This window comes from Pristis pectinata, chromosome 6 (assembly GCF_009764475.1).
Source record: "Pristis pectinata isolate sPriPec2 chromosome 6, sPriPec2.1.pri, whole genome shotgun sequence".
NCBI classification, from domain to species: domain Eukaryota; kingdom Metazoa; phylum Chordata; class Chondrichthyes; order Rhinopristiformes; family Pristidae; genus Pristis; species Pristis pectinata.
Genome location: NC_067410.1, coordinates 58,335,070 through 58,391,558, shown reverse-complemented (window position 1 = coordinate 58,391,558; position 56,489 = coordinate 58,335,070). Strand labels below are relative to the sequence as shown.

The window sequence follows — 56,489 nt, the reverse complement described above, 5'->3', positions numbered from 1 at the left end:
GAGTTGGTCCATTCTAAGGCTTAAGTGGTTAGATGAACAAAAAAAGTCATACTTGTATGAAACAAATACTAAGATTTAAACACATGATCACAGCAGCCTGTTACCATGTCCACCGCTAGTGCCAGGTTACTTTTACAAATTTATTTTAAAGTAATTTAGGGTACTTATGGCAAATATGTTTCCACAAAGTAAATTAAAAAAAAACAGCCAGAAGGTCGAGGCTGAAAAGACAGTCAAAAGGACAATTTTTCCATTAAAATAAAATGGTTAAAAGGGCTGTGTACATTCACATATGTTCATATCAGTTTAGCATATTTTTTGTTTAATTGTGATTCACTGCTGCAGTGAAAGGGACAGCAAAAAAAGTGCTACATAAGCCAGGTGTAGTTAAATATAATATTATTCATATGGAAAGGCAAGTATGATCAAGAGTTTTGTGTCACAATAAAGGCTAAATCCTATCTTGTTAGGTCTGTGTATACTCAATCACATCCGAGCAAGGAAACAGTTCAACCGTGGCGACTTTACAGCAGGGTGGGGGTCAGGGGGTGGGGTGATTAAGTAAGGAGGCAATGGTTGGCAAAAATGGCATTAAATTCTGAAATGAACAGCAATACTATGATATCAGAACTTAATGCCGTTAATTTTAACTAGCTTTTTAAAATATTAATCAAATGATTCACATCGCCATTCTATGCTCATATACAATATGCTAACAGCAGAATCCTCAGCTACATTCCTTAATTCTAACAGGATGGCTGCACACTTTAAGGTTCCCTCCACATTAACTATCTGTTGCATTTTGAAAAATAACCTTAAGGCCCCAGAACTTAACAGGGATTTGTACTATCTGATCCGTGCTGAATGGAGTAGAAGCAGGTATGAGATGGTGGTGGTTCTGTAATTGCAAACTTTCTCTGCCTTGGGATCTGAGGCAATGTTTGGAACAGAGTGCATGAATGGAAATAAGATTTGACCAGACTCTACCGGCCACCACAACCATGTTACTCACTTTCAGCTCACAGATAGCTCTAGGCAGCTGTCTTGGACACGCTTCCCAAGCAGTAGTTGTTTAAGATTGAAAATTATATTAGCCACAAGAGTATGGGATCCCACGTTCCCCAGCAGTTACTCCTCTCTCAGAAGTATTGGAGACCCCACTGTTCCTAACTGCACAATATGCATTTTACAGTAATGCACAACTTAAATTATTACAATAAAACTGAAGTGCAAATGCAACCACCCCATGTCCTGGTTTGTTTCTGGAGAATTTCTTCTCAGTCCTGGCTATACAGGTATTCCAGAAGGTCAGACTGGAGCTCTGCCGAAGATGGCAGTGTTTCAGGAGCCATGTTCTCATCATTCTCGTATAGATCACAAAGTGAATGTTCAGCATGAAGGTGATCTGCAGAGCAGAACTTGTCAGCACTTGCTTCACTCTCAGTGCCAGCAAACTTCAGAGGGGGAATGAATAACCTGTGGTCCTCTCCAGCCATACCAGAACAGCTCGTAGAAGGTCCTGTTTGCAAACAGTAGAATGGGTGAATTAGTTAGTACCTAGTTTACCTCCTTCACAAGTGTGATTGTCCAATGCATACTGAAAGCACATAAATGAACTGTATTCCTCAAGGAGGAGTTTCATTGTTTCCCTGTGTTTTTCAAGGTGAGGATACTGGTGGTGTCGTGAAAGGAACAAGCTCTTCCACTTTGCCACAAGGCTGGGATGAATGTTGCTGGGCTGCAGTTGGGAGCTCTGATTAGAACCATCAGCTTTCAGCTGTGGAAGTTTCTCAGACATCAGCACGAGCTGCTGAACATAGAAGAAAGGGTAACAGGTGGCACCACTCTGTGGCCAAGCCCAGTCCCACTGGGACTCTTCGGCATAACGTGGGGATTCCTTGTCTGGCTTAGCATCAGTAACCCCCCCCCCCATTAAAATATTCGACTTATGAAATAATACATAAAACAGTCTAATGTTCTTAATTAACTTAATTTTCAGAATTTTAACTTTTCATTCATTTGAATGGGTTTTAAATGTCTCTGAACGTTAGATTCGACACTCTTAAAATCAGTTTTAGTTTTGAAGGAGAACAAGTATCTGTCCTCAGCTTTGTCTTCAACCACAGACTGTCTAGGGCATTCCTTGTACAGGGCCATTCATCTAAAATACCTGCGATCCCGTAACTGATTCTGGGGTACTCGGGCCCAGCGTGGTTGGCCCTCTGTGTGTGGATCAGGTGAGTGGGGGCACTCAGCCACCCCAGGCCCAGCACAATGTGACTCATTGAATCACAGTTGTTGAACGATTCTACCAGAGGGGGGGAAAAAAAACCAGAAAACCAAGAGCACAGCAAATCTTCACATTACGACAAAAAATAAATTCCATGTTACGCCAAATAAAGGAATGTAGAATTAAGTCAGATCGTGATTTTTGTGGCTGCTTTTTAAAAGTTAAGTCACAATTATCCAATTTAGGTTCAAGGGATGAACAATTGTGACATCCTGAATACAACTGAAATGATACTGGCACACCCCTAAATGTAAATGTCGAGCTACTTAAGAGGCAGTAACAGAATAAGGTTTAAGCAAACACTACTCTTCCCTGACAAACTTTAACCTCAAACTCAGAATAAAAACATCTTTTGTTGTAGCAATGAGTTTTCCCACCCAGGATTGTAGGTGAGCAAACCTATTTGTGAAGACAAACTATCCAAGGAATAACATAATAATGAGATTCTAGATTTTTACATAATTAAGAGGGACTGCAGGGTGTGATCTTAAGCTGTAGAAAGTAGCAAGGCTGTGTCAATTAGCATCAGCATTCCTCGTTTTTGTGAACAGGCGAGGGAACAGACAAGATAAAAATCAGATGGGGTACCTACTAGTGGCTCCTGAGCTATTCACAAACAAAGCACAAGGATCAGGTTTTGCTGTGGTGCCCTTCCTGGTAAAATAGCTGGTTAGCATTTACTATTTGAATGCCCCTTCAGTGAGGTACTCAGGAGCTGTAACTAACGCAATGCTATAGGGAAGATAAAGTGAAAATGATTTTTTTTTAGCATTCATAAATAATTGCCCAAGTTTGAATTTTGCATGGCATGACAAGTGACTTTGTATTTCAAGCTGAAACATTGGACATTTTCCCCAGATCTTGTTTGGAGCTGACTACTTGATAAAATACAGCAGTAACTACTTCCAGCTCAATGCTTTTCCCTCAACAGGGTAACCAACAGCATAAAATAGTAACAGCACATTTATCAAAGTGATTCTCACAGAACAATCCAGTCAGTTCCTTTTCCTTGCTTTTATTTTTCCATAACCCTGAAAATACTGTACCTTCATGTATAAATCCAATTCGCTTTTGAAGTCCACAGTGAATCTGCATCTACCAGTTTCAATCAGTGCATTCCAGATCATAACCACTGGGCATAAGGTTTTCCTTTATGTCAGTTCTTAAAACGATCACTTCAACCTGTCTCCTCTGGTCTTTGCTCTGCTAGTGAGAACAGTTTCTATCCATTTATTGCATTTAAACTCATCATGCTTTTGTACACCCACCTCTTGATTTTCTCTGCTTCAGAGAGAACCAGAGATTCTCAAATTTATCCTTACTGTTAGAACCACTGCAGTAAATTTTTTCTTCACCCTTTCTTGTGTCATCACATCCCTCCAAATGTAGTGACCAGAAATGAACACAAATTGTGGCCTAAACAATGTTAGTAACATAGAATATAGGAGCAGGATTGGCCATTTTGTCCTATGAGCCTACTACCCCATTCAATACATTCATGGTTGATCCTCTATCTTAAAACCATATTCCTGCTCTCTCCCCTTTTTAAGTATATTCAGTGACTTAACCTCTACTGCCTTCTATGGCAGAGTGTTCCACAGGCTCAGTACCCTTTGAGTAAAGAACTTTCTCTTTATCTCAATACCAACTATCTTACCCCATATCATGTGATGGTGACCTATCGCTCAAGACCCCCATGGTTGAGTCACTTTTCCTTTTGTGTTTTAAAACAATTTGACATAGCCTCTTGCTTTTGCCTTTATTAATGCAGCCAAGATCCTGTATGCTTTATTAACTGCTTACTTAAACTGCCCTGCCATCTTCAAAAATTTATGCACACTTACATCTAGGTCTCTCTGATCCTACACTCACTTTAGAAGCAAATTACATCATCACCATTCCTTAACACTGTTTTCTCCAAATGCTGAATATCTAAAATTAAAGGAAATATTCAAAGTAACCAGACACATTGTATGCACCTTGGTGCAATTTGTCCAAAATTGACTAGAAAGAAAAATGCTTGCATAAAATTCCACAAAAAAAGCAGGCATCATTATTCCAAACTTGGAAAAGAATCTTCATAAAGATCCTAATTTTAAATAAAGCAACAAAAGATGACAACTGTCTGATACTAAAATGCCTAACATCTTTGTTCAAGCTGACTACTACTATGTTTTTTAAACTTTGAATAGACTCTTGTGAAGTACACAGTGTGGTGCGAGTTGCACAGGTGTGCTAACTGGAAATTAGACCACCTGACCAGCAGATAAAACAATCAAAATGGTCTATAAAGAATAATGGAGACACAAGAGAGACTGCAGAGGCTGGATATCTGGAAGGAAGGCACAAATTGCTGGACGAACTCAGTGGTCAGGCAGCATCTATGGAGGGAAATGGATAATGGATGGCTCCTAATGAAGGGTCTTGACCTAAAACATCAATTATCCATTTCCCTCCATAGATGCTGCCTGACCCACTGAGTTCCTCCAGCATTTTGTGTGTTGCTAAAAATAATGTTGCAAGAATAAAATACTTTACTCAGAAGGTGATCTACCTGTGCAATAGGTTGTCAGGATGGGCAATGGAGACCACAGTCCTCAGTTTATGCATGATAAATATTTTGGGAGGATGAAATAAAAATGAAAGCTCTCTACGACCTCATCCAGGAATTTAAATCCTTTTGTACATTAAAAATCCAACCTCATCAAGTTGGTTGTTGGGTTTGTCTACTTCATGGCTGTACTTAACACCTCAGGTTCTGCACTCACTTTCTTTGGCAGAATACACTTCCTCCCAGGTGTAGAGAGCCAGATTGACAGGCTGTGTCACCCATGCATTCTGCATTAGTTCTTCCAAAGTCAGGCGGAGGCAAGGATCAGGCTGCAGCATAGCTGACACCAAGTTCATGAAGTCTACAGGAAAGGAATAAAGAAGATGAGCTGACTCAAAAAGACATAATTACACTTGTCTTGGTTCACATTCAACATTACATATCGTTGATTGCATTGGTCAGAGAAAATATTGTACTTTGTACAGTTTATATACTATCTGATATTCCATTGCTTGTCTTCAAGTATTGCAAGATCTCCTTTGGGGTTACTTACAAGTGGGTCGGGGGTATATAGTTTTATCATAATTGACTCCGTCGTCTGCGAGGATGAAACATGCAACCAAGAAAATGGAAGGAAAAAATATTGAGAGGAAATGAAGAATGCTTGCAGATCATCTAATGAATAGGAGATTGTGTGAAGAACTGAAGAAATGCAAAAACAGAGAACCGAGACAGAAGCTTCCTTAGAAAGGTCAATGATGAATAATAATTAGGATGCTGTCAAAGTGTGACAAGCAGAGGAAGTGTTATTCTCAAGACTTCATTATCACATAAAATAAGCAAGAGATGCTGCACAGTAAGCAATCACAGTTTTTACAGTACTTATCAAGGCTGTGGTACTGGGCATAGGTAGAAAAATGGCAAAATAGCAAGAGAAATACCACTAAACACAGTGGGGGATAAAAAAAATTTATAGGGATAGATTTCTGTTTGTATACAACTATTGATTGAATGGAACAATTTAAATTGGCACACGACGTAGAATTGATTGTTGAAAGGTTGTCAGTAAATAATAGCATTTTCAAACATTAGAAAAACATTAATTAAAAAAAAGTACAAGCAGAATGCAGCTGATGCCAGGAGTCTGAAGTAAATGAATAAAATGGTGGAAACACAGGTCAGGAAGCAATAGCTCCTCCATTCTCCCACTGTAAATGTAATGGCATTATTATTCCAACATGTACACTACTTAGATTACTCTCACGATCAGCAACCAGAACAGATTCGTGGTCTCTTCATTTTGGAATCTAAATAGGTGTGTCTGTGGTATATTTGAAATTTTAAAATTTAGATGTATTTTACCACTGGAGGCTTGAAAAGGTGGTTTTAGCACAGCTGCTACTGTCTCTTCCACATCACTGAACGGATTCTCTGCAAAGACCAGGGTATATAAGGTCACTCCCAAGGACCATATCTCCAACTCAGATCCAGAATACCTGGACACAGGGAGAAAACAAAGGACATGAAATTGATTTAATCAGGGAGATAAATGCTACTACTTCAAAGTCGGAGGCATTTGAATGCAGAAAGACCTCTAACTGGCCAATGGATAACACACCATGGCTCACAGCAATATTTGGCATCAGTCCATTAAAAGAATTCCACACAACATGAAGACATCACATGCAGTGCACAGTGCAAAATGAAGTACAAATCCTGTTCTCTCCTATTTGCTATTTAATGGAATTCTTCACACTGTATTTAATGAGAATCTACTGTCCTAGGTATTTAGTTACATTATACAAGGGTATATAAAGACTTTAATAAGTAGACACATGACTCTGCTGGTAATGTTTTGTCCCTTGTGTTTACTGTCGCACTTGTATTTACAGATCATAAGAGAGGGAAGCAGGAGTGGGCCATAAAAATCAGGGCAATCCCTTCCCTTGGCACCACCTTCCTGCACTAACACCATATCCCTTCATTTCCTAATATCCAAAAACCCTGCCTTTGGTAGTAATTACCCTCCTAATGAAGATTCTTTTCTTCATCTCAGTCCTGGATGGCCAACCACTCACTTTGAGATTTGTGACCCCTGGTTCCAGACACCTTAGTTAGGGGAAACATCTTGTATCTACCCTGTCAAGCCACTTAAGTCTTAATGAGATCACCTCTCATTCTTCTAAACTCTAAGCAGGATAGGTTCAGTCTGCTCAGGACACGCTATAAGCAACCAAGAAGCAAAGTCTCAATGCCATTCAAGTTATTGGTATTCACTTTTATTTATTGTTCCAATACTAGAGGGCCTGCATTTAAGGTGAGAGGGGGAAAGTTCAAAGGAGATGTGCAGGGCAAGTGTTTTTACACAAAGAGTGATGGCTGCTTGAAATGCGCTGCCAGCGGTGGTGGTGGAGGCAGGTACGATAGAGGCGTATAAGAGGCTCTTAGGCACATGAATATGGAGGGATGTGGACCATGTGCAGACAGAAGGGATTAGGTGTCATTAGTTTAATTAGTTTGGTCAACACTGTGGGCCAAAGGGCCTGTTCCTGTGCTGTACTGTTCTATGTTCTAATCCTCAGAACCTTTTTCATTGAGTTAGTCATGACTACATGAATCTTTGTTTGATATGCTGGTGGGAAAAAAACCTTCACTTACTTGTGATATATTTCAATATCAGTTCTATTAAAAAGAACCAAGCTAGTTGGGACATAGTGATTATTATAAATGTTTTAGGTGCATTGAAGAGGAAATACAGTTTCCTGTTCAATGGAACTGGCCAATGGCCATGGAGTTAAGGGCTCCTTTAGCCCAGACATATAGTGCATACTCAGAATAAAAGAATAAAAGTAAATAAATTATAGCTTGACATTTACTGCAAAATATAGACAATGGTAAAAATCTAGGAACATTAGCATGTGAAATCGTGTAGAAGCACATTTTATAAAAAGGGCTATAATAAATAAAACCTATTTATTAATACTATTATGTGTTACACAGTATAAACCAGGATTTCAAAGGGCAACAATGAATGGGATCTGAAACTCTACACAGAAGGAAGAACAGAATTCTAAAGCTTTCACAATACACGTTTAACAAAGAAATGGGGGAAGAGCAGTTTCCACAGAAAAACCCTTCATTTACAAAATGCAGGGTCTATTGAGCCAAAATGGAGAGGCATTAATATCAGCAGCAGAGGATTTCATAGGCCAGATTCTTTCCACAACAAGCACAACTTAGTAGGCACGGGGTAAGAACGATGGATAGAACCCCAGGATAGGAAGTTTAAAAGACCTTCATACTTTAATACTCACGGGTTTCCCATCAGCACCTCCGGAGAGCAGTATTCAATTGTTCCATAAAATGTACGGAAAACTTTCCCAGGTTCCAAGTTCACAGCTGAGCCAAAGTCAATAAGCTTAATGGTGAAATCCTCATCAATAATGACATTTTCATCCTTGATATCCCGATGCAAAATGCACTTACTGTGTAGGTAATCCACAGCGGCCACAATCTGCAACACATAGGCCCACACACATCTCAGCTCATATTTGCCAAGTGTAAAAAAAAACTAAGCAATTGATCAAAATATGGGAGAAAATTCCAAGAATACAAAGGAAGGTTAAAAAACTAGACATAAATCATACTGAGAACATTGATATGTACTTCAGTTCTTTAAATGGAGTAATCTTGAATAGATTTCAAGTTCTCCTTCAAGGAAATGTCAATATCTTTGGTTTCAATTTCAGCTAAGGCTATTGCTCTCTGCTTACAAGTCACACCAACCAATTTTCTCCAATCCTCAACAATTCCACAATATTCATCATCCACACATCGTGAAACAAAATCTAAAAGGATCCTGATAACTTTGCTCAATCTTCATAAATCCCCAGCTTCTGGAATTACACTTGTCACCATCCTTCAACTGTTGCTTATCACCTCGACTATGCCCTCCACTTTGTAGTAAAGACTTTTGTTCCCAAAGAACTCATTATGGTATCCCTGCCCTTGAAATTTCTTCTTTGGACCGAAACAGCAACCACTACTCACTTAAGAGTTGTAAATCTACAGCACAACTGGAGAACAGACCTAACCATAACTGGCACAACCACAAAGTACAACCACACTTCACTTTCAATGAAAACCACGCACTATTCCAGAAACATCTGATGGGGAAAGCAGAACCCCAGGTTCCTGTTTTGACAGTTTTGTACCTCCTAAAATATCTCTCCCATACCCATGCACAAAGGCAATTACTCATTTTTTTATACCAAGATAATAATCCATACAACATCATCCACTGTATTCCAAGCCTCAGCCTACCCAGTCGCTCTCTCTGTCTTTAGCCCCAACCCCAATCTGTCTCCATTACCTCTCCTACACCCAGAGGGGTTTGTGTCGTCCCTTCTTGCTGTGTCAACCTTTTCAACTCTATATCACCCTTCATGGCCCCAGAGATGGCATGGTCAATGGTTCTCATTGTTCTACAACTGCTCATCTCTAGAAATTTCCCTCTGCAGAAGGTCCACCCACTACCCTCACCAATTTATATTGAACCCTGCATCACCGATAAGGTGAGCCTGTGCTACCCATTTTCAGTTGCTCTTCAGCAAGTGGTGGTGAACTAACATCTTGAATTGCTGCAGTCTCCTTGGAGAGAGCACCCGCAATGCTCTAAAGATTTGGTCTTCCAGGAATGTTGACAGTGATAAGGTAGGTATGACAAAACATGTCCACGTCAGGACGTGGAGGAATCTAAAAGGTGGTAGAACTCTCATTTGCCTGCCGCTCTGGTCTTTCACTAGCCACAGAATATTCAGCCTCTGGATTGATCTAATAGCCACAAATAATTATGTGCTGTTCTTTTTAAACTCTTAGTGAATGATGACACCTGTCACCCCCAGCTTGAAGGAGGAGGATTTGACAATCATACTTCAAAAGGTGGTTTGTGCTCTCATTGTAATTTGAGATTACTTGGCACTGAGAGGTGGAAATATTGATTTTCTTTTATCAACCAAGCCTACACACGCTGAATGGAGACAAAGATTTCTTCGTGACCAGAAATCGCAAATCAAACCGATCACTGCAGTCAACATCATATATCCCCACTTCTGATAGTGTGAAGGTCACTAATGAAGATAGTTGCTCATGATACCAGTCTAAAGAACTTCCATAGCAATTTACTGGAATTGAGATGACTGGCCTCCAACAACAGCAGCAGCTTTCTTTCTGCTAGGAATGATTGGTCAATGGAGACTTTAGTTTTCCTTGGGGTCCTTGATAGCACACCCTGTCAAAAGTCAAGTACAGTCACTCTCACCATAGCTCTTGAAATATGACTTTTGCCCATTTTTAAACCAAAGCTACAAGTACTCCTGGGAGAACCCAAATGTAACATATGTGCACAGATTAATGACACTAGAGAACTCTTTCAACAAGCACTTCCATTATTTTATAGATGATCTGAGAATAGGCTGATAGGATGGTACCGAGTCAGATTGGATTTGTCCCATCTTCTGTCCCATCTTCTGTCCCTAGGACAAACAGGAGCACTTTTGCACTCTGTTGAATTGTTGCCAATGTTTCAACTGTATTAGAGGAGTAACTCTCTGGAATACAAGTTTTCAACACAACACTTGGACTGTTTTGTGGGCTGATTACGCAGTATACTGTACTTGATATCATAGGGAAAATCAAATTAACTTAAGACTAGTTTCTCTGCTGGCAAGGACCCAAGATTGAGCCAAGGTAGGTCATCCAAATGGGACTTCTAACTGAAGATGTAAATGGCCGAGCTTCATCTCTTACACTCACAGGCTGAAATCTTCTATCACCAAAGACAGACGTTTGTGGAGCCACTTATCGTTGCCAAAATGTTCCACCACAAGTTGTGACAGAAAAGTAGCAGAACTGCAGATTACTGATCTGATGCAAGAATTACACTTTACTCGATATGATGTATACTGCTATTGTTTAATTGCACATAGTTCCATTTTGTAGTTTCACAATAAGTTAGTTCTGCTATTGGCATTTTGCTCTACATTACTTATGGAACTGCAGTTGGTCCCCTAAGCTTGATGGTGATGGTAGAGTTAGAGATATGTCAGATAATGAGTATACAGACCATAGTGTTAAGCAATTCTGCTGCTGCTGCTGACAGCCCACAGAACTTCACAGATGCTGTTTTGAATCTATCCCATTGAATACAATGGTATTTCACTGTGTAAGTTCCTCAGGCCAACTATGTTCAGGTATTTCATCATGATGCGTCTTCTAACACAAAGCCAGAATTAGAGATGTTCACTGGCAACTGCACAATGTTGAATTCCATTCACAATTCCTTAGCATATGAAGCAAGACATGCCCGCCTGCAGCAAACAATATTCAGGTATGAGCTGATGAGTGTCAAATAATGATCGCACTATGGAAGTGCCAGACAATGACCATGACAAAAAAAAAATGAGTATAACCAAGGACATTCAACAATGTTACCACTGCTAAATACCCCTACCATAAATATTGTGGCCATTAACCAGAAATTCAATTGAACTGTGTGCACAAGAGCAAATCAGAGGCTGGATACCCAGCAGCAATTGATTCACCATGTGACACCCCAAGGCCCTTCCACCATCTACAAGGTACTAGTCAGGATGGAACACTCCCTACTTCCCTGAATGCATGCAGCACCAACAACTCTCAAGAAGCTAGGCACCATCCAGGACAAAACAGGCCACTTGATTGGCACTCCAAAAACCATAATAAACATTTACTCCCTCCACCACCAGTGCACCATGGCTGCACTGTGTAGCATTTACAAAATGCACTGTAGTTATTCACCCAGGCTACCCTGTCAACTCCTCCCAAAACAGCGACTTCTACCACCAGGACAAGAGAAGCAGGTGCAAGGAAATACTACCAGACTTGGAAACATACCTCTCCTTCATCACTGTTGAGTCTAAATCCTGGAATTCCCTCCCCAACCATACTGTGAGAGAAGGCTTGCAACTCCAAGAAGATGGCTCACCATCACCTTTTTAAGGGCAATAAGTGCTGGCCTTGCCAGTAAAACCTAGATCCCAAAAATTAATAAAAACGATGAGGATGTACCCAGTGAAAAGACTGGATTTCTCCTCCATGAAGACGATGCAGTATTCACCCCTATTAGAAGGGAAATCGACAGATGCTTCAAGGAGATTGGCAAAGACGAGGTCGGGTAACTTTTCATCGTATAGGTTCATCAGCTACTGTGTTCAAACTGACAGATACGTCCTTTTGGACTCTGCCGACTCAGTGAGTGGAGTGTTACATTGCCAGTCTTAGTGATGGACACTGAAATCCCTACCCAGAACATATTCTGTTCCCTTGCTGTTTCTTCTGGCCAAATCCAAACTGCCTCAAGGTTTAAAATTCCCCAAATGAACCTGCTATCTGTTAAATCCCTTCAGTCAATTTCTGCCTTTCCCTATGAAGACATGGTGATATTACTTGTTGCATAAAAACTACATAAAGTTCTTCCCCTTTCAACTGCAATAGTCCCTCCTTTATTACTCCTACAACTATCTCCTTCACTAGCCTTTCACAAGAACCGTCAAGGTGCTTTGCAAGCACCACTATCACCCTGTGTTAATCATATATTTTATAACATACATCACTCCAGCCATTTCTTTTTCCATTGAAGGATGCAGTGTAAAGTTCTTGAGTGGCCTCAGTAGGATTCCAAACCATAAAGGCATCATCCATGATCAGTGGCAGATCAAAAGTTATTTGGCCTTTTGTCATGATTGCAGGTCTCAGGTATTGTAACATAGCCCCATTTCGCCAGTGGACTTGGGTACAGAGACTGTCTAAATCTTCAAGGTAGTTCATTTTCTGCCTAGCAGAAAACTGTTTAGTTACCTGAATGCCTATGCTGATCTCCCTGTTGAAGTCTGCTCGTCACCCCTGGAGACAACACATTGTCACAATGGTAGTGCTGGCTCGCTATGCTGACTTGTGTGATTTTAAGCACATTTCTTTAGTATGTCACCACGTAGAAGGCACCTGGCCTCTTCAGTTTGTCTCTTTTTTCCGTGGCTTCACAGTTCTCCAATATCTGGTGGTGCTATTCCACTGAGGATGTATCACACATTGATGTTTATAGGCTTAAGGCCAGAATGATTCCACAGCTGTCATTAAGCTGTCAACCTTAAGACAGGATACCCTGAGGCCCTCTTCATCATCGCAGATGACTTCAATCAGGCCAACCTCAAGAGTGTGTTACCAAAATACTATCAGCACATCTGCTCCACCAGGGGCGCCAACATGCTTGACCACTGCTATACAACCATCAAAGATGCCTTCCCAGCCACCCCCCGTCCTCACTTTGGGAAATCAGACCACCAGGCTGTGCTCCTTCTCCCTGCATACAAATAGAAACTGAACCAGGAGGATCCGGTATGTGTAGTGCTGGTCTGAGGAAGCAGATGAGCTTCTACACGACAGCTTTGAGAGAGTGGACTGGTCCATGTGCAAAGACTCAGCTGCCAGCCTTTGATGAGTATGCCACCACCATCACAGACTTTATCAGCAAGTGTGTGGAGGACTGTGTACCAAAGAAGACAATATGGGTGTTCCAGGAAACCATGGATGAACCAGGAGATCCACTCCCTACTGAAGGCGAGGACTGCTGCACACAAATCTGGTGAACCTGATCTGTACAAGAAATTGAGGTATGACCTTCGGAAAGCTATCAGGGATGCCAAGAGGCAATACCGACTCAAAATAGAGTCCCTGACCATCCATCAGTTATGGCAGGGCTAACATGGTATAACAGGCTACAAGATGAAGATGGGCTGCATAGTTAACAACAGCGCATCCCTTCCTGATGAACTTAATGCATTCTATGCGCATTTTGAACAGAAGGGGAGTGGATTGTCACCATCCACCCAAACAGCCTCCAGTGCAGATGAACCTGTGATCACAGTTGAGGATGTAAGGTCAATCTTCCAGAGAGTGAACACGAGAAAAGCACCTGGCCCAGATGGTGTCCCTGGCCGTGTGCTCAGATCTTGTGCTGATCAGCTGGCAGAAGTATTTGCGGACATATTTAACCTCTCCCTGCTTCAATCTCAGGTTCCCACCTGTTTTAAGAAGACCACTACCATCTCAGTACCGAAGAAAAGCAAGGTAACATGCCTCAGTGACCACCAACCAGTGGCTCTGACATCCACCATCATGAAGTGCTTTGAGAGGCTGTTCATGGAACACATCAACTCCAGCCTCCCGGACAATCTTGACCCACTGCAATTCGCCTATCGCCGAAACAGGTCTACAGTGGATGCCATCTCCCTGGCCCTACACTCAGCTCTGGAGCATCTGGACTGTAAAGATATCTACGTTAGACTACTGTTTATCGACTACAGCTCTGCCTTCAAAACAATAATCCCAAGCAAGCTTGTCACCAAACTCCAAGGCCTAGGAATCAACACCTCCCTCTGCAACTGGATCCTTGACTTTCTAACCAACAGACCGCAATCAGTGAGGATAGGCAGCAATACCTCCGGCACGATTATTCTTAACACTAGTGACCCACAAGGCTGCATCCTCAGCCCTCTACTCTACTCCTTATACGCTCATGACTGTGTGGCCAGATTCTGCTCTAATTCCATCTACAAGTTTGCAGATGATACCACCATTGTAGGCCGTATCTCAAACAGTGATGAGTCGGAGTACAGGAAGGAGATAGAGAGCTTAGTGGAATGGTGTCATGACAACCTTTCCCTCAATGTCAGCAAAACAAAGGAGCTGGTCATTGACTTCAGGAAAGGGGGCAGTGTACATGCATCTAGACATAAAAGGTGCTGAGGTCGAGGGTTGAGAGCTTCAAGTTCCTGGGAGTGAACATCACCAACAGCCTGTCCTGGTCAAATCACGTAGATGCCATGGCAAAGAAAGCTCACCAGCACCTCTACTTCCTCAGGAGGCTAAAGAATTTCAGTTTGTCCCCTTTGACTCTCACCAACTTTTATCGATGCACCATAGAAAACATCCTATCTGGATGCATCACGGCTTGGTATGGCAACTACTCTGCCCAGGGCCACAAGAAACTGCAGAGAGTTGTGCACACAGCCCAGTGCATCACAGACACCAGCCTCCCCTCCTCGGACTCTGTCTTTACCTCTCGTTGTCTTGGTGAAGCAGCCAGCATAATCAAAGACCCCACCCACCCGGGACATTCTCTCTTCTCTCCTCTTCCATCAGGTAGATACACGAGCCTGAGGGCACGTACCACCAGACTTAAGGACAGATTCTATCCCACTGTGATAAGACTATTGAACTGTTCCCTTATACAATGAGGTGGACTACGACCTCACCATCTACCTTGTTGTGACCTTGCACCTTATTGCACTGCACTTTCTCTGTAGCTGTGACTCTTTACTCTGTACTGTTATTGTTTTTACCTGTACTACATCAATGGACTCTGTACCATCTCAATGTAACTGCACTGTATAATGAATTGACCTGTACGATCGATATGCAAGACAAGTTTTTCACTGTACCTCGGTAAGTGACAATAATAAACCAATACCAATTAAGCATCAGGCTTTTTTTGGGTGAGCAAAGCATTCCCATATGGAGAATCCTAACTGCAGTGGAGTAACACAAGGCAAGTGGAAAGATTCCAACCATGGGCATATGTGTCCCCAGTCTTGAATTTGCATTTGTATGGATGTTGTCATTTTGGGCACTGACGTTTCTTCTTATTATCTCAACCTGGCTCCTGTAAAAGAGCATGTAGGCCAGCTTTATCCCAAAGTAATTTGGGATTGTGCAGCAAGTGAGACAAGCATTGTTCCAATCACTATTTAGCTCTACACTCACATCATGATTGTGCAATGGAAAAGATGACCTGTGATTCATTTGAGTTTGGTTTGTTGATTAGTAGAATGGTAAATAGTCAGCAGGCTGTGATAGTGGCCTCAGTATAGGTGGAGACCTCAGTTTGTACTGCTATTGCCAGTAGTCAGGGTAGATTAAGCCATGTGTGTTTGGATCAGTTGGTTGGTGATCATATAGATTTTTAGAGAACAGGGATACGAACACCATTCCTTGAGGTAGGCAAATGCATTCCAGGTGTCAACAGCAGCATTTTACTCCAGGTTCAATGCAAGAGTAACAGTTTCCACAAGTGTGTGGCTCATGTGGACATCAGTAGACAGTCCCTTGTAAATCTTCTGAAGCAATGTCGGGTGGTTGACAGCATCATAAAATGCAATGATTGATAAAAGCAATTCCGGTGAATATGTTCTTTTCTCAAAGATACCTTTGATGTATTGGGTAAGATTCAGCACAGACAGGGACTGAAAAAGGGTGATTACCTGGAATTATGAAGTTCAGATTTAAGTCCCAAAGGCTATAATGTGCCCAAACTGATGATAAGCTTTTCCGCAAGCTTGCATTGGGCATCTTTGGAGCAATATGGGAGGCCAAAGGTAGAGAGGTCCGAATGGGGGAATAAAAGTGACAGGTGATTAGAAACTCAGGGTTGCCCTTGCCGACTGAATAGACAGCAGGATAACAGAAATTGTGATCTCCATCAATGTGGATTGTATTAGTATATATTTCATAAAGAAGTCTGGAAAACAGTAACACTGGTCATCAATTTAACATAATTTTTTCTCATTACCTGTCTGAATATGAAGCTGGCTAAGGGCTCATCCAAGTCTGGCTGCTGGTCAATGAATTCAAAGAGGTCCAGACCAGTTCCATGTTTCTCCATCACCAGTTGAAAGAAATCCAGGTTCTCAAACACATCAAGTACCTGCAGAGATTATAATGAAAATCAATTGAATTTGCAACTCTTACGATATTTCTGGCTAGAAACTTCTAAAGAAAATAAAAGAACCTTCGGATCTGTGGGCTACACACTAATACTTACCCCCCCCAACCCCCCATTTTAACAACAGTACCTCAATATAAAACTAAGCCACTGATAAAAGGCTAGCCCATTCTCAGTTTAATTAACCAGTCTGCATACTGTGACCACATCCAAGTAACACAAGAACACTTAGCTTAAATATTAAATATCAAAATGAGCACTCGGTCATAGGAAGGGAAAGCTCAATGGCTGATGAATGTTTGTCAATTCCATAATACATGCACATAACATCAGCAGCAGCAAGCTGTCACACAGAAGCTGAAAGAGATAGTCTTTTGTCATCATGAAGGAGGATGCAAGCTGTTGGCATAATCAGCATCCTTCACCAGAGGGACCCTCTCTCACCTGTTTGGATTTAATAAAGGTGTTTGTATATTGACACTCAACTGTAGCAACTTGGAACAAGACCCCCCCACCCCCCAAAGCCAAAACAGTGAAATGCAACAAGGACTAAATGGAAAAAAACACAACTGACCTTGATTATGTTAGGATGGTTGAGTCTAGCAAGGATTGCTATCTCCTGACTTACTCTGCCCAGGTCCACATCATCAACCCAGCAGTCCTCAACAATCTTGTCCTTTCGAATAAATTTCACCACAACCTGCAGATACAAAACAAACACACCTATATTATACAATCACAGAGATGGCTAAGTATTTTTAAATATATTAGCAGTCAATGTTGGCAGCAAACTGGGCTATTAATGACTTGCTAGCATGTTCTTTGTATGTTCGAGGTGCAGGGAGATTTGGAAAGCAAAAGAAGAGTGAGGCATATAACATTAGTATTCAAGAAATGACTTCAATTCTTAGTCATCTCCTCGCACGTGGCTGGAGCCACATTTATAAATTGGGGTTAGGGATCAAAAGCCATTATACGGTCATTTCGGAGATGGAAATATCTTTGAGATAAACTCCCTCCAATGTGTCAAGAGCAGGATGCGATTCATTGCTTGAACTGGGTTACCACAGTCAAGTGCCTGGAAGGATTTGATTCACCACTGATGCATTAATTTCAAGCCTGTCCTGATGCTGAATGTTCGCATCCTTGTCATTGGATCTTGAATGAGTTCCTTGTTTCAGAATGTTTTCCTTCCAGGCTTGGCAACATCACTAGCAAGACAAAGAGGAGTAGGACCATGAAGGGTTCCTTAAAACGACATGGTGAGCTGATGGATCAGAAATGCCTGATGATAGTCATAGGATACTGAACATCTGGAAAGGTGCGGGGAGGAGTGATATTTGACAACACCAATAGCCATTGAACCAGGCTCCACTTAAAGTTACTAGTAACCACCTATATAACCAAGTTCAGCCAGGTGGAAAATGATAGATGACAACTGAGCTTCAAGAAAAGACATCCTGCTCAAATGATTGAGGATTACAGCAAAACAACCTCTTTAATGCATATATTTCAAAATCAACCTCCTCCTCACCCAACATCCACATACTCTTTCAGCCATCGAAGAGAAAATTCTAACCAGTTATCTGTCCTCACTATCTCAAGAATATCAAGGTCATGTCCTTATCATGGTACAATTATCCATTAAATCAGCAAGGCACCTCAGGCATCAAAACTAGGACCTACTTTGTCTGAAAGGCACTACTGCTCCCCAGCTCCTTTAACAAGTTGATTCATCACAACTTCTGAATGGAACAATGTACATCTTCCTTACTAAACACTGTTGTTTAAACGATCGCAACTGATTGAACTACATTGTTGCTCACTAAAGTTTACTAGATTCCTTGACTAGTGTTTAAATAATCTAACCAAGTGATCATAAAAAATTAATTAGCAATGAAATTGGCCATTCAACTCAACAGGTCTCTGAAAGAGTTAATTTTAATTTCTTCATCACCCTGCAAATTGTTCCTCTCAAAGCACATATCCATTTTATTTCTGAAGGTTACAATTGAACTCATTTCTTCAACTTACCCAGATCTTAAAACCATACTATGAACTTACCTCTGGCTTCTCTGCAAAAACTAGGTGCATATCCATTACTATTTTGAATTATTCAGTAAGATTACTGATATTTAAATTTACTTTTACAATAGCTTATTTTGAGCAAGCCCCTTTTTGTCCCTCGACTTAAAATAACAAAAACTAAAATAAATGAGCTTCATATATTTGAGTCAAAAATCAAGCTGTGTATACCTCTTTATTGCTAATTTTTTGATGTGCTGTCCACACAAAGCCAAAAGCTCCCTTCCCTAGTGGGCTGACTGTGGTATAATACTCGGAGTATTCTCCTTCACAAGCTTCTACTGTCTCAAGATCTTCTAAATACTTCACACCATGCGACTTAGCAGTTTCCATTATAACCTGAAAAGAATCACAACATCACATAAATCTTATAGCACAAACATATAGGTCTAAAAAGTTCTGATGATCTGAAGAACAGAGGCACTTAACTCCTACAATGGCGTTGTGGTTTTTAGTTCTGGAGATCTAAACGTCAGCTCAACACATCTCAAATATTGTACAGTACCCTCTTTCAGTACCTGCTAACCTACTCCACAAGGGGTGGGGTGGCATTAACTCATCAGGGAAAGTGTGACAACAGTGCTCAGAGAGGACATACTGGAGGGGTCATCTACTGAGGCAATATGGGTGGAACTGAGGAACAAGAAAGGATGACCACGTTAATGGGACTATATTAGAGACTTCCAATAGTCAGCAAGATTTAGAGGAACAAATTTGTAGAGAGATAGTTGACAGTTGCAAAAGAAATAAGGTTGTGATAGTAGGTGCTTTTAACTTTCCACGTACTGACTGGGACTCCCATACTGTAAAGGGATTGGATGGGATAGAGTTTGTCAAATGTGTTCAGGAAAGTTTCCTTAATCAGTATGTAGAGGTCCCAACTAGAGAGAGTGTGATACTGGATCTCCTCTTAGGGAACTAGACGGGGCAGGAGTGTGCGTAGGGGAACACTTTGGATCTAGTGATCATAATTCCATTAGTTTCAAGATAATTATGGAGAAGGATAAAACTGGTCCTCAGGTTGAGATTCTAAATTGGAGTAAGACCAACTTTGATGGTATCAGAAGGGATCTGGCAGGCGTGGATTGGGATAGGCTGTTTTCCAGCGAAGAGATGCTCGGTAAGTGGGAGGCTTTCAAAAATGAAATATTGAGAGTACAGAAGCTGTATGTTCCTGTCAGAATAAAAGGCAACACAAGCAGGTTTAGGGAACCTTGATTATTGAGGCCCTGGTAAAGAAAAAGGTAGTGCATATAAGGTATAGGCAAGTAGGATCAAATAAGGTGCTTTTGAGGAGTATAACAAGTGCAAGAGAACACTTAAGAGAGAAATCAGGAGGGCATAAAGAGGACATAAGGTTGCTCTGGCAGACAAGGTGAAAGAGAATCCCAAGGTTTCTATAGCTATATTAAGAGCAAAAGGGTAGCAAGGGACAAAATTGGTTCTCAAGGATCAGCGTGGTCATCTATGTATGGAGCCAAGAGAGATGGGGGTGATCTTAAATGAATTTTTTGCATCTGTATTTACTCTGGAGACAGAGACTATAGAACCGAGGCAAATGAGTAGTGAGTTCATGGACCTTATCCAGATTATGGAAGAGGAGGTGCTAGCTGTCTTGAGGGGAATTAAAGTGGATAAATCCCCAGGACCAGACAAGGTGTCCCCTTGAACCTCGTGGGAGAAATTGCAGGGGCCCTGGGAGAGATGTTGAAAACATCTTTAGCCACAGGTGAGGTGCTGGAGAACTGCAGGATAGCTAATGTTCCGTTGTTTAAGAAAGGATCTAAAGTTAAGTTGGGAAATTATAGGCCAGTGAACCTGATGTCAGTCGTGGGTAAATTAATAGAAGGCATTCTAAGGGACAGGATATACAAGTATTTGGATACAGGGCCTGCTTAGGGATACTCAACATGGCTTTGCGCATGGTAGGTCATATCTAACTAATCTTAGAGAGTTTTTCCAAGGAGGTTACCAAGAAGGTCGTTGAGGGAAAGGCGGTAGGCATTGTCAAAGGCCTTGCTTAGGTCCACGTAGACAAAGCCCCACGTGGCAGGCTGGTCCAGAAGGTTAAATCGGCTGGCATTCAGGATGAAGTAACCAATTGGATTCAACGTTGGCTTAGCAAGAGAAGCCAGAGAATGGTAATAGATGGTTGTCTCTCTGACTGGAGACCTGTAACTAGTGGCGTGCTGCAGGGATCGGTGTTGGGTCCATTGTTTTTCATCATCTATATTAATGATTTAGATGATAACATGGTAAACTGGATCAGCAAATTTGTGGATGACACCAAGATTGGGGGCGTAGTGGACAGCAAGGAAGCCTATCAAAGCTTGCAGCATGATTCTGACCAGCTAGGAAGATGGGCTGGAAAATGGCTGATGGAATTTAATGCAAACAAGTGCGAGGTGTTATACTTTGGGAGGACAAACCAGGGTAGGACTTACTCAGTGAATGGTAGGGCTCTGAGGGGTGTGGTAGAACAGAGGGGGCTGGGAATACAGGTCCACAGTTCCTTGAAAGCGGCATCACAGGTAGAGGGGGTTGTAAAGAGAGCTTTTGGCACTTTGGCCTTCATAAATCTGGGCTTTGAATACAGGAGTTGGGACGTTATGTTGAAGTTGTACAAGAGGTTGGTGAGGCCGAATTTTGAGTATTGTGTGCAGTTCTGGTCACCTACCTACAGGAAAGATATCAATAAGCTTGAAAGACTGCAGAGAAAATCTACAAGGATGTCACCAGGACTGGAGGACCTGAGTTATAGGGAAAGGTTGAATAGATTTGGACTTTATTCCCTGAAGCGCAGGAGAACAAGGGGAGATCTTATAGAGGTATACAAAATTATGAGGTGTATAGATAGGGTGAATGCATGCAGGCTTTTTCCCCTAAGGTCAGGCAAGACTAGAACTAGAGAACACAGGTTTAGGGTGAAAGGTGAAATATTTAAGGGGAAATCTGAGGGGAAACTTCTTCACTCAGAGGGTCGTGAGAGTGTGGAACAAGCTGCCAGTGGAAGTTATAGATGTGGGTTCAATTGTAACATTTAAGAGAAGTTTGGATAGGTACATGGATGGGAGGGGATTGGAGGGATATGGTCCAGGTGGAAGTGGATGGTACTAGGCAGAAGATCAGGTTGGCATGGATTAGATGGGCTGAAAGGCCTGTTTCTGTGCTGTTGTACTCTATGACTCCATAACAATGGCACAGGGTTTAACAATTACTTACTTGGTAGCATCCTCTTTGCTTCAGATGATGGGTCAAAAATCCATGTTAAACATTGTAAATCTAGACTAGCACTCCACTGTAGTACAGAGGGTTAACTACACTGCCAAAGGTGTTGTCTCACCAATGAGATATTAAAGCATGGGTACATTTACTCTCTTACATGGACATAAAATATCACACGGAACTGTCCTGAAGGGCAAGAGTGTTACCCTGACATCCTGGTCAATGATAAAACTAAAGACATAATTAGACAATCTCAGAAGGGGCAACTGCACTTAGTGGATAAATTACCTGGTCCAGATGGGATGCATCCTAGGTTGCTGAGGGAAAAACAAAAGGTGTTGAGAGGGGATCTGATACTTAAAGTCATAAAAGATCAGGACATAGTAGAAAGACAGAAAATGTTCCCATTGACAGTAGGGTCAAGAATGAAGGCAATTGGAAAAAGAACCAACATCAGTATGAGTTTCTTTAAAAATGCAAGGAATGGATAAGATCTGGAATGCACTGCCAGGAGGGGTATCAGAAGCAGATTCAATCATAATATTCCAGGATAATAACTTGCAGGGCAATGGAGTGAGGACAAAGGAGTGGCATGACCCAAAATGCTCTAACATTGCACTGGTAGGACAAGCCGAATGTAAACTACAATTCTGTGATCTGATCTGCTTATTTTTACATTGGTGCCAGCAAAGAGGCCACCCTGGTCCCTACATCTCTTAAAGGACTTTATTGCCTCTAAAATGCTGCGGGATGATCTATGATTGTGGAAGTGGGAAACTTTGTTTTCTGGAATAAAAAGGGAAATAGAATTTTGAAGAGTTCATGTTTGACACCAGAGTGATTGGTCAATTGGAAGAATATACTTGAACTAAATATAAAAGGAGAATATAGTATATAAAAGTAAATTAACAGCACAGATTGTCAGAGTTTATAGAAGTATGTAAAAAGGAATTAGCAAAGTAGTAACCTCTCAGTGGCTGAGATACTGCAATTAATAATAAAGTAATGGTAAAGACATTAAACAGACATATTGTATCCAGCTTCACGATGGAAGACACTAAAAATGTACTAACAATAACAAAAACTAAGATAGGAGCAAGAATGCTAGGGAGGAACTAAAACAATACAAGGTAAACTACTTGAACTAAAGATCTGTAAATCCCCTGGAGCTGACAGTCTGCATCCTTGCGTTCAAAAACAAATGGCTGCAGAAATACTAAATACAATGGTCGTGAACTTCCAAAATTCACTCTATTCTTGTAGATTATAAAACCACAAACATACCATCAAGATTCAAAAATAGAGGGAGCAAGACAGCACGGAACATTAGGTCACTTAGCCTAACATTGTTGTCAGGCAAATTAAATCATTATCGAAGCAGTAACAGGATGCTTGGAAAAACACAACACAACTGGATGGATTCAACATTCATCATATAAGAAAGGCAAATGGTGTTTGACAGATTTATTAGAATTCATTAAGGATGTACGTAACTAACAGGGTGACTTAAGGGAGACCAGCAGATGTAATAAATTTGAATTTCCCAGAGGCATTCAATATGCTCCATAAAAGAATACTCGACAAAATAAGGCTCATGGTATTGAGGGCAACATATTAGTATGGATTGGTTGGCTGATAGAAAACAGGCAAAAGGGATCTATACATCATTTTAAGACAATCAAGTAGTAACTAGCAGTGTTATATTGCTTCTAGTTATTAGTTGATCATCTTAAAATGATATAAAGATCCCTATTTATAATTTATATTATTATGCTGGATGAAGGGATTGAATGCATTGTATAATGGTTTGCTGATGACAGAATTCTAGGTGAGAAAAAAATCATTTCTGAGGAGGATGCAAAGGGATAGAGATAAGTTTAAAGAATGGACAACAAGATATCAGACTGGGAAATGTGAGATTATCCACTCTGGTTGTCAGAATAGAAAAGCAAATTATTGTGTGGGCGAAGCTAGTGAATCCTAGTGATCACAGAGATTTGAGTGCTCTTGTACAAGAAACACACATGATTAGGAGGCAAAATGCAAGAAAAAAAATCCTTTTTTAAAATGATTGTACTTTAGTTTAAAATGCTTTTAAATGTTTCAGTTAATTATGAGCTTAAAATCTATCAACAGTTAAAATTATTTATTTTTTTAAAATGCCATCATACGTCAGAGACATATGACGATCCTTTAATTACCCTCAGCTATTACAGACCCTGGTTTACGAGGTGCTTCAGGCCAGCAAGATAGCCCCTCCAAGCATGGACCTCACATGTATGAGGAGACTGAAGATGGCATCTCAATGCAAACGGACTGGGAAAGTACTTCTGTTAATGCTCAAAGACTGTTTTTTCATAAGATGTACACAACTCTTAAGGACAGTCAGTATTGTGTGTCCAGTATTAGCACACACATGCTTTAGATTGGAAACAAAAGTAATAATTTTCAGTCGCAGAAGCACAATTTTATTTAAATTCCACTGACTGAACATATGGAATATGGGAACAGAAGGCCATTCAACTCCTGAAGCTTGTTACACCATTCAAAGTGATCATGGCTGTTTTGTAGCAACAAACCACCTGCTGGAGGAACTCATCGGCTTGAACAGCATTTATGGGGGCGTGGGGGAGTTGGAGTTAAAGAAATTATAAATGCTTCAGGTCAAAACCCTGCAGCAGGGCTGAGAGTGGAGAGGGGAGATTGCCAGAGGTGATAACCAAGGTGATTGGTGAACTGAGGAGGTGAAAGATTACAGGCAGGTTGCGGCTGTTGGGCGGGTGGTGGGTTGTGGAGTTGGGAGACAATGTTAGGTGGACAACAGGTGGAGGCAGACAAAGAGGAAAAATGAGAAGCAGATGGAGTTGGGTGGGGGAGGGGAGGTGAAGGTTGGACTCAGCTGCTGGAGGGAGATAAGCAGGGACAACCAGTTTACCAGCGCTGGAATCTGATAAGTAAAACAGGTGAGAATGGGAACTATTGGGGGAAAAGGTGAATGGCAGATAGACCCTGTTCTGTACCTTAATTCCATGCACCCAACATGGCACACAAAAATGTGCCAATCTCAGATTTTTTTTTAATTGGAATGACAACTACTATTTTTAGTGGGATCATTTTCCTTTCTTAGGCTATTCCTTGCACAGGAAGCACTTTCTAATCTCTTTTGAATGGTTTGGCTCCAATTTTAAGTCATGTCCACTTAACTTCCCTGCCAAAAAATGTCCCTTCATTTAGTCCATCAATTCTTTACAAAATACCATAACCTTCAACCAGATCACCCTAAATTTTCTATATTTTAGGGACACAAGCATGGTTTATACAATTGTTCTTCATAATTTAACCCTTACTCTTGAAGTCTTGATAGTATACTAATGAACCTGTGCTAATAGGAATTTTGTATAGTTAAAATGAGTGGTTCACTATAATTATGCTAATTTTCACCATGTCTGCCAGGGAAGGAAATAGAATGGCAAGGTCAATTCATAGGAACATTGGTGAACATATTAAAACAGGAAGTCTGTACTTTAGAAAATCCAAATCACAAGGTATGGTTAGTTACATACAAATCTGTGGTAGAAATTTTGGGAAATAATTGGGTACGAAGGCAATACTTGATTTAGTAAAAAAAAAGTTACATGTTACAGTGCTGTACAACTGCTCAATATACATACTCTGATGTATGAACCTGACAGCACTTAGACAATCATACTACTAGCACCAGCCTCAATTCTTGTTAATTTTTCCCATACGTCCCCTACAACAGTCTTGATGTGCTGGGATAAAACAATGTGTCATAGACTAAAATGCTTCAAGTAAAACAAAAATAAATCAGTTCTGTTTGCATAACTAACCTCTCCCAGGCTGATAGAGTGCTCTGCAGATAGAGAAGTGCTATTCAGAGTAGACATCAAAAGATTCTTCAGTGCAGCCTCTCTCTGACTCTGAGTTTGATCCCGCACTACCCACACGCAATACAACTTTCCTCCATCTTGCAAATGTAGGCGTTTGACCTGAAACACAATACCTGGGGCAAGAAGATGCAGATTGCACAAAAAGTTCAGTTCACACAAGATCATCTATTTCCACATTACTTCATTTATCTATCAATCAATCAATCATAAACGTACATTACCAACACAGCAACCTGGGAAGGATTCAAATGCAGGTCGAATCCAAATCCAGGGTGAAATGCATGGAGCTATTTGTTGAATATTGACATAATTGGGACAAGCTACTCCTCTAAGATTAATCAGCATTAACTAAGTGGGCATGCATCACTGTGATGTTCCTTCATTGCGAAGTTCTTTAAACAATTGGCAATAATGTTTGAAAAAGAGCCACCATTCTGCATAACCAATTCCATTCTTCCTGAGAATTAACTCCACTACTTCCTATTACAGCATCCATATTTTTCCTCAAATAAAGCCAATGCACATAGCAATTGGTTTCAACTGATCATTGTCCATGTGAAGAAATTTGTCTTGATTTGCACTTCATCCTGTGCCCTCAGCCCTACTACTGTTACTTCAGATTTACTTTATTATTTCCATTGAGCTCCTTATTTGGATCAGAAGAAATTCCTCAGGACGCCTCAGCCCAAGAAATCCTAGCTTAGGTATCCAGAATGGAGAAAGGCACAAGACTGCCATTTGTGATAGCGAGGAGGGTAATCTTCAGACACAAAATAATATTGATCAGCTGGTTAGATGGGCAGAGAAATAGCAGATGGAATTTAAAGCTGAAAATTGTGAGGAAAATTTCTGGGAGGATTAATAAGGCTAGGTTGAATAATAGGATGCTAGAAGGAACTGAGGAACAGAGGGGCCTTGGTGTACATGTCCAAGAATCCTGAAGGCAACAACACAGGGTAGATAAAGGTGTTTAAAAAAGGCACATGGGATACTTGCTTCATTAGCCATGACATTGAATACAAGAGCAGGGAGATTACAATAATATAAAATATTAATAAGGTCACAGCTGGAGTATTGTGCACAGTTTTGTCTGTCATACTAAAGGAAGGATGCAATTGCACTGGAGAGGATACAGAGAACAGTCACCAAGATGTTATTCAGCCTGACACTGAGTCTTGATAATGGGTGCTGGAAAACTTGCCTTGGCAAGGGTAAGCTTTGACAAAGCCTTTGGTGAGATCTTTAAACTTGGCAACACAAGTAAGCTTGATCCTCACCTATCATCCAGATCATATCTCATCTCCATATCAGAATCACTGCCAGTATTTTTCCCGTTAACCCAGTGAGACCAGATGCACCAATTGTGTCTTGTTTAGTAACTCACTGGATAGGTTTCATAAGCCTTGTGCATTCTTAGATTTAATCTAGGATTTACATGGTGTGCACAGTTTAATTACTCACTTAAATTGCATCAAAAGTGCAAAGGGAAGTGTTTGAGGCGGGCACATTAACAACATTTAAAAGGCACTTGGACAGGTACATGGATAGGAAAGATTTAGAGGGATATGGGCCAAACGGGACTACCTTAGAGGGCAACTTGGTTGGCATGGACTGGTTGGGCTGAAGGGCCTGTTTCCATGCTGTATGACTATGTTGCCTGGGGCGATCTGTTTCGGTTCCAAGATGAGACTGAATAGGCTATTTTTGTTTTTTTAGGAGCAGTTAAGGCCGAGGGGGACCTGATTGAGGTATACAAAATTATAAGAAGCATAGATACTGAGAAACGTTTCCCCTTAGCAAAGGTATCTAAAACTAGAGGGCACAGGTTTAAATTAAGGGGTAGGAGATTTAGAGAGGATCTGACAAAGAATTTTTTCACCCAGAAGGGATTTGAAAACTGGAATACACTGCTGAGGGGTTGGTGGAGCAGATACTCTCACAATATTTAAGAAGAATTTAGATGAGCATTTGAATTGCCATGGCACAAAAGACTATGGACTGAGTCTAGAAAATGGGTTAGTATAATAGGTAATTGGTAGCCAGATACAGTCGGCCAATGTGCCTGTTTTCATGTTGTATGACTCTAACAATGGTACAACTGGAGAATCCAATGCTTCTCTCAGAGACTTGAAGCCACAGCAAAATTCTAAAATATGTGAAAAACTCCAAAATATCTTAATGACAATGGTCAGTGATAGTATAGTACGAGTTATTTAGCTTGTCTATTTTTTGTTTAAAGACATTGAGGTGACTAACATCCAAAAAAAAAAATGGGAGTACAAATTACTCCCTCCCCAAGTATCAGGACCAGATCACCAATCTAGCTTCTGGTTGCTATTTGCCGATTGCCAATCCTGTATTGATAGTTTTAGAACTGGCTGATTGATCATTCCTGTTCCCAGATGCATGGTCTTCATGTTTAGCTACAATCTGTCAAATGATTTATAAAAATAATATGAGTCAGTTGGACGCAAGAAATGAGTGCAAACTGAGTACAAGATTGTTATGTGCACATATGCCAGTACTTCCAACTTACTACAACTCCATTTCATATAAACAAAGTTGTACGTTAGGCCTTGTAATAATAACTTTATACTAAGTTTTATAATGAAAAGCACGTGTTGTGACCCCTAATGTGTAGTGTTCAATATGACCTATTCCTTTAATGCCACACCTAAATAAGTAGTTTAAAAGTACAACCAGGGGTCAGTTTAAAAGGCTCTGCGAATTGTGCAAAAAAAGTGTTCAGGAATGATAAAAGTCATGAAAGGGCACTCTTAAAACTATAATAGGGCAATTTAAATGTGAAGCATGTGAACTTTTCTCAGACATCTCATATCAGTATGATTGCCTCATTTAACAAAATGGAAATACCACAATATCAGCAGAGCATTCCAGTACCCGAGTGGATACATTTCAAGGCTTCGTATTTACTGCTAAAGGTCACTACTATATACACAATTTACATATGGGACCCAACAATAAACTAGTATTGTAAAAAAAATTAATACTCATTTCAGGTATGTGCCATCTTTTACGTTAAAATTACTTACATAGTCTGGAGCCATCCCTGTGATAGCAGTTTCCACTATAGTTCCCCTCATTAATTTCATAATTGGGCCTTAAAGAAATCTTTCTGTTCAAGTATCTCTGGGATTTTGGTGTTGACGTTGCATGTCCCTCCAGTTCACCCTTGCTTCCCATCATTTCCAGACGAGGACTACGCGGCATTGAGAGTTCACTGGCACTTATTTCACTATTACAGAGATGACTCTGGCTGTAACTTAATTCTTCGGGCAGAACATCAGCCATCCTTGAACAAGCAGAGAATTGTTCTGATGCTCCCATGCATTGGCTGGTTAGTTTTTTACTTTGGTAACTACATGCATTGATTTCCTTCAGTGAAGTCATTTTACTTTGCTCGGGTTCTGATTCAAGGTCTGAATCAATCACATAAGGTGATGGGGTCCTGAGAAGTTCGGAGGTAGTGCAAGAATTGCCAGACTGATCTACAGAAATAAGTTCAGAGTCACTACTGAGCTCCAGGTCTTTAAGACCATACAGAATTGGGTTTACATCAGCCTCTGGCTGGTTTTCAATCTTTGTGCCATACTGCATGTGTTTCCTTGCAGATAGATTTATTTGAGCATTTAACCTGGCAGAAGAAATCACTTCATGGCTTTGTTTGTAGACACTGCTTTGCTCTTTGTGGTTTTCAGATGGCAGACTAAGTGCATAGGAGACATGTTGCCACAAAGTTTCTCCATTAACCGTATCTACTTCATTGCATTTACTACCAAGGTAATTATGATGCATGACTTTATCTTCCTCAGGTTTCAGGTGAATTCTGCAGCTACAGGTCCCATCTCCAGGCAACTTTTCGTCCAGAGTAGGAGTCCCTGGGGAATCACAGATCTTGCCATGATGTTGGAGAATAAAATTGCCATCTTGATTTGAACAGGGCATTTCATCTCTTGACATACTGGTTTGGTGACTAGATATAGCCAAAAGTGGGTTTAGAATTGCTGAACTTGGTAATGTACCCACTCCTTCACAGCAATGACAGGGTACTGCTGATGCCTCAGAGACTGGACAATATCCACACACACCAGCAGAGCACAGTGCCATAGTAGAGTCCTTTGGAACCAAATGATCCCTGGTCTCCTCAGGATTTACTTCTTCAAACTGAGATGAACATCTATCTGTCTGTTTTGAACCAGCAGCAGTAATAGATGGTGACAAGAGATTTTTGATGGTAGCACCTTCCAAACGCAGCAAAGAATTACTGTTTTCTTTCACAGGCTGAAGTTGCTGAGCCTGGAGAATCATTTCATTTGTGTTATCACTCCCTGGCCTGAAATGACAAAGTGCGATATAAATGGGTATATTATGTAGAACAGTAGCATTACCGTAAGATTGAAATTTTATCATTTGACATTGTAATATTTAATAAAATGATGAGGGGAACATGTCACAAAGTCATTGACCTAATTTGACAAGAGACTGAGTTGTGTGGGGAGGGTTAAAATTTTCCCTTTGACTTCTGCAAATTGGCAATGTATCCGACCCCTTCGGATGGGATTATTAACAACTGCACACGAACAGTTAAATGAACATCCACATCACAAAAATAGTTGCAGTCAACAGTCTTGTTAGTAGGCCAAATGCAAGGGTTGCTTGGAAATCAGTAATATATCAAAGTGCTCTTAAATAGATGGAATATATAAACTTGGGAATGTGCATTCCTTTCCAAGAACATACTACATTTTTTTTCCAGAATAACTACAAACAAAACTTCTAAGAGAATAAAGTTCTGAAATTCATCCTGAAACCCAATAACCTTGCAAAATCCTACCAAATTATACACCACTAACAATAGCCGATCCAAAAAAAAATCATCTGATCCAACATGTATACAGAATATTTGACCAACATATCTTAAAGGTTAGAAAAGTAAATTATATATAATTTAATTTTCTTCAACTCTCATTTTTTTTAAAAAAAATGAGCTAACAAATAACTAAATGTATTGACAATCTATTCAGTGTACTCATTTCAATTAATTGAGGTTCATTAATTTTATATATCTAGAACAAGAATCACTATTATAGTACATCAGATTTCATAATTTCAGAAGATGTAGGTCATCCTTGCTTACCTTTTTTCCCTTAACAAAAAAAATTCAGTTTCAATTCTTGGTCTCTTCCTGAACTTCCAAAAATGCACCAATTTCCAAATCTTACAGAGAATGAAATTTGCAGGATGTTTGACAACAGCATAGAGGGAGCTCTTCTCTATTTAGAGTCCATCACATGGTTGTAGCACTGGTTGTCAAATTTAGCACTTACAGTCCTCCATTTCAGTTCACATAATCATTTTGAACTTATTTCCTATATCCCACTTCCACTCGTGAAGCTACAGAAATATCAATGATATTAAAATACCCCAAAAATGTCTCTGAATGAGTCATATCAAATTACTACAGCAGCTTAAGACCAACAGTTAACTTTATGTAGTTGATTGTATTAAACTCCAGAAATGGCATTAATGTTTCACAATCCCAACTTTATAGTGAGTTTTTACTCGAGCGTCATATCCTTTTACCTGCTGAAAGGAGTGGAGGTGACTTTTGGAGAAGACATGCTGGAAGGAAGGCTGCCATCACTATTTAGCCTTGAACTGGTTCCAGTAAATATTGGGACACTTGGACCTGTACCACAGTTTTTTTCCTGCTTTACAAGAGCTCTATTTCCAGCAACCAACAGACTTGGATCTAAATTAGAAACCATACATTGCAAGCACTAGAAATATAATTTGAGGTTAACAGCACACAAAGTGATTGTTCCTTATACAAATATGTTAAGAGCCCAAGTCAAAGCACTACAGATATTAAGTAGTTACTTCCTGAGGCATCCCAAGTATATTTCTTTTACATTGAGAAAATATTCCTTTAAAAAGGGCAATACAATTATACATAGTTCCTATTTTCTTAGTTAACCAGTGCAAAATAGTTTAGCAGTGAAACTATCCATTAGAATACATCATTTTTCTAACAATGTTCTTCAGGGAATTGTGATGCTAGTGAGACCTAGCAGTGAAATATTTTTCGGACTGCATCAAAGAAATTGAAAGGAAACAATACTATCAGTCAGTAAACACTGTGTACTTCTCATCTCTGGGGCTTCTTCTTTAATGTCAATATCATGCAATGGCACAGAAATGTGTTCCTTGTGTAATAAAAGGTTTAAGGTTACCACTAAAATCTTTCATTCTGTCAATATGGCAATTCGTGAGAAAGATTAAAAAGAGAAATAGAAGTGCCTTCCAAAGGAGGACAAAATTGATGGAAACAAAGTTAGATGTTTCTCAACCCCATGGGCTACAGAGGACTTTCCTGCTTTAGAAGATAAAACATGGCAGGTTATGTACAATGTTTCAATGAAATTGGGTGACATATCAAATGACAAATGCTAAAGCTTTCTGGAATATCACATTTCATCATACAGTAATTTATTTCTAAAGACAATGCAAGTAGTCAAAAAAGGAGGCAGTAACCTCTCCCAAACAATGTATAAACAAGGAATGACTGCCAAGTCTGATTGAGCATCAAGTATGTATTCTCTATAAACGTAATTATTTGGATACATAACAAGCTATGTACTTTATGCCCAGTTAAAAAGGAAAGAACTTGCACTATACCATTCACAACTTGAGAATCCCTAAGTGCTTTGCATACAATTAAGAACTTTTTGAAGGTAACTGCTGTAATGTAGAAATGCACCAGCTAATTTGCATGCAGCAAGGTTCAACTGAAAACAACATGATAATATCCAAATTGTGTGTTCTCAGTCATGTTGGTTAAGGAATAAATTGACTCTGATGAGAACTCCTTTGCTCTTCTAAAAGTTACGCCAGGGATCTTTACTTGCACTTGGACGCCTGACTTTAATACCTCATCCAAAAGACAACACTCCAACAGTTGGCATATCCTCAGAACTGCATCAAAGGGTTATCCTAGGTTTTTCTCAGGAGGGGACTTGAAACCACAACCTTTCCACTCAAAAGTGAGTGCACAAAAAAGTCATAGTTGACAAATGTACATTTTTGGAGGATAGGTGGGACTGATAATCTGTACCAAGGTTTTAATATTTTTAATACATTAAATACTAATTTAAAAGGAAATGCTCAAATATCAATACACAAAGAATCCAGAAAGTGATGTAGCACATCTAAATTTTACTCCAACATAAAATGGCCCCTTACATTTCTTCCCACCCCAACCCTATTCAGTGCACTGTACCTTTTCTCGTTGTGCCAGATACTGCAGGGAATGTATTAGACATCTTGATGTCATTGCAAAGCAGATTTATGCCAGCTGCACCATCCTGGTCTTCTAAACATAAATATAACCCAAAGAAACAGACCAAAAGATGCACCACAAAGAGAAAAAGAGAAGATCAGTTTGTAAGGAGCAAAAGCATTTCTATGTATTAAAAACAAGAGATATTCACCTATTGAAAACAATGCGAGCAAGAATTTTACACTGTCAATTGTACATTCAGTTTTATCTCAGATTCCTAGTGTATGCATTAAACAACATTCTCACTTGCTCTCACTGTATTAAATAGGCAAAAAAAATTAACATTCACTAGCAAAAAGCACCACCAATAGCATTTTTATAAATATTTGAAGTCCAAAACAATACGTCTTCTCCATTCGAAACTCTTATGTGAATAAAAAGGCACCAAGTGATTGTTGTCATCAGAGAATGATTTTTATCCTACAGGCACTTCCCTAATGCAGTTCAGATTTCTATTGCTGAAATCTGACCAAAGCAAATTTCAACACAGACCAGATTCAAAGCACCCAACCCTTAGAATGATTCAAAAGAAAACAGTAATATTTTACACCACAAAATATGACAAGTTTTAAATTTATTCCCGACTCACTACTTTCCATAAAGTCTACTTCATGCCATGCCATACATTAATTGAAAGAAGCAGAATACCCACACTTACTTAGAGCTAATTCTTTGCTCAGGTGCATTTAAGCATCTGAAAACAAATGCAAATATTGCTGTTTTGCATTATGGCACATCAGATTCAACTTTCTGCCAGATCTTTATGGCATTGCAATTGACCCAGAATTTGGCCTTATAAGATAACCTTGCTAGAAACCAACATATTTACAATAGCAAAGGAGGCATTGTTATGAATTAAGATGCACAATAATATGAAATGCATTTAGGAAAAGTTTCTTGAGCAGTTTAAAATACGAACTGAAGCAAATATCTAGCGTCCCAACAATAGACTTTGCTGTGTCCTTTCTATTAGACATACTAGCCTTCTATCATTCTAGAAAAAAAATGGAAGACCCAAGTTTAATTTAGCTGTTTCAATATAAATAATCAACCATATTTTACACAGTGCCCTCTGCAGAATATGCTGTTTATTAACTGAAAACAGGGTTCTAATAGGGCCTTTACAGAAAAATTGTAAAGAAAATAGAGTAAAATTCTGAACACAGAGCCAAAATGCCACTCTCCAAATAATGAAAATAGAATTTCATTACACAATTCATGGTAAAAGCCAGGATGGTTACATGTTGCAAGTCCTTCTACAATTAGTATATATAACTGACAATGAGAACAACACCAATACGTGGAAGGTTCTGGCAACAGCAAATACTAAGAACATAAAATATTCTCAGTACCTCTTGATTTAAACCCTTCACTAACACCTTATTAACATACAAACCTCTGAAATCCACATCATATAATGCCCATTACTGTAACAATATAAAATTAACATGGCTCAGTCAAGTTAATATCTTCAATTTATTAAGGCAGCAGGTTTCCTAATGTTGTTTGCTTTGAGCCTAAACAACAGAGTTTATGGTGAAGACTTGACAAACAGTTTACTTGTAATCCTTCAAAAGCACCAGGGCATTCATCAATTTTGACTGCAATATAGAGATGTTGACATTTTCTCGTTAATTTTAAAGAAACAATTTATATCATTATTGCTGGTGCCTTCTTGCTCCCATATCGAATTAGTATTGCAACTAATGCACTAATTACAGTAGCAAAGCAGGAGCAGGGCAATGGCTAGCATATTTAAACTAGACAGAGGCAAATGCAAATGAAAAATTCCTATTGTAATATTCAACATACCTGGTAAATTGTCAGATAGCACTGTGTAACTATGGCACCCTCCGTTCACTTGCCTCACCATTACGACACACCTCTACTTCATCAGTTTCATCTTCCAGAGGAGGTAATGGTAGAAAGCCATCATCTATTGGGTCCATGTAGTCATAGAAACCAGGAATTAAAAATGTAATGTTCTAAAAAAAAGATGTTTCCATCTCAGAACAACACAATCCAAACAGTGCTTTCACTAAAATATGATCATTTAATGTTTATTTTCTAGGTTTTTTAATGGAATACCATATTTTGAGTGTAATATTACTGTTAAAAAAAAAGATAAAAAACTTCAGGCAAGCTGTCCACTATTTGCAACTAATAAAGGCAGAAAATTTCAATACAGCAAAACTAGAATATTTCCTGGATTAAAAAAAATCAGAGCTACAAAGAAATTTCCTGGTGACGTTCTTCAGTGAATACCAAGCTGCTTGTTTCATTATAGTGAAGATACAAGAATATGTCCAACAATAACCACCCACAACATTAACAATTAAAAACTATATCTGCAGGGATGGGAAAAAACATCTATTGAACATGAAGATAACTAACTTATCTTTTATGTATGCATACTTTGAGTCAATCAGGAGAGCTAAATAAAAAGATACTGATGTAAGCACATTGACCTTGTTCTGAATAATAACCTTGGGATGAGTTGCAATGACAGTAGGCAATGATCAAGACTCAGGCTTGCCTTGGGCCCCATTTCCACAGGGAGGAGAGCTGGGCTTCCTTACTATTTATTTTTGTCACTCTATGCAATCACATCTCAAGTATAATTTTTCAGACCAACTTCACCTTCAGTCAGCAAGATTTCCCCCTAAGTTAACCTCAGGCCAATCTCAAAAAATTAAATCAGAAAGAAGGCAAACTCTTAACAAAGGGATAAAGGATATGGTATATGTGAATGAACGCATAAGATATTGAATTCAGAAGCTATAGACAGAAGTAAAATTAATGAGTAGAGAAGGTGCAAGATGTATAGAGAACCCAGAAGAGAATATACCAAGAAATGTACCAAGACATATGGTGTATCATATCAAGAGATGTGGTACACCATAAATGATGAATGGTAAACAAAAATATGATATGGGAAAGCAATTAGGATGCTGAGCTCTATGCATCCTAAAGTTAAATGGAAAAGGAAGGAGTGGTGAATTGTTACAAAATATATATTTGCAGTTCTGAGCAGATAAGACATGATAAGACAAGCAGGTAAGATTCACTCAAACATCAGTCCAGATGAAGGGCCTCGACCAAAAACGTTGACTGTCCATTTCCCTCCATAGATGCTGCCTGCCCCACTGAGTTCCTCCAGCATTTTGTGTGTTGCTCCAGATTTCCAGCATCTGCAGTCTCTCTTGTGTCATCAGCAAAATGTGGTTAGAGTTCAGAAGAAAGGCTGACAAGAGAACTATACAGTTTTATTGGGACATAGACGTTCAGAAGAGAACTTAATGAGAGTTAAAATACTAACAACAACGTTGGAAAGGTAAACGATAAATTCAAATCTGTTGTATTACGGCATGCAGTGGGAAATCAATAAAAAAAACTTTTCACACAGTTATTACTATTCTCGGGCATACAGTCACTCAAGCACCCATTCGACTAATACCCTGGTGGATAGGACTGCAGCTGGCTCATCCTGTTCACTCAGTCAGGCCATCACCATTACTGTGCACCCACACAGTTATCTCTATTGCCTCCCAAGGATCTATCCTCAGATCCCTCCAATTTTCATGCTGCCTCTTGACAACATCATCCAAAGTTACAGCAACAGCTTCCACATGCAACAGGTAAAATCCTGATTCACCTCACCACTATCTCCAACTCATCAGACTGCTTTGTTCAACAAGCAGTACCAAATGAACAGAAATTTGCATCAACCAATGCCATGGAATCAAGTTCCTGTAATAAAACCAGTTTCCTCGACACCAATTCAGACCCATTTCCTAGGAATTGCTCTGAAACCGAACCCAGTTGTTTGTAACCTTGATAATATGTTTGGCTGACCACTTCAGGCCACATAGAAATGGCATGGACATTTCTAACATGTGTTCGTCCACACCTTTGTTACTTCCTGGCTGACCTTTCTCACTCTACTCCCCATAAGCTCGAGGCCATCCAAAACCCAGGTGTTCTAAACACACTAAATGGTAGTAACAATCATATCTTGTAAATGAATAAGATAAAAAATTCCATTCATCACTCATGCTGTGAATTAAAGATAGGCTGGCTAATAGAAAACAGAGAGAAGGCATTAAAACAGTCTTTTTTCTGGTTGACTAAGATTAGAACGAGTGGTGTGCCACAGAGTTCAGTGCTGGGCCTCAACTTTCACAATTTATAGAAATGACTTGAATAAAAGGCATCAAAGGTATGGTTGCTTCTTTTTCGATAGGCAAGGAAGCAAATGGTGAAGGGACATAAGGAATACAGACAAAGGGATAAGACAATTTAAATGAATGAGCAAAGTTTCTGGCAAACGAGTATCTGGGAAATTGTGAAATTGTCCATTTTGGCACAGATTACATAGGACTCTGGATGTCCTTGGATGTTTCTCATATTTCCTTATGACATAGGAGACCTTTCAGGTCATCAACTCTATGCTGGCCCTCAGAGCAGTACCAATCTCATTCCTCCATTTATTTCCCAGTAACTGATTTTCTCACACATAACTATCAACTCCACCCTGATTCTCCCACTACCCATCTGCGCTAGGGGTGGTCAATTAACTTTCTAACCAGCATGCCTTTGGGAAACTGGAACACCTGCAGGAATCCCACGTTGTCACAGGGAGTACATGTAAACTCCACATAGGCAGCACAGAAGGCAGGATTGAACCAGAGTCACTGAAGCTGTGAAGCAGTAGCTGTGCCATTAAGCCACAGTTAGTGTTGCTGCCTCACGTTATTTGCAAAAGGCTAAGATGCAGGTGAAGCAAGTAATTAGGAAGGCTAACAGAACATTATCAATGAATACAAAAGTATGCAAGTTATGCTTCAGTTTTTGTACAGCTTTGGTGAGACCACATCTAGAGCACTATGCACAATAGTAGTCTTCTTAAGGAAAGATGCTAACACACCGGAAACACTTAAGAGAAAGTTTACTAGACTGGTACAAGGAATGGGCAGGTGTTTCACAAGGAAAGGCTGGACAGTCTAGGCTTTTATCCATTGGAATTTAGAAGAGTGAGAGGGGTCTCAATTGAAACATTTAAGATCCTTAAGGGTCTTGACAGGATTGACATGGAAGAGGATGTTTCCACTGGTAGGAGAATCTAGAACCAGATGTCATCATTTAAAATTAAGGGGTCATCCATTTAAGACAGAGATGAGATATAATTTTATCACAAGCCGTGAGAATTCTCTTCTTCAAAGGATAGTGGAAATGTAGTCTTTGAATAATTTTAAGGCAAAGGGAGATGAGCAAGAGCATGAAAGATTATCACAGGTAGACAGGAATGAGTTGAGATTACAGTCAGATCAGCTATGGTCCTATTAAATGGCAGAGGAGGCTTGAGAGGGAAGAGTGGTCTACTCCCAATTCATATGTGGGTGATACATACCAACATGTTTGTATCCCACATTAGCTCCTGTTTCAGCAGTGCCTCAACATCAAAATTTTGAGGCACTGCTGAAATCCTTATTTTACAATTCCTTCATGGTGTCTTGCTCTCTCTCTCCCAAATGTCTTCTGGCCTTGTAACCTCCTGCATTACTGCACTCCTCTAAATTTGGTGTCTTATTCTTTTAATCACTCCGTTATTGGTGACTATGCTTTCAGTTTAAGGCCTCAAGGTCTGGAATTTCTTCCTTACCTCTCTTTCTCTTAAGAGATGCAGTTTTGCTCTTCTCATTTCTCTTTAAGTGATGCGACATCAATTTGTGTTTGATGATTTTCTGTGAAGGGCTTATTTAAAGTGCTATATAAATATAAGTGTTGCTGGAATGTTTTAAGACTATTTGAGTAGATCCTCTAGCAGGCGCAAGCACAGTTGCCCTAGTGCCTCACTAAGCTTTCAGCATCTTACCTTGCCCAACAACTGTGTTTTCTTATAGCCAAACACATAGAGCAAAGTTATCATTCAAACTATGGATAGTTCCATCCGGCAGAAGAGTGATCAGTCCAGTTATGGTGGTAAAAACCCACAAAACTCCTGAAAAAACCATCTCTGGGTCTGTAATTGCTTGATTCACATCATCCGGAGATTCAGCTGAGAATAAAGATAAAGTCATCATTAAAAACAAAGTATTTGAGGACTCAATAAACTAATGTTAGAAAACACAGCCCACTTAGTGTTAACTGGACTCATTGAAAGCACCTGTTTTCTGCTTCCAGAAACTCTTATGGATGGGTTGTGGTTATAAAGGATCTGAAGAGAGCTGCTGAGGGATAAGACATTTCCTTCTCAGTTCCATTGGATGAATTTAATTGCAGAGCCCAGCAGCTCTGTTCTAAAATTCATTTCATCATACCCAAAAGAAATGAAAATAAGTTAAAAAAGATTAGATCAAAAATTTAAAGAAAAATCAGGAGGAGACACAGAAAAATAGTGACACCATTGCAAAATGAACAGGCAAAATGTCCTTAACAAGGTGACATAAATTCAAGATAATTGGCAAAACCACTAGGGAGAATGAAGCAGAATGTTTGCTTTTAAGACAGAAAGTAGTTAGGTACTGGAATGCATTCCCCAAAAACTGGTTCAATAGTAGCATTCAGAGGGGATTACTGCAGATCTAAAGAAGAGAGAACAGGGGAATAGAACTAATTGGCTAGGTCAATTAAAGAATTGTTACAATTACAGTGGGATGAATAATCTCCTTCTATATTCTTAGACTCTATAATACCACAGAAGAAAGATGAATTGTACTGTTTACTTTATTATGAGGTGAATTGGAATGTAAAGACAAAAAGCCCATTATGAAATAAAACAAAGTGAAGGATTCAGAAGACCAGATGGTATGAAGCCAGTTTTAGACTATTTTAGAACCTACACATGATGTTGGTCCTTTGGAGCTCACAGACACCTTACCATTCAGTCACATAAAACTACTGTTTTAATGTACCAGGTGAAAAGGCTTGAGTCTCAACTGCCCCCTTCCTGTCATTTCTAATTACATCACATATTTGTTAACCTCTTCTATTTTCAGATCATTGTGACTGAGTGATGCACCCATAAGTAGGCATTTATCTTTGTATGCATTATTCAGCAACAGTCAGGAACTCATCCAGCTCCCTTTGACAACCTGCAGCAAATCCAGATTCACTGCATAAACTGATGATCTGTTCCTTAAGTCAATAACTTTACAAAAAGATGCACGCTTGAGACTTAACTTTTATGTCAAATCACAAAAAAAAAACAGAATACTCAACAGGTCAGGCAGCATCCGAAAAGAAAATATTTATAAAAGGCCATTTACTTGAAACATTAACTGTTCCTCACACCACAGATACTGCCTGACCTGCTGAGTATTTCCAACATTGTTTTACTTTCTGCATTTACATGACACGTGTAAAAGTCAACGCGATAAATCAGACAACAGCAGAACCAAAGAACTTATGATTAATGCTTTATTAGTATAATGCTAGCAGGAGTGAGGGATACAAAGAAAGAGTAAACAGTGTAACCCAGGCTCTGTATTAGACTCACTCAAAGATTCAATGCCAGGGTCCCTCTTTTATACTTAAAACAAAGAAGCCTATGTGTTAAGTTTCACATACCAAGCTATTCTAATGATTTATTTTTTCTTAATTAGAATGATTTACTCTTCACTTCATTATCAGTTATTTTCCTTATCTTTAAGCGCTTTGTAACTCAGCAGCAGTTCATCATGTTACAATCTGAAGTCACAGACAGCTCCAGACTCCAAGCTCCAAGGACAACCGATTATTGCAAAGACAGGATATTCCTTTAACTAACTACTTTTTTGATTTACACAAGACACCTGGAGATCATGCATCTCAACTATAGTTAGGCCACAACAAGCTGAACAACATTAACTCTTACATTCTCAGTTACTTTTACACACGTACTAGTTTACTGGTCCTCCAGAGACTATCCAGTTCAAGTAATCTATCCACATGGACCAAATCTTCATTATTTTGAAGATCTCAATTAAAATCCCTTGGTTTTAATTTTTCTAGTTCTTTAACCAAATTGTGTCGATATATGCTTAGTACTTGTTACCCACATTCAAACCATTTAATGTAGATTTATATAATCAATGACATTTATCAAGCCTATGGCCATTTTTCCCAATTACACCAGTGGCTGCAGATTGAAATCAAAGCAGATAAAAGAATGAATTGGGGGAGGTGATAGGAGTGGACAGGATAGGGTTGAAAGGAATGTGAAGGGAGCAGCTGAGCCAGAAGATTTAGTTAAGATTTGGGCCTAAGATGCATCTACTTCCATGGATACTGCAAGCTGGATGTGAAACAACCTATTTTATAAAACAAAATAGTTTTCCTACACCATAGAAGTCACAAATAAGAGAAGGCTATGGGATTTTATTCACCAATCTCTAGTTCTGTAATCGGATTGGTAAGAGACCCCACAACATTGACTTCTAAGAGAAAATATATTTCAATTAAGAACTACTTATATTTCATTCTTGTTGTCTTGTTTTCTCCCCCAAAAAGCCACATAGTCTATAAAACACAGTATGTACCAAAAAGCTTTTTATACTCTACCTGCAACCTGAATATAGTTCTGAACTCCAGTGCCGTGATCCTTTGGGACTTCAAGACTGAGTTTAATACTGAGAGGAAAAGTGCTGCCATCTTTTGCTCTACCAACTGCTCGCTGAATTTTCAAATTCTGAAAGAGATCCACTAGAAAGTGAGGAAATCACCCAGCAATTCATCCATTTCTGAAGCACCTGCACCTCCAAGTCTTGCTGCTTTCCATCAATGGCATTTTATTGAATATTACAACATTTTCCCTAATTTTTTTTTATTATTATGAAATATCTATCTATTTCTGTGACAAAAGGAAGTATCTGTAAGAGTTAGTTTGGTATTGCCGTAACAATGTACTGTAATGATGAACAAAATGCTTCTTGGGCAGAAAACAAAATTCTGGAACAAAATAGCAAACTGTGGAGGATCTCAGTGGGCTGAGCAGCACCCATGGAAGCAAAAGTAAGGTCGATGTTTCAGGTTGAGACCCTGCATGAGTCCTTATGCAGGGTCTCAACCTGAAATGATAACAGTCCATTTACCTCCACAGATGCTGCTTGGCCCACTGTTCTTCCAGCAGTCTGTTTTTTGCTCCAGATTCCAACATTTGCAGTCTCTCGTGTCTCCGAACAAAATCCTGGTTTATTTTAATACCACCTTCAGATTTTTCTCTCAGCCAAAGCATTCAAGGGACGGACCAGTTCATGCATTTCAAATAAGCATTTCTGGGATTTGGTTAAATTCCGACTCTATTCAAAACACCTGCACGGTATTTAAACATATGATCTCCATATTTTCTAAACAAACTTACTCAAACTAATTGTTGAAAAATTACAGGCTGAAATAAAACTTTTTATGATCATTCATTTTTGTTCAAGAAAAAAAAAACTATCTTCGATGGCAGATGTGTGATCTAAAGCAACAGGAGGGAATAAAGATCACCTCAGTTAGAAATGAAAAGACAGAAAAACCAAATGCTTATTGGACAGTTAGAAAGTGGGAAAAGAAAAAAGTCAGTTGGGAAATTACCAGTGATGTGAGCAGTAGGGTGAAATCTTTTTGCATCTACAGCTTCAAAATATCCATTCAAGATGAAAAATGTGGGATAACAATCCAATGCACACTATTATTTTTACATTTCAGAAGGATTTCTTACACTAAAACTCAGCCTGATCATCAGTCTTATTTCACTACATTCACATTCAACAGTTTCAAACCTTTGGTATCTTCTTACAAGACGAAGGTATCTTTACTGAAGGAATGACATCAGTTATTGAAAAGCCAACAATCTCCTCTGCAGCTGCGTAACCATGGAGATAGGCAAATGGTGTGTCACATGATAAAATTCTGCCCTAAAGAAAGGAACATTAATTTTACTGTTAAATAATCCCAAAATGAATGCAATATGCTGCATTTGGGCATCCGCAAACTATAATACAGTAGAACTCCAATAATTGGGACAGATAAGTTTTCCTTTTTTTTGTATAGAGTTTTTATTGTAAGGTTTAGTTGAGTAAGGTTCTGTTTTATAAGTTTTTAAATAAGTTTTAATCGGGAATAGTGGGGACTGGACTGCACAGGTGTGTGACGGCAGCAGGTAAGGTGCGGGCTGTTTAAAAAGCGATCCGCCCTATCCAGCGGGCAGCGTCAGAGCAGGCAGCAGAGCGAGAGGGAGCAGAGCGTTCTGGGCTTTGGCTCAAGGGGCTTCGGCGTAAAGGGGCAAGGAAAGGTAGGTGACTTGCGGAAAGGAAAGGGTATGAGTGCGGTTTCCTGTATCAGATGTGGGAGTTCCCGGAGTCTCCCTGCCTCTGGGAAGGCTACATCTGTGCCCGGCGTGTCGAGCTGCAGCTCCTGAGGGACCGTGTTAGGGAAGTGGAGATGCAGCTTGATGACCTTCGTCTGGTCAGGGAGAGTGAGGAGGTGATAGAGAGGAGTTATAGGCAGGTGGTCACGCCGGGACCATTGACATCAGGCAATTGGGTCACAGTCGGGAAGGGAAGGGGAAGGGAAGGGGAAGGGAAAGGGGAAAGTGAAGGGGAAGGGAAGGGGAAGGGGAAGGGGAAGGGGAAGGGGAAAGGGGAAGGGGAAGGGGACGGGGAAGTGAAAGGGGAAGGGGAAGGGACTAGAGAGTACCCCTGTGGCTGTACCCCTTGACAATAAGTACTCCTGTTTGAGTAATGTTGGGGGAGACAGCCTACCTGGGGGAAGCAACAGTGGCAGTGTATCTGGCACAGAACCCAGCCCTGTGGCTCAGATGGGTAGGGAAGGAGTGAGGAGGGCACTAGTGATAGGGGACTCTATAGTTAGGTGGGCAGACAAGCGATTCTGTGGATGCGGAAAGAAACTCGGAAGGTAGTTTGCCTCCCAGGTGCCAGGGTCCAGGATGTTTCAGATCACGTCCAAGATATCCTGAAGGGGGAGGGAGAATAGCCAGAGGTCGTGGTACATATTGGTACCAACGACATAGGTAGGGAGAGGAATGAGCTCCTGAAAAGGCACTATACAGAATTAGGAAGGAAGTTGAGAAGCAGGACCTCAAAGGTAGTAATTTCCAGATTACTGCCCGTGCTAAGCGACAGTGGGTATAGGAACAGATTGAGGAGGAGGTTAAACGCGTGGTTGAGGGATTGGAGTAAGGAGCAGGGATTCAGTTTTCTGGATCATTGGGGCCTCTTTTGGGGAAGGTATGACCTGTTCAAAGAGGACGGGTTGCACTTGAATCCCAGGGACCAACATACTGGCGGGGAGGTTTGCTAAGACTGTTAGGGAGAGTTTAAACTAGAATTGTTGGGGGGTGGGATCTGTAACTGGAGAAACTGGGGAAGAGGTGTTTGGCTCTCAAATAGAGGAAGCTAGAAGTACCACAGGCAGGTGATAGAGAAGGGAAGTGTTCAGAGAGGCTTGAGATGTGTCTATTTTAATGCAAGGAGTATTGTGAACAAGGTGGATGAGCTTAGAGCTTGGATCGATACTTGGAGCTATGATGTGGTGGCCATTACTGAGACTTGGGTGGCTCCAGGACTGGAATGGTTGATTCAAGTGCCGGGTTTTAGATGTTTTGGGAAGGACAGGGAAGGAGGCAAAAGAGGTGGGGGAGGGGTACTGTTGATCAGAGATAGTGTCACGGCTGCAGAAAAGGTGGACGTTGTGCAGGGATTGTCTACGGAGTCTCTGTGGGTGGAGGTTAGGAACAGGAAGGGGTCGATAACTTTACTGTGTGTTTTTTTTATAGGCCGCCCAATAGTGACAGGGTTATTGAGGAGCAGATAGGGAAGCAGATCCTAGAAAGGTGTGAGAATAACAGAGTTGTTGTGATGGGGAATTTTAATTTCCCAAACATCGACTGGCATCTCCAGCCAGTGAGGGGTTTAGAATGGGGTGGAGTTTGTTAGGGGTGTTCAGGAAGGGTTCTTGACACAGTATGTAGATAGACCTACAAGAGGAGAGGCTGTGCTTGATTTGATATTGGGAAATGAACCTGGTCAGGTGTCAGATCTCTCAGTGGGTGAACATTTTGGTGATAGAATTATGATCACTATCTCCTTTACGTTAGCACCGGAGAGACATAGGAACAGACAGACTAGAAAGGCGTTTACTTGGAGTAAAGGGAATTATGAGGCTCTCAGGCAGGAACTTGGAAGATTAAATTGGGAACAGATGTTCTCTGGGAGAAGTACGGAAGATTTGTGGCAAATATTCAGGGGGTATTTGTGTGGAGTTCTGCATAGACATGTTCCGATGAGACAGGGGAGTCACAAGAGGATACAGGAACCGTGGTGTACAAAGGCTATAATAAATCTAGTCAAAAGGAAAAGAAAAGCATACAAAAGGTACAGAGAGCTAGGTAATGTTAGAGATCTGGAAGAGTACAAGGCTAAAAGGAAGGAACTTAAGAAAGAGATTAGGTGAGCCAGAAGGGGACATGAGAAGGCCTTGGCGGGCAGGATTAAGGAAAACCCCAAGGCATTCTACAAGTACATGAAGAGTAAGAAGATGAGATGCAAAAGGATAGGGCCTATCAAGTGCAGCAGTGGGAAAGTGCCTATGGATCCGGAGGAAATAGCAGAGGTACTTAATGAATACTTTACGTTAGTATTCACTACGGAAAAGGATCTAGGGGATTGTAGTGGGGACATGCAGCGGCCTGAAAAGCTTGAGCATGTAGATATTAGAAAAGAGGTGGTGCTGAAACTTTTGGAAAGCATCAAGTTAGATAAGTCACCGGGACCGGATGAGATGTACCCCAGGTTGCTGTGGGAGGCGAGGGAGGAGATTGCGGAGCCTCTGACGATGATCTTTACATCGTCGATGGAGACGGGAGAGGTTCTGGAAGATTGGAGGGTTGTGGATGTTGTTCCCTTATTCGAGAAGGGGAGTAGGGATAGCCCAGGGAATTATAGACCGGTGAGTCTTACCTCAGTGGTTGGTAAGCTGATGGAGAAGATCCTGAGAGACAGGATTTATGAACATTTGGAGAGGTATAATATGATTAGAAATAGTCAGCATGGCTTTGTCAAGGGCAGGTCCTGCCTTACGAGCCTGATTGAATTTTTTGGAGGATGTGACTAAGCACATCAATGAAGGGAGAGCAGTAGATGTAGTGTATATGGATTTCAGCAAGGCGTTTGATAAGGTACCCCATGCGAGGCTTATGGAGAAGGTGAGGAGACATGGGATCCGAGGGGACATTGCAGTGTGGATCCAGAACTGGCTGGCCCACAGGAGGCAAAGAGTGGTTGTTGAAGGGTCGTATTCTGAGTGGAGGTTGGTGACCAGTGGTGTACCTTAGGGGTCTGTACTGGGACCCTTGCACTTTGTGATTTTTATAAATGACCTGGATGAGGAAGTGGAGGGGTGGGTTAGTAAGTTTGCAGATGACACGAAGGTTGGGGGTGTTGTGGATAGTTTGGAGGGCTGTCAGAGGTTACAGAAGGACATAGATAGGATGCAAAGTTGGGCTGAGAAGTGGCAGATGCAGCTCAACCCAGATAAGTGTGAAGTGGTTCATTTTGGTAGGTCAAATATATTGGCGGAATATAGTATTAATGGTAGGACTCTTGGCAGTGTGGAGGATCAGAGGGATCTTGGGGTCCGAGTCCATAGGACGCTCAAAGCGGCTGCACAGGTTGACTCTGTGGTTAAGAAGGCATATGGTGTATTGTCCTTCATCAATCGGGGAATTGAATTTAGGAGCCGAGAGGTATTGTTGCACCTATATAGGTCCCTAGTCAGACCCCACTTGGAGGATTGTGCTCAGCTCTGGTCGGCTCACTACAGGAAAGATGTGGAAGCCATAGAGAGCGTACAGAGGAGATTTACAAGGATGCTGCCTGGAATGCAGAGCATGCCTTATGAAAGAAGGCTGAGGGAACTCGGCCTTTTCTCCTTGGAGAGACAGAGGATGAGGGGGGACCTGATAGAGGTGTATAAGATGATGAGAGATATTGATCAGGTGGATAGTCAGAGGCTTTTCCCCAGGGCTGAAATGGTGGCCACGAGAGGACATAGGTTTAAGGTGCTGGGGAGTAGATATAGAGGAGGTGTCAGGGGTAAGTTTTTTTTTTACTCAGAGAGTGGTGAGTGCGTGGAATGGGCTGCCGGAAACGGTGGCGGAGGCGGATATGATAGGGTCTTCCAAGAGACTGTTAGGTAGGTACATGGAGCTAAATAAAATAGAGGGCTATGGGTAAGCCCAGTAATTTCTAGGGTAGGGACATGTTCGGCACAGCTTTGTGGGCCAAAGGGCCTGAATTGTGCTGTAGGTTTTCTATGTCTCTATGTTTCTAATCCATGTCAAGGACTTTAGTGGTGCCTAATCAGCAGATTTTTGCAGACTTTTGGATACCCTAACCACACCTTTAGTTAGTTTTTTTTGGATATTATACAGTATTATAATAAATTTGCCAGTGAACCTGGTAAGTTTCAGGGGTGCGTGGGAAGTCCTGACATGTTTCAGCAGAACATAGAAACTGGAGCCCTGGTGAGTCAGAAGCCAAAAATATCGAGATTTCTGAAGCGCAGATTATTGGAATGTTACTGTATATAGCCTAAAAAGATGGCTGGAAAAGAACTAAAATTTTACAAATTAGAGATAAACTAATCACAACACTATCAGTTTCTACAAATTGAATGGCAACTAGGAAAAAGAGAAAACTAATATTTACATACCTCAATCACATTCTCAGGATGTATCAACAGCTTCACTACCAATAAATTACTTAGTATACAAAAGCAAATATTGCAGATGTAAGAACTATACTATAAAAAAAATGTAAATATTCAATTAATGAGTAAAGAGAAACAGGGTTAACATTTCAAGGTGATGACTGGGTGTTTCTCCTGCATTTTCTGAATTATTTTGTGAATTATTGCTTTGAAGGCAACCACAGCAACCTATTTTACATACACCAAAGTATCTTGCAAACAGTAAATGAGACATATACAGTAAACTCCATTAATCCAGCACACTCAGGACTTTGCAGTTGCTGTTTTTTAAAAAAAAATCTGCTAATCCAGACTATTGGATGTTATCCTTATTTATACTCCAACACACTTTTAACCCACTTTTTAAGATGTTACACAGTAATTCATTTTCCAATGAACCCAGTAAGTTTAAATGGAGCACAGGAACCATGGCCCCAGTATGTCAACGGGAATGCAGGAACTGGGGCCCTAGTGAGGCAGATGTCGGACCATCAGGATTTCCAAACAACGGAATAGCAGATTTTTGTTTAACTGTAAACAATTATTGGTAGTGGTTTGTTATTGTTATTTGTACCGAGGTACAGTGAAAAGCTTGTCTTACAAACCGATTGTACAGGTCAATTCATTACACAGTGCAGTTACATTGGGTTAGTACAGAGTGCATTGATGTACTACAGGTAAAAAACAATAACAGTACAGAGTAAAGTGTCACAGCTACAGAGAAAGTGCAGTGCAATAAGGTGCAAGGTCACAACAAGGTAGATCATGACGTCAAAGTCCATCTCATCCTATAAGGGAACCGTTCAATAGTCTTATCACAGGGGGGTAGAAGCTGTCCTTAAATCTGGTGGTACGTGCCCTCAGGCTCCTGTATCTTCTACCCGATGGAAGAGGAGAGAAGAGAGAATGTCCCGGGTGGGTGGGGTCTTTGATTATGCTGGCTGCTACACCAAGACAACGAGAGGTAAAGACAGAGTCCAAGGAGGGGAGGCTGGTGTCCGTGATGCACTGGGCTCTGTCCACAACTCTCTGCAGCTTCTTGCGGTCTTGGGCAGAGCAGTTGCCGTACTGAGCCATGATGCATCCAGATAGGATGCTTTCTATGGTGCATCAGTAAAAGTTGGTGAGAGTCAAAGGGGACAAACCGAATATCTTTAGCCTCCTGAGGAAGTAAAGGCGCTGGTGAGCTTTCTTGGCCGTGGCATCTACGTGATTTGACCAGGACAGGCTGTTGGTGATGTTCACTCCCAGGAACTTGAAGCTCTCAATTCTCTCGACCTCAGCACCATTGATGTAGACAGGTGCACGTACACCACCCCCTTTCCTGAAGTCAATGACCAGCTCTTTTGTTTTGTTGACATTGAGGGAAAGGTTGTTGTCATGACACCATTCCTTCCTGTACTCCGACTCATCATTATTTGAGACACAGCTTACTACAGTGGTATCATCTGCAAACTGGTAGATGGAGTTAGAGCAAAACCTGGCCACACAGTCATGAGTGTATAGGGAGTAGAGGGCTGAGGACACAGCCTCGTGGGGCACCAGTGTTGAGAATAATCTTGCTGGAGGTATTGCTGCCTATCCTCAGATTGTGATCTGTTTGTTAGAAAGTCAAGGATCCAGTTACAGAGGGAGGTGTTGAGTTCTAGGTCTCGGAGTTTGGTGACAAGCTTGCTTGGAATTATTGTATTGAAGCAGAGCTGTAGTCAATAAACAATAGTCTAAATTAGCCTGATTCTGGTCTAGGAATGTTGACCAGAAGTTGTCAAGACTTCCTGTTCCACCTCAAGTGTTTTGGTACCTTAAATACTCACAGGAGCAGTTGCAACTAAAGGTAATTAGGTGGAGGTTTTGTGAGTAGTGGGAGGGTCAGGGACTCAAACTCAGTGACATCCAATTGCAGTTCATAAACAAGAAAATTAATTTTCTGCTTCCTATGGAGCCAAAGGATGTAGTTGAGGTTTTAAATGAATAGAGATGAGGTATTCAATGTTTAAGTGGGCTTGAAGTTGAATAACTCCCCAGGCCCTGATGAGATATATCCCAGGCTGCTATGGGAGGCAAGGGAAGTGATTGCTGAGGCCCTGAAAGATTTTTAAACCTTCACTGGCCACAAGTGAGGCACTAGGTGACTGGAGAATAGCAAATGTAGTACCCTTATTCAAGAAGGGCAGTTGGCAAGATGGACAGAGTAAAGCCAGATAATTACAAGCCTGTGAACTTAACGTCAGTGGAAGGGAAGTTATTGGACAAAATTCTGAGGGACACAATTAATCGAACATAATAGCATGGTTTTGTTTTGGGGGCATCCTCTCTAACTAATCTGATTGAATTTCTTGAAGAGCTAACAAGAGGTATTGAGGGCATTGCAGATGTAGTTCTGTAAGTAAGGCCTTTGACAAGGTCCCACATGGGCAAATTGGTTTGGTAACAGGAGACAGAAGATGATGGTGGAGGGTTGTTTTTACGAGAAGCCTGTGACCAGTGGTGTACCAAAGAAATTGGTGCTGGGACACTTGCTGTTTGTTATATACATTAAACGATTTGGACGTGAATTTAGGAGGTACAATTATTAAGTTAACAGACGTGACAAAATTTGTGGTCATGTTGATAGTGAGGAGGATAGTTGTAGACCACAATGATATTAATCAGTTGGTAAGATGGACAGAGCAATAGCAGATGGAATTTAATGCTGACAGGTGCAAGGCGATACACTGTGGGAGGACTATGTGCCGACGACACCACTGTCGTCGGATGAATCATAGATGGTGATGAGTCAACATACAGGAGTGAGATAGGTCACCTGGTTGAGTTGTACTACAACAGCAATCTCCAGCTCAATGTCAGTAAAACTAAAGAGCTGATTTTTGACTTCAGGAAGGGGGCAGGAGGGTGAATATACATCGATCTACATTGGGGGAAATCAGCAGTAGAGAGAGTAAGCAGCTTTAAATTCCTGGGTGTTAACATATTGGATGACCTGCCCTGGGTCCAGCACATAGATGCAAAGAGGAAGGCGGCACACCAGCATCTTTACTTTCTTAGGAAATTAAGGAGGTTTGGCTTGCCACTGAACTTCTAACAAACTTCTACAGATGTACTGCTGCAAGTATCTTGACTGGTTGCATTATGATCTGGTACAGCAATTCAAATGCGCAGGAATGCAAGAAGCTACAAAGAGAAGTAGACTCAGTCCAATACATTACGGGACATCCCTACCCACCATTGGTAGTATCTACAGGAGGCACTGCCTTAAGAAGGCAACATCCATCATCAAAGACCCAGACCATCTGGTCCAATGCCATCTTCTCCCAGCTACCAAAGGGCAGGAGTCCCACACCACCAGGTTCAAGAACAGTTACTTCCTTCAACCATTCAGTTTTTGAACCAACCTGCACAACCGTAATCATTATCTCAGTACAGCAACACTATGACTACCTTGCAGTACAATGGAACTTTTTTTGTTCCAATTGTGTCCTTGTAAAAATTGTGTGTATTTTATGTTTAATTTATGTTTTTCTTGTGAATGCTGCTCACATGATGCTATGTGCCCGTGACGCTGCAGCAAATAAGTTTTTTATTGCACCTGTGCATGTGACAATAAACTCAACCATGACTTTGATAAAATAAAACATACACAAGGAACGGTAGGGTGTTGTGACGTATTAAGGAACAGAGGGGCCTCTGTGTACAAGCCTAAAGATCCTGGAATGTAGAAGCAGATAGATAAGGTGGTGAAGGCAGCATACGGGATACTTGCCTTCATTTTCCAGGGCACAGAACAGGGAAGTTATGGTAGAACCTCCCCTAGTCTGCAACTCTCCAAGATATTTATGCTTGTCCAATTCTAGTGTCTTGCACATCCTGACTTTAATCATTCCATCAATGGCAATTATCCCCTCTGTTGTCCAGGTCCTAAGCTATGGAATATCTTGGGAACATTATCAAACAAAGTTTGTCACCAATTCACATAAGCAGATATTAAAGTGTTTGATGAAAAGGTTGATTCAAGAAATAAGTTTTGGGAGAAAAAAAAATGGAAAGCTTTAGGAAGGGAATTCCATAGGCTAGGATCTTGACAATTGAAGGTATAACTGCCAATGGTGCAGTGATTAAAGTCAGGATGTACAATATTGGAGGAGCATACATATCATTACTAATAATGACACACAATCCAATGGACCATCAAGTTGATGCTTCTCTGCTCACCAGCAATCTGGTTTCATTTCTCTTATTTACTTTGGGGGGTGTTTAACTGCATTAATCATAGTGTATTAATCAAGTTGTTATTGGACTATCCTGCAGCATTCTGTAGCACACTACAACCAGGCAACCACTGTTTACTGAAATTAAGCTGATAACTTACAGTGTCTGCAAATGTGACAGAGGCAGTAAGTCGCTCCACAGGTTCCATCACCACAACACAACACTGCCTCTCTTCACCAGTCATACGCTTCATCCACACTGACACTGGTATCTCCAGTCCGCCCTTGCCAATAATGTCAATCTGGAATCATGAATACAATAGAGAATGAGAAAAAGGATAACTATTGCTGGAATGCAGTTTTTTTAAAGTATAATTTATTGGTTAGTTTCATTCCTTTTTATTTCCTTATTTCACATTCTCTTCACATTAACCTACAGTGAAGTTTCTTAATTCCATTCCAAACCTCAAATAATAAATTTTCAACATGAGCTCAGACGGACATTTTTCTTCACAATAATCAATCTCCATCCCTCCCAAATTAGATTGAATGCCACAGTCTTAATAGAAACTACTTTCAGTGTAATTAAAATACAGGACTCTATTCAATACAAGAAAGACTTCAATCCAGTTATCTCGGCACTCAGTTGTGAAGCTTATTACATGAATGTCCCATCAAGTGCCATCCTCAGTCTGTAGAAATCCCACAGTATACTAAGGCCTGATCATACCCCTTGCATTCCACTGCGAATGCAAGGCTTTGCTTATGTTGTATGTAGAAACAGAACATAAATGGATTGTCCTGTTCCCACAATACAGTCCTTCCAACCTTCATACTATCGAAGGTTCCATTCAAACAGCCCTTCTTCTGAAATAGTTTATAGCAACATTCATGAAGAGTTAACAGTAAAACAAATGTATTACTGTCAGCACCACTTTAGAAATACAGAATTGGGGTGAAGACAAAGGTGGGCACATCCAATGAATGTACTGATATGACCACATACCACTCTTCCAGAGACAGTCACAACTTGTCCATCAACTTCTGGATGTTCTTCATACAGTGCCTCTTCCAGCACATGATTGGAATTTGATATGAGTAAAGATAACTTCTGACCAATCAGTTCTTTGCCACTATAACATAGCAGCTTACAAGCCACATCATTGGCTACCAGTATCTGTGGTGGCATGAAGAATAAAAAATGCGCATCAAAATCACAAGCTCTACCATACTGACAAAGTAAAGTTATTGCTATCTTCCCAGAATGACATAGCATCAAGAGGGATAAAATCAGATTCTTTGCTCTTATCCTCAGAATAATGATTCTACTAGGTCAATAAAAGGAGTTATGGAAAAGAACTGTTCCTTTATTGATTTTAAAAATGAGCCAGGTTAAGGGGGTGTTAAGCAGCATTTAAAACTTTACAGTATTTCAGCAAAATGTCATTTACTCAGACTTTGCAGATTCCAGCAAATATTTCCAGCTTGGTCTGTACACACAATGGAATGTGGTAGACGCATGAATGCAAGGCATATCAGAACGAACTATAACATAGTATGCTGCATATCCAGCCTTTAACTCAATAAGATAGAATAGGTACATTTACTGCTTTGGTAATTTATTACAAACAATTTAAGAAGCTTATTACAAGAAAAAAAGGTAATACAGTGTATGAAAAAAAATCAAGCAGTAAATGCTGAACAACCAAGGTTTCATCTAATACCTCTGTAGTCAGGCCGTCTATTGTAAGTATGGCTTTGTTAGGATTCCGAACTGTAGTGGGGAGAGTTGAGTTGTTGTCACCTCCTAAAAGATTCCAAAAGTTGCTTGATGCATTAGAAGCTGACCCAGGGCAAGAGAAGGAACCACTAAGATTCGGCAAGAGAAGATTTTGAGAAGCCACAGAAGAATAACTGTAGGAGTTCAGAGAATCACCTGTTGGAATAATAGGCAAGGTCATGCCAAAATCAGTCATTTTTATTTTCATATTTTCTAACATCTTTCTCCCCAGTTTACTGTTAAGAGGAGTGGAGTCTAGGTCAATACGTACAACTTCCTCCTCAACCTGCAAGACATTAAGTTGTCAATCTGTACCAATGCACATCCACCGATGGAGGAGAGGGCACTCACGACATGCCCCTCAAGGACAAGTGAAAGCATCAATCACATTAACCTCCTGGCAGCCCAAGCATTAAAGTATATCCTGAAGGCCAGAATGGCAACAGGACACACGGCAAGAACATAGCAAAGATCTTCCCAGATCATCACATAGACAACTCTGTACATAGGAATAAAATACTGTGTGGATTTTCCTATTGTGCATTTATTAACATAATAATCAGCATTTCAATTCCTTCAAATTTATTGCAATTGGAAACAAACCTATGCACTTCTAACCAAAGAATATTCCTGCACACTATGACAAAATAAAGCCTACCAGTAAAAGACTCCAAGTTCCAATATGTCCCTGGAGCTATCTTCTGGAGGGCAGGTTTTGCCATTCGTGGAAATGTTTTGCTGAGGTCAAATGAATCATTCAACTTCCTTTCAAGTCCAAACAGCTCTGCCCTTGACCGCTTGCCATTTTCCAAACTATCCGATGGAGATAAGGCTCTGCATCTGCCATCCAAGCAGCCCAGTGTTGAATCCATCTTTAGCACCAGCAGTTTTTCAGCAATGCTACGCAATCATTCACCTGAAATCCATAGATGAAAGTAAGCACAAGCAAAGACAAATTAAAACAATGCAGATATACCCAAGATCAAAACCAGAAAATGCTTGAAATACTCAGATTAGGCAATATCTATAGATTCCAAAAAAAGATGCTGTTGAAGATGGATGACTTTTCATTAGGAGTTTACAGTTTCTTGGAAATATATTTGCACTAATGATTTGGGGGTAATGGGCAATACCAGAAAAAAATAAATATTCATCGTCAGAGGCAGCAATACATATTCCACACCATCACTCAAGATCAGTAAGTAAACCATTGTTTCAATCCAAAGCAAGAGATTCTTTACCTCCAGAGATGAAAAGGCAGATCAACATCCCAACTCTTTTGTCCTACCATATAAAAGGGTAGTTAACATTCACCCTCACAGTACCAGCAGTCAAAGTATACCACAATCAGCAGCAGGGCAATGGGTGGTTGCAGAATCAATGTCCAATCTTATCTACACTACTCAGGACACAAGATGAAAGCTAATTTCAGTCAGCAGTATCCTAGCACATCCTCCTCTTCCACCTTTTGCAAAACTTAAACCTACTTCCTCCACAAAGCTTTGGTCATCTGCCCTAACATCAACAAATTTCTAATTTTGTTTAATAATCCTGGGCATTTTTACTGCAAAAGGTCATAGATTAAAAAAAAAGTTGTACATGGTCACTGAAATTATTGTTAATTCTTTTACTCCACACCCAGCCCTCCCTGACTCGGCTGTGATTACTCTCCTCTGTGGTCAAGCAGGGGATGGGCAAGTCACTATTGGCAATGGCTAGCCTGTTCTTACAGACATAGGTGCATTAAGTAGTACAGGACAGGGGTGGTCACTAGGGCAAGCAGCCAGCCTGTCTAACAGTTAAGACAAGAGTCAGAGCAGGGTATATAAAGTAACCTTGGCATTTTTCTACCTCCTTCCATACTTGGGGCAACCTTCCACCTCTCTTTGCTCTGGCCCTCTGTTCTTGCTCCCAACATCCCCTTCCCAACCCATCCAAGCCTTCCTGCTCAGAGGTAATCTCCACGTGCTGATGTTGAATGGCAATTCTTCAGCATCAAGGCAAGCCTGGGTGTGTGGCAGGTGGGTGCTGTGGCAGGCCCCAGGGCACTGCTGGAGGCAACAGGGCAGTAAAGCAAGAGATGGCCTGGGTAGAGCAGATTCTCTTCCTCATTCCCTATCCTTGCAGGCTCATCTCCCTTCCTTTCCTCTCACTTCCCTCACTCTCTCCCTTACTCTGGTTTTGCCCTGCTCTTGCAATGGCCTCATCAGTCCCCCAGAGCCAAGCTTCCCTTAGGGTCAGGCCAGACTGGACTGATGGCAGGTGGGTAACCATCAAATTGAGCACATCCTGCTTGCCCATCCATAAATGGCTCCAGTACTGTCAATTCAGAGGGAATGTGAAACATCCTTCTCAAATCTAGCCACCCACTGAAATTTATTGCCATCTTATACCCACTACCTAATGACACACAAGTCATTATCTCAAAAATGGTCCACAACAGATTCAATTTTAGTGCAGATTGGTGTCAAGCAAGGTTATATAAATACCTGATAATTCCCTCAGTCTTTCTCACTGCAATGTTCTGCTTC

At 40.5% G+C, this 56,489-nt stretch overlaps 1 protein-coding gene across 1 annotated transcript; it reads right to left on the bottom strand.

Moving 5' to 3' along the window:
* Positions 1–382: 382 nt before the first annotated feature.
* pask (PAS domain containing serine/threonine kinase) lies at positions 383–54,820 on the bottom strand. The gene is given in 21 exon segments (XM_052017700.1): positions 383–1,519; positions 5,059–5,202; positions 6,204–6,337; positions 8,156–8,355; positions 16,507–16,641; positions 17,234–17,359; positions 18,916–19,083; positions 25,821–25,993; positions 28,934–30,234; positions 31,485–31,653; positions 33,181–33,273; positions 35,053–35,089; positions 35,124–35,225; positions 39,116–39,152; positions 39,154–39,298; positions 41,782–41,908; positions 42,987–43,121; positions 52,340–52,480; positions 53,185–53,355; positions 53,903–54,114; positions 54,617–54,820. Coding segments are annotated over 21 exon segments (4,056 nt in total). The 5' UTR covers positions 54,681–54,820; the 3' UTR covers positions 383–1,277.
* Positions 54,821–56,489: the final 1,669 nt, after the last annotated feature.